Source organism: Sturnus vulgaris, chromosome 1, assembly GCF_052056855.1.
Source record: "Sturnus vulgaris isolate bStuVul1 chromosome 1, bStuVul1.hap1, whole genome shotgun sequence".
In the NCBI taxonomy this organism is placed as follows: Eukaryota; Metazoa; Chordata; class Aves; order Passeriformes; family Sturnidae; genus Sturnus; species Sturnus vulgaris.
In genome coordinates this window covers 67,800,202-67,872,290 of record NC_142243.1, presented here as the reverse complement: position 1 = coordinate 67,872,290, position 72,089 = coordinate 67,800,202, and the positions used below count along the sequence as shown (strand labels likewise).

General features: G+C 42.3%; 1 protein-coding gene and 1 long non-coding RNA gene across 2 annotated transcripts; one reads left to right on the top strand and one right to left on the bottom strand.

Annotated features, from left to right (window-relative positions):
- Nucleotides 1-24,495: 24,495 nt before the first annotated feature.
- Nucleotides 24,496-26,281, top strand: LOC148225282 (uncharacterized). Its single transcript, XR_015801190.1, has 3 exons — nt 24,496-24,598; nt 24,707-24,819; nt 25,753-26,281. It is a non-coding gene; the product is annotated as an uncharacterized LOC148225282 (long non-coding RNA).
- Nucleotides 26,282-42,674: 16,393 nt separating this feature from the next.
- Nucleotides 42,675-56,248, bottom strand: CD83 (CD83 molecule). Its single transcript, XM_014878205.2, has 5 exons — nt 56,041-56,248; nt 55,782-55,912; nt 46,366-46,582; nt 46,154-46,257; nt 42,675-44,382 (listed from the first exon to the last, which is right to left on the bottom strand). The coding sequence occupies exons 1-5, from the start codon at nt 56,081-56,083 to the stop codon at nt 44,224-44,226; spliced, it is 654 nt and encodes a 217-aa protein (XP_014733691.2). The 5' UTR covers nt 56,084-56,248; the 3' UTR covers nt 42,675-44,223.
- Nucleotides 56,249-72,089: the final 15,841 nt, after the last annotated feature.

Below are 72,089 nucleotides of genomic sequence, written 5' to 3'. Positions count from 1 at the left end.
ATCCAGGCCATGCTGAAATCCACAGATGAATTCCCAGGCTTGACCTTGGCAGAGCTGGGATTTCACCTAAAATGACTCGTGTTATGTATCATGCAGAAAGGCTGTGGCATATTATGTGATTAAAGACTGGTTTGGGGAAAATAACCTGTTTAAAACATTCATCTTTTTTAAAAAAATACACACTACACAGAGACAAAAAAGCTGTTTGGTCTCATCTTAATTTAGGTGGTGATTTGCCAACATATTTATTCAAGAATAACTAATAATCAAGTGGTCGCTTTCTTACATTTTGCAATGAGATTGTTATTTTTTGTTTGAATAGGAACACCTGAACTCACTCTTGCTTTCCTGAGTGAATGCAAGGACAATTGAGTTGAAAAGGTCAGAACAAACATGTGTTACCTCAGCTTTTCAACATGTAATACTCAACTTCAGCTGAGTATCCAAAATGAAATAATTCAGACTTTCTGCACCACAAGAGATTATCAGCATTTCTGTGCTCTTTATTTGGACGTTCCCAATCATACTTCTTTTACCTTCTTCTCCCAAGAAAACAGAATTTCTGTTTTTCAGGCAGCTCTGTCAGTGCATGGCCCTATGTGGTGTTTGAAAGCTTCATCCTTGCTTTGGCATGGGAAGGATGCCCTCCCTATTCTATGTGGTTACTGGCTCTGGATTCATCTCTCAGAAACTGCCTGGCTACTGCTCACCCTTTGCAATGACACACCCACCAAATAGAGCAACAGGGATGTGGGCTAGACTCCTTTGGGTAGCTGGCACAGCTAGGCTTGTCTGGAAGTAAGCAAGGAAATGCAGCAGGCATGCCATGTTTCTTGATGAAGAGGTCTGACCATTATTCCTTCAGAGATAAACCCAGGCTAACAACTTATTTCATATTAGTTAGTGCCAATCTGGCATCTGAGGGGCTGTGAGAGCTCTGCTGCTGTGAGCCTGCATTGGATTCAGGCAGCTGACCTCGAGGTGAAAATCTCTCTATCCCATTATATACCCCCTGAGACACCCAGGCCCCATCTTCTTTGTTTTCTCTGCTCCCTGTCGTTTATTTTCATCTCTATTTTAATCTGCTTAGCATGTCACATGTGCCCATCAAGGAGATGCTTTCTGTGCAGTCCAGCAAGCACATCAACGGGGTTCCTTCCTCTCCACGTCTGGGTATCAGCAGCACTTTTTGGCCACTTATCAAATATTTCCATAACGATTATCTTTCAGGGTTTCCCATAATCACATTAACAGAGAAGACATTAAATAGAAGCGGGGAAAAGGTGCTCAGAGGGAGTGGGGGAAGAGAGAGTAGTTCTAGGAAATCGTTCAGTTCTTTCATTGCAAGGAGAAGGTAACTGGGGCAGAAGATGACTGCTGGATTTTTTTCCACACCAAGGCTGAAAAATATATAAACCAAGCTAAGGATGAGAGACTTTAGCCCTGTTAAAGCTGGGATGCAAATATTCTGCAGAAATTACCCAGACATTTTATTCTGCACATAAATGGGGGAAAAAAAGCCCTCGGGGTTATGCTACAAGAATGCAGAGCAGCTGGGAAGAACAAACCTTGTCAGTATAAAAAACTTTACTCCTTAGGAAAAATGACCTTCATTTTTGTAGGGCAGACCTTTCTTAGGGCTTTCTGGACTACTGTGGTCCCGAAGTGAGGCTTCTTTCCACATCTGGCTTTGCACAACATGTCCCTGCAGAATGCAAGGTGCTCCTGAGGCTGTCAGTGGCAGAAGCCCTTGGGGCTGGTTGCAAAGTTCAGCTAAAAGACCCTTTTGTTTGTTTTTCTGTGCCTGAAGGGATCAACTTTATTCAAGGCAAGGAATATCAGCTCTGATTCCTCTTGTATCAATCTGTCCACAACTCATTAGCTTATATGTAAACTTTGGATTTTAAATAAACAGCAGTATACCCTGATTTTGTATCATATAATGTATCTGAATATATACATGTTTTTGTTATGAACTGAAATTCACAACATCTTAAGGGCAGCTCTGGTTTTTGACATTTACAAATGCCTTCTATTACTGGTAAGGCTCCAGATGTTTTCTTCTCAAAGTAAGACTTGCATCTGCAACCATTGCTTCTCCAGCTGCCTATCTACTTATATTCCTTATGCTAGGAATTAGCTTTGCAGGATCTTGCTGTTGTCTCTTGATGCTTTAAGAGGCAATTCTACACTTTGATGCTTTATTCCAAATGCTTTGTCCAGATAATGAATGCCAGTATAGTCAACATTCCTGGCTGTTCTACTTGCTTAGTTGAGGAGAAGTGAAAAAAAGACAAGCTGAGAAAAAGAAAGTGGATGATTTAATATGATTTTTTGCTTGTGCTGTGCAATTTGTGTTGCTGGATGTTGCTGATGGTACAAAATTTGTTGAATTCTTGGTTAAACATTAACATGTGGGGGGACCTGTAATTTCCATGTGACACTTGATACAATTCCTAAGTATTGTCTGAGGTCTTTTTGGCAACTTTTCTGCTCCACCAACTCTTGCATAAACATCTTACCAGAGAATTTACTTGCAGCATGTTTTATCCAGGTGTCTTCAGTGATGTAGGAAATTAGACAGCTCTTGTATTCTGATGACTCTGTACACCTGTGGATGCAAAGGGCTTTGACTTTTGGCCTGACTCTGTCCCACAGGTGCTCTGAATGCCAGTCCTTTGCCCTTTCCATGAGGTTTGAAGCAGCACTTCTTGTACCCCTGGCATTCTGCTGCTCAGGGGTTGTACCTAATGATGTCATTCTTAAGGTGACTTCCAAACTGCTCTTCTACCATCTTTCTTCCCTGTTTACAGTAGTTTCTGATTTGGGAAGAGTGCTAACTGAGGAGTGGGGTTGGTAGGACTGTTGGGGGGTGAGTTTGAGAGGGGCAGGCACAAGCAAGAAGGGGAGAGTGCTGTTAGCAGAGGCCTGGGAGGAGCTGAACTTTGTGCCCTGTGGCACCAGAAACAGGAAGGCAGAGAAAAACACCTGAAAAGAGAGGAAAAATATAAAATGCCAAAGGAAATTGATGCTGAAAAAGAGGGGGAGGGCTGCACTCGGGTGTCCTGCCAAATGACTGCAGTGCAAGTTGCATGCTGGTGTGGCTCTGAGACCAGCAAGGACCCACATGCACCATCGTGTCCATCCCATGCACCATCGTGTCCATCCCATGCAGCCTGGAGCTGGCAGCCACACAACATGGAAACTCTGCTACAGCTGCCAGAACTCAAATGTTGCACAGTTTGGCACTAATTTTTTGTTGTGTGGGTAGATTATTCTGCCTAGAAAATATGTTTTTCTTAACTAAGCAAATATTTTTTGGTTGTTGTCCGACCTTTGGCTCTTAATGCCAAAGATACCACAGGATGAATACACCTTTATGTAAATCACAAATCAGGATAGTAAAGAAGGCAAGGAAATACTGAAGAGTCCTAATCCCTGTTGCTCTTCTGCATCATTTCCAAGTGGGAGGTTGCCCCTGGTCTGAGTCTGTGAAGTCTAAATGAAAAATTTTATTATATAAATCCAAAAAATATTTTTCAAACATTCTTAGTAATGTGGTGTTTTTTGTTTGCTGGGCTTTTTTTTTTGTCCTCCTCCTTTTCTTTAATGTGGCCAGCACTGGAAACGTTATATGTCTGAGTACAAAATCACACAAATCAAAGGTAGGATAATGAAAGCCACACTTTCACCAAGCAAATGAGATAAAACAGTCCAAGGAGGAGCTTGTTAATACAGTCACAGGAGTTTTGACTTGGATATCCCCTCAATCATCTGCATGTACCAAGTCTGAGTTTCATAACTCTCTCTGTGAAGACTAAACATTATATTTTGTGGACAGCCACAAAAGCCTTTTAACACAGGTTTAATTATGAAGCCGAGAAAAATGGCTTAGCTCTGGAAAGAAAGTAATAAACAGCACTTCAGTTGAAAGAGGTTGTTTCATAGCTGAGAAGAAGCATACACAAAAACTTTTTTATTATGTCAGGAAGAACATTAGAACAATGGATGCTGTTGTTTTTATGTTGTGCATTGTTATTAGTACTGGAGAAGGTACTTAGATAAGTTTAGGTCACTTGCACTAAAGAAAGCACTTAGGCACATTGTATAACTTTATGCAGGTATTAAAAACATCTCTGGTTCCTAGAGGATTTACTGAATTCAATTTAGTATTTATCAGTAAATTGTACAAAAACCTACTTTCATATACACACAGCTTAAGTTCTAAAAACCAAACGTGAAATAGAAATATTTCCATGATTCTTGCATTTAATTGCATGAGAAAAAAAAGAACAGTTGTAAAGAGAATAAAAACAGTTCCCCATAGATTAATTTTAGCTTTTGAGTCTAGATAAAAGCTCATGGGTAATAAACAGAACAGGACAGTACTTACTACAACAAGAAACAGAAAACCAATATGAAAGGGTAAAAAGTGGGGGTTTTAAACCTTTGTAATGGGAAGCTTTAGCTGATTATCCATTTTACTATCTGAAAAGTGTCTTAAATCAGGCTTCTATCCAACCTTCAATGCACCTTTGTGCAGCTTGAAGGAATACTTGGAGTGTAGCAGTATCATTTACAGTAATAAAGGACCACTAAGCCTGTCACTTCAGAAATTCAGACCCCCCTCCCTCCCTCTTGAGCAGTTCTCCATCTTGAGTAACAACCCTCTAAGTGTTATTTGTAATGAGAGTCAAGGCATTCCTACATACACCTGGATTTCAATCTTTGCAGTTTCTACTTCAGTTTTCAAGGGAAAACAATAATGTATAAAGATGCCCTCTGACAGATTCAGGGCATGACTCTCCTACATCTCTTGAATCAAGCAGAGTACTGCCTGTTATGGTGTTATTCTCAAGAATATTAATGTCAGTATCAGCACCAACCAGCCTGGGGGAAAGCAGAGACCTGGGAATATAGGAAGATATCTAAGCAAAAGCAAGTATATGGATTAAATGTTGTTTAAAAAGCAAAGATCTCAGACACCCCATGCTGTAAAGCCACCATTTGGGGCAGTAGGTCCAAGCTTTCTTGGTTCCCCCTAAATTTTTCTTCCGTTTTGGAAATATATCTGCATACACATATCAACCTTTTAAATCTCCTTGAAAAGGGGAAATTTTGGATTCCATGATGAGTCACTATATGCCTTTTTGGTTAAAAAAACAAAACCAAACCAAACCTCCACCAAATTTTAAGGTAAATAAAGAAGCAGGTTACCCTGTGTGTTTGTGTGGCACTGAGCACAGAGGGCTCACAATTCAAAATGAGACAAGAGTAGCACAAAGTACAGCCAGAATAGAGTCAGTGATCAAACTTACACCTGCTTTGCCTGTATGTTTATGTATTTATTGCAAAACATACAGCCCAATTCTTCTCTTGTGCCTACATAAGCATGAGAAGTCTCCATAGTAAAGAGAACAATATCAGAGGAAGCAAGGAAACAAACTGAGTTATTTATAATTGCTCTGTTACCAATATGCTCCTTCAACATCTTGCCCAGATTAGAAATAATTGTGTATTTATACTCTCTGGGAGAGTGGTTCTGAATAATTTTGTATCTTTTCAGAAGATGCTTTTATAAAACCTGTATTTATAACTGGATTCTACACATCCTATTACATGAATACTTTAACATTGATTACTTTGACCTCTGCTTAACTACTGTGTAAAGGGAAAGGGGGCTTTTCCCAGGAACATAATCCTTTTAATTTTTCAGGAGAAGATCATTTTGGTTTAATTTTATATCTCTCCAGTTATTGTAACATTTGTCTTGTTCCCAGGGTCCTTTAATATGAGGAAATTATCTTTCTGTGTGAGCTTTTTTCCCTTAAAATCTTCTCTCAGACTTTCTACCAACAGACAGAGTAGAAACCCTGGGATGCTGAAAAACAAGAAAAAACTCAGGTTCCTGCAAGTATCCTGCCAGTGTGTGCTCAGGTGCAGAACAGCACAGCTGTCTGCCTTTTCCTCGGGGCAGGAAGGGGAAGGATGTTGTGTGGTGCTTCTTTCTGCAGAGGGAAGATTTAACTGCTACCAGTGTTTAATGTGGAGCAGCACCCACGTTAAGTGTGACTGCAGATTTGGCAGAGGAGAACCGTTCACATTGTGCCAGGAGACCCACTCTCTGCTTCTCCTGCAGCAGGTCAGAGGGGCAGCCACCTTGCTGAGACCCCAGGTCTTCCTGGCATTGCTATTCCCTTTTCCACCTTCCTTCTGCCTTGCCTAATTACAATGTGAGCTCTTCAGGGCAGTCTCTGCTGCCATGTGCCCAGTGCAGTGGGGCTCTGATGTGGGTTAGGGCCCTGGGGCACTGAATGCAGTAGAAGTCATTAATAGGTCAAGAGAGAAATTTTGAAGTATGTGGTAAGAATGGAGAATGTGCAAACCCTGAAAATTCCCAAATGGTTACTAACCTCAGCTCAGAGCAAAGTGTTCTTTGAAACCTTTGAGAGAACTTGGCTTAATACTTTGATGTTGTTTCTTTTTCCTGACTGAGGATCAGTGGGTTTGGCCAGTCACTGCTTCCCTCTCCTCCTCCCTTCTCTCCTTATTCACTGACAAAAATCCTCTGGATGGTACAGGGGTTTGGCTTGCAGGGGAGAGTGTCATCTCCAGGGACTGGGTTGTCCACTTCTCTGGAGTCCACCACCCCAGAGGATTACTGTGGAACAGACACTTTATTTTACAGTAAAGCAAACATATTCACAATGTCAGCGATTCCCATCTTGAATTCAATCATTAAAAAAACCAACAAAACCAACCAAACAAAAAAACCCAATTAAACAAAAAAAAAAAAAAAAAAAAAAAAAAAAAAAAAAAAAAAAAAAACACCAAAACACAGCAAACAAATCCCCTGTAGCTAAGACCTTTACACTGATGGCATCAGGGCAGAGGCTTCTCTCACCTCTCTGGAAGAGGGGAAAGGGAAGGTGCTGCATTGCAATGAGTGTGTTATGTGCTGCATAAGCAGGCACTCATCTGCTGGTACCCATGAGGGAACTAATGTTCCCTTATTTCTCCATCCCTCCATTGCCAGCTAATCTGTGCCTGCCCGTCTAATTTCCTGGCAACTGTTCTAATGCACAGGCTAATAATGTTTGCAGCAGTTCTGGGAGATGTCAGTGTGCAGGCTAACTATGAGGTTATAGGGTCCAAAGGAGGATTAATTAGGGGAACTGAGGCATCTGGATAGGGGGAGCTTTTGAGAAGCCCTTCATCCAGGTGGTGTGAGCAGTCCAGATAAGCACCCAAATATTTCTGTGAAGAACTGGGATGCCAGCCCTAATTGAAGTTCAACCGCTCCTAAGTCCCCTTGATAATTTCTCCTTCTTTCTTCCTCAGAGTATCTTTTTTGTTGTTGTTTCCAACTATAACTTAATGAAAACACATTTGAAAGTAAAATTACAGATTTCTCAGGGACTCTGACCCTTAGGGGCAGCCATGGAGATACTGCAGGAGGAGCTGAGTAGACAAGCTACTGTTAATTAGAGCAGAGTGAATGATTCATAGGAAATAATTTATTCAATTAATTTAGCCTCTCTTTCTTTTGCAAATTATCTGTGAAAAGTTTGCAGTTTTATTGCATTCAGCTGCTAGATAGCAAAAGATTTCTCTGCATGTAGTTGACCCCTATGTGGCTTGAAATGTGCCTTTTAGTTTTTCAGTGGACAGGGGTACTGGAATTAGTGTTCTTCCTTGGTTAAACAACTGACTTTTAGTATGTGCCTTGAAAAAATGATGTTGATTTTTACAAATGTAGAGGTGACCTTCCATGAATGTGTTATTAACCATGGCATAGAAATACCAGTGAACCCATTTAATAGAACAACGATCTGGAAAGTCTGTCCAGCACTTACCTTCCTGTGTCCGACATGGAGTGTCTTTGTGAGCCTTCCCCTCTGGCATGCTCAGAGAATTTTCACTCTTTCTCCTTCACCAGTTCTGTGCAGACTCCTCTGCTTAAGCTTCTCTCCACGTGGAGGCAACCTCTCCAGAATATCAATTGTCTGATCAAAGCAGCCATGAAGCACAGTTGTTAAAGTCAAAGCCATAATATTCACTGCCAATAATCTGATGCCTATTTGCTGAAGTCCTTGTCAGCAAGGTGGGTATTTGTTCACTGAAAAGCATTCATGATGCTTACCATTTTCCACAATAAAGATTACAGAATACTTCACAAGCAGGGGAAAACCCTAAATAGTACCTGTCATGACCCTCCACCACCAAGCAAACAGCCCTGCTCCATAACCTTGCAGCATTTCCCTTTGCCTCACTTCCACACACAGGATAAACTAAATTGACCTAGGGTGTGGGCAACTGAATTGGCGAGTCTGTCTGTCCTGGTTTAGGGCAGGGTCATTGTGCTCCAGCAGATTTGTGCTGCCCTGGGAAGAGGGACAGGCAGAGAGCCTGACCAATGGCAGGCAGGCTTTTCTGGAGATGCATCCAAGCTTGGAGCTGTAACTCTGAGCTCGAGGTAACATTAGTTTCAGTAACAGCTTTTCACACTCCATCAAAAAGCATTTTTAAAGAAGGACAGTACTGCATGAAAATTCATGCATGGGAGCATTCTTGTAACAGGTGCATAATATTTCAGTAATAGGCTTGTAGGATGTTTATTCACTAGCCAAATTCATTTATCAGGCATTGGACTCAAAGGATTTCCCAACAGGATATCTGTAGAGATTAGTGAGCTAGGCAAATGTGCTTTGAACAAATACATCCTTTCATCAGGCAGTCATTTGGATAATTCCAGCATCAACATGCTCGCTGCTGGAATGGGTCTGCTGGTAATTGCATTAACTATTTTTCCTGTGGTCGTACGTATCTGCATCTTTAGATCCTACAAGGACAGAGTTTGGTCTGCAACCTGTTAGTCAAGAGGTACCTGCCCATCTCTGCCTGCACACAAGCCAGTTTTGGCCAGATCAGTCTTGTCCAAAGTAACCTTTCTTGCCTGGAAAGACCTGCTGTACAAAAACCAACCAAACAACCAAACAACCAAACAACCAAACAAAAACAAAACCATACCACTTTGCCAGCACAGGTTGACAATACTTTTTTTTGAAAAAAATTTGAAGAAAAATTCCCTTCAAGATGTAAGAACATTGTATTTCAAAGTATTTTATAATAAATTATGCTTCATTTTAATTTTCTTGTTTTTTAGTGGGTCTTTGATTTTGTTTTTGAAGTTGAAAATAAAATTAAACTCGGTTTAACCAGGAGAAATTTCTCATCTGATTTTGCCCTTGAAACTTTAAATAGATTGTCATTTTGATGAAGGACAGGAATCAATACTGAAATAAGAGGAATTACCACGGATTGAAAACTTCAGAAGTTCATCTTTAAAATGTCAAGTCATTCAACAAATACGTTGGAACCCTTGTTTTATTATCAGATTAACGAAGAAATAGCAAAATTTTTGTTAGTCTTGCTCCAGCAGCTAAGTGGCGCATTTCTTTTCCTATCTGCTATATCCTATAAGATTTCTGATCTTAAACACTGCAGCAACTAATTATGGAAAAACGAATCAGCTTGGCTTATTAAATGGCCAATTACCTTTCAATAAATGATCTTTTTCTCTTTTTAGATGCTTGGTCTAGTGTAATGACTCTCTATTTGAGACACCTGATGTAAAGAACCGTGATTCTTCCATTTATTTTTGAAAATGTGGGTCACCATATATAATGTACCAAGCTTAAATCCTGTAATAACTTAAATGTGGTTATTCTGTGCCTTGAGCTGTAGAAGTAGAAACAAAACTGAGGATTTAAGGGTTAGCATATGACTTTTCAACTCAATGTGTGCTTTTTTGTCTTATTTTTTGAGCCTTTTAAATTGTGGAGGGCTAAAAGAACATTCAATAAATTTATTTTCGAGTTTTGAATACCAGTGCTTCCCTGCCTTATGAAACCAAATCTTATCAAGCCTTCAGCGTGAAGTGACCCAGGGCCATTGAGATGGCACAAAAGCAAGAAGGACTCTGAGAAACAGAAAAGGGGAGCAAGGAGGGTGAAAGTGTTTGGAGATTTGGGAAGGTGGTCTAACATACTTGTAGTTTTCTTTCTTTTTTAATTTTTTTTCCTCTTTTCTTTTTTGGGGGTTGATTTGTTGTTTTTTTTTTTATTTGTAAAGCATAAATAGTCTGCTGTGAAACCCATGGTACTCTCCCAGCAAGCCCCTTCCCTTGTTTGCATCCTTTGGAGGTCACTAGCTGCTCATGCCCACTACTGAGCAGAGCACAGACTCCTTCTTGTGCTCATTTTAACAACACAAGAGCAGATGTCCCAGGCTGGGAGCCTCAAGTTGAGCTCTGCAGGCCCCAGGAACGGTGAGATGTGATACACATCCGTGTTTTGGGCTTGGCCTGCTCCAAGGATGTGTGTCAGATGTGTGCTCCACATCTGCTTCAAGTCCACATTCCCCCCGAAAGCTCTGCTGGGAGCTCAGGGTTATTCCCGACTGCAGGCATTGCATGTGCCCACCTCAGAGCACTAGAAATGGCGTGGGAGGGGGCTGGCAGCCTTTCACACACAGTTCTGCCACGGTGATTGCACAAACAGGTAGGACATCACCAGCTCATCTTGCCCTGCCACACGGCCCACATATGGCCCTGGTGCCTTGGCTCATCCCACCATGATTTGCTCCAGTGTCCGCAGGCCGGGCTGTCCTGGGGCACCAGGACACTGTGCCCCACAAGCCCCATCATGGGCAACGGGTAGGGAAGGATGCAGGCAGTTGTCACGCTCTCCACGACAAGCAGGCTCCTCTGGATGTCTCTGGCATGGAAGTGCATGCAGGAGCCCCTCAGCAGTGAGGAAAGGAAAGCCAGAGCGCACTGCTGCCTTCTGTCATGGAGAGGTTAAAAGCAACTTGCCAACTGACAAGCAGCAGCTGCAAGGAAATTTCCCCATCACTACCATCACCATCCCCCACCCCTTTTTTTTTCTTTTTTTTTTCTTTTTTTTTTTTTTTAATTACAGCAACATTTTAATCAACTTGGGCTGAGCATGAAAGTCTGAGTGGGAAGTGGGAGGAATATCTGGGGAGGGGAGAGGAGGACGAGCAGAAGAATGACTGGCTGCTGGCATATGTCTGAGCTGAGGGATGCTCTCTGCCTAGGAGGACAGTTAACCTACACAAAATGTTCTGGCTTCTTGCCTGTATCAGCCACATCATGCTGCTCCAGCGTTTTGTGCCAGATCCCTGAGATGGTGACTGTCACTCTGACAGAGGGAGGAAGAAGGAGAAAAGATAGAAAATATGAGGTGGAGGGAAGCAAAACAAACCCACAAACCCACCAAACCTAACACCACAACCCAGTAATAAGCTTGCTGTCAAGGCCAGGTAGAGCAGCTGTATTTTTCAGAAATGAGCAGCAGTGGAAAAGGAGCAAGCCAGCTATGTGTTTCTGCAAAATAAATCGAGGTTGGTTGGAAAGCCTTGGAGAGTAAAGTCAGCAAAGCTCCATAGAAAGGGCTATGAACATATAGAATTTAATACGGAACCTGAACTCATAAAGTCTAGCTGCACGTGAACCATAACTCAGGCTGAGATCTTTTTTTCCTGTTAAATCCAGGTGGAAGAAACATACTGATTTCTAGAAGAAAAAAATTAATTGTCAGAGATGCTGTGATAACACCTTTGTGTATACCCACAGACTTTCTTATACAAGGAATACTATGATGGCCTATTGATCAAAATTGCCTCTGGTCTGGAGTCAAATTCCCTGATTTCCTTAAGCCAGGACTTCTGTCACCTCGTCCTTTACAAACTTCTTAAAATCTTCTATAGAAGGCTGTTAAGTACCAGATAACAGATAACCAGATCTACAGATAAGAAGCTGCCTTTCCAAATTATTCCGGAAATCCAAGTGGCTGCTCTCCACCCCAACACTTTGCACGTGGGAGTTGACAGACCCATGTCATTACCCAGTCCACAAAAAATCTTTTATTATTAGCAAAACAAATGCTGTTCCCAGGTTACACCACAGCTCTCACAGGCTGCTCCAGCACCAGTGAATTAATTGAATATTGTCAGAGCAGAGCAAAAACGTTCTCCTTTGTCCTCAGATGTCTTCTCAGCCTTGTGGCTTGAGTTAGGAGCTGGCAGCTCCCTTGTCAAAGCCCAGAGGAAGGTCTGCCCGTGCCCACTGAATGCTGGGGTGGGAGAAAGGAGGCAAAGCAGCTTTTCAAATCATGGGGGAGAGTTACAGCTGATCCAAAAGTGAGTGTCAGAAGTGAAGAGACTGCTGGAAAGTGCATCTTAATAGCTAAAAGCTGTGTGTGACTTCACTTCGAGAGCTGGCTGCTGATCTCATAGCTTGCACTCAAGTTGTGCTTTCAAGCTGTTCTCCAAAAGCACTTATCCACTTCAAAAATATTTTCAATGGAGCCTGAGATTCTCCAGTAGCTTGATTCCTAAGGGAAAACACCAAATACAACAAGATTCATGTCAGAATAACACATTATTCCAGGGTATTTGAAGATGAAGGAAGATAGCTATGGTCATTCAAATGAAAGGATGTGAGGTGGGGAGTCTTCAACATAGTTTCATTTATTTTACTTAGACTCACCACAGAAAATAAGAAAAGCATCTAGGGAGTCCCTTAATGTGATTTTTAAAATCTGCGTAAGCCACAAATCAAGAAATTTGCTGGAAATGAGTAGGCAAACAGTTGGTTTAAAGTACACATTAGGTGCATATGGACCCACAGCTGCTCTTATTTCAACTACCACCCAAAGTATAGGTCTCTCCATGATCCAGCCTGTCACACAAGGACTGTGCCAGATGCCTTGCAAAAACCCTTTCAGCATCTTCCTCTCCTGTGCTGGAAGCTTCTGAAGGGCAGAAAGAAAGACAGTGGGCAGGGGGTTACAGCAAACACCTTCCAGCTGGTAGGAAACTTTCATCTGCCCCAAATGGATGGTAGGGCTGCTTAAATAAGCCGTGTATTTATCTGTACCTCAGTGGAAAGGCAGCAGAAGTTAAAAAAGTAAACAGAAAAGCCTAGTGGATGGAATAATAGAAGGTTCAGACCTTACTGCCTTCTTACTATAGATCCACTGATATCTTGCTGCAGGTAAGCAATGCAGATACATCTGTGGTTGTTTTGGTGCCATCTTAATGCCATGAATTATATGAGATGTAAAAGTTAGAGGGGAAAAAAATAATTTCTGTGCTTTTTGACTTGCTTAGGGTTTACGTGTAAAGAATCATGGCAGATGTTGTCTTAAGGGCACTATTTTCTTCCCCCCTCTCTACTTTTAGCAATATTATCTGTGTCAATTTTGTTATTCAGCTACCTCTGGTGGAAAACTTCTTGCAGGCATCAACATCAAAGGTCCTTCAGGACTTACCTGGATGTTTTAGCTCTTGAACAAAGGCTCCTTCCTCTCATATCTGTTAATAAAAAATACAAGCCCCTGGAGCTTTTAATAACTGTATAGATATTAAGATAAGTGAAAGATGTTAACAGAAGCAGGGGGGATGCTTGTTGGTGCATCTTTCACTGTGAGAATGTTACAGGCATCTCACCCAGCAGTCCTCTGTGTCTACCTACATTGAAAAAGCCTTCAACAGGCTGGGGTTCCTTGGGTTGTAATAGACAGATGTGCCCTGACCGTGGTCCCTACCTCTGAAACCACAGATAGAGAGGAGAGTTCTGTAAGAATGAGCTAGCAGTTAGGAGTGGCATGTACTGCACCCACTCAAACTCTGTCAAACTCAATCTCCATGAGTCAGGCATTGAGAAGCTGCTTATCCTAATGTGGACACGAGTCCTTCTTGTGTTAAATACCCACCTTAGAGTGCTGTGCCCCACTCCCCACAGGTTGCCCCCCACATTGGGCATTTTGCCAGCCTAACCAGCTGACTCTGACTTAAAACTTCACTTTAGGGTGGATAAAGTTTTAGACAGTAGGATAAATGCCATCTCTGGTTTCTGAACAGCTAAAGCAACAATCAATTGTTAAATAATGAGTGCTTTGTCACATTGGCCTTCTACCAAGTCCTGTGGTCAAAACAGTCTCCAGAAATTTTTCGTTGTCTCCCTGACAGAAAAACAGAGTCTATCATGTCATTTAATGGAAAACGTTGGACATCCAGAAAGAGGTATTGATGCAAAATGAGCTTTGGTTGAATCGTGATAATTGGGTTCAGCACTTACTGAGTTAATGTTAGACATTGGAACAATCTGCATTTTGAGCAGGATGAATTTAAGTGTGGCATAAGTGTGAATATCCCATAAAAGGTGGTACATCTCATTCAGCTGATGATGGATATAAAACCAGAATTGCCCCCAGAAGTATATGTAGCCATCCACAGAGCAGCTTTTAGAGAAATATTACTTGAGAATGTGTTTCATTGAGGCACTAGATGTGTCTGAAGGAGAATACACAGTACTCGTAAAGCAGAGCAGAGCATAACACTGCCCTCTTTTGTGTGAGACAACACATGGTCACCTGGCATCCTCAACATAATTCCTGGGAAATGCTGCTTTTATGCAGCAAGTAGTATCAGTCATATATAGAGATCCTTTCTGCACTGGGGAAGAGGGAGTGATGTATGTACTTTTCAGCCTAAATAAAGGAAGAATTATAAGTTCCATTTTACCTGTGCAAATTATATGAGGTTACACAGGTAGACTCACTGGCATTTGGGAGGGCAAGATTATCTTTTTCTTGTAGCCCTAAAGAATTAAAGTGCTTTTCTCAAGAAGGACCCCAAAAAACATGAATGTGTTTCTGCTGAGCACAAGTGCTGGGGCTCAAGTTCATGTCAACCAGAGCTCTCTGTCTGAGGGTGGATTAGGATCACATTGGGGTTTGAAAGAAGGCAGAAGCTTCTATTATGAAATAGGGGTTTCTTGTTGGAGAAATGTCAGCTATGATGTTTCATGTGTGATTTCATGGTCATATTAAAGGCCTGTTTCTTGGCAGTCATTACAAAATGAGCTGAAGTCTGAGTCTGTTTCTGAGCCCTGAACACCACCAGTGACCAGATCAGTAACATCCTGTCAGCTCTCACTGGTCGTGAGGAGCAATATTTTCATCATCCCTAGTTCAGTCTTCAGCAAGAATGAACAAAATAACCATCAAGATCTTTGGCTCATCCATTCCAGGTCCACACTGTGGATGCACCAGCAATGTTCCTGAGAGGGTCACGAATTTCCTTTGGATTCTCAATGTGCAGCAATAGGCAGGAGAAATGTTTGCAAGGCAAATGCTTTCTGATGGGCCTGCCCCTGAACTCACCAGTCACAAGCCATTTGTATGGAAATGACACAAAAATTGCTATCCTAGAGCTGCATCCAACCTCAGCTTCTGCCAGCAGAAGATACAGGGTACCAGATGGCAGAAATTCTACCCTAGCACCAAGTGGTTTAAACTGCTCTTTTTGCTAGGAATTTAAATAGTCCATATGCTGAAAGTATAATGCTCCGCTGCACCCTGGCTGCCTCATGGATGCCTCTGCTGCCTGAGCTAACAGAGATGAGCAATTAGCTCGTAGCAGCTTGGAGCTTGCATCCCCTGTACATCCCAAAGTCAGGGTGTGCTATAGCCACACACACATCAAAATGTCTGATCACATATCTGGAGGAAGATGGTGGTGTCTGATTGTCACTCTGGGGCTGTTGTGTCAAAGACTCGAGAGAAAAGCAAAGACTGATGTGGTCTGGGTATCTGGTCTCCTCTTTTTCTCAGCTGCTGGGATCACCTGGTGAACCCCAAGCTGAGGTACTCAAGGGGCATAGTTCAGCATGGATTTCAGAGGAGCACAAACAGTGCTCTCCGGGGGATTTGCAGCCTCAGATTTCCAGGGCCTGGTGAGCCACCAAAGCTGCTCTGCAGCATGGTGCACAGTGCCTGGAGCAGAAGGTCCTCAGCTCTGGTCACAAGTTGTGTTTGCCATTCTGCAGCTAGGACAGCTCTGCTCTTGATCATTTGGGTGATTTCATTTAGTTGCTGGAAAGGGCTTGCTTCTCCCTGGACAGATCCCCTACTTCATCAGTCATCATCCAAAAATCTGCCATCACACTGGCTGAGATTCTACTTATTCCAGGGGAGTAATGTCCTTTTTTTGTGTGTGTTGAAAAGGTGACCAAGCACAGTGTTTCAAATGAAGAAGTGCCCTACCTCATGCAGAAATGTTATCCCTTCTCCTGATTTATATATCTCTTCTCTGATTCATCCAGTTTCCCCTTGCCTATTGTGCTGGAGTTGAACTCCAGATGGATTGCTCGGAGGGCTTTGCTAAAGTAATCCCTGGAGAAAATTCCTTTCCTGGCCAGATCACTTTGAATTACTCCTCTGCTTGACATGTACTCTCACTGCCTCTAGATTTATTATGTAACATTTTTCTAATTTAAATTGTTTTCTATTTACTGGCACAGTTGCCTGAAAGATTTGCTTCATCCTGAATCCAGTTACATTGGTCATTATTTGCCTTTTCCCTCTCCAGTTCTGTCACTATCCACAGACATTGTATCTCACATCTGATGTCCTTATCTAAATCATTTATGTACATTAATTTAAAGGGTAGGGAGGTCAAATGTTTCAAAATCTTGCAAGGTCACTGAAAATAAAGCTGTCGTTATTTTGCTTGTCCTTTTTATGTGGAAAGTTGTATTTTGGTAATAATAAGGAGACTTATATTAGCAAATGTAAGAGTGCCTTGAAATTGATGTTTTAATTATGTATGTAATTTTTTATGATTGTGACTATTAGTATTTAGCGTGCTTGTTATCCTTGATTTTTTTTTATTTCTTTTATTCTCCACATGAACAAAGCAGCATATATTTTAGTAAATTATTCTCTATCTGTGAGTTGCTGACCCTTTAAAAAAAATTTATATATTATATATATAGATATGTATAAATAAAATAATACTGTGTTCTTTCTGATAAGAATAGACATCAAGAATTTCCCAATGTAAATTACTCTCTAGCTGTGCCTTTTAGCCCTGTGCCAGAGCTAGAGAACTTCCAAGGGGCTCCAAATCTTGAACTTCAGGAGGCTCAACCCCTCCTATTATGTAGGAACTTGTCTGCAATGTTTTACTGGGCTCCAGGGCAAGTTTGTTCATTTCAACAAAAATTATGTCTCCTCCCAAATGCAGCAAATTGTAAGCAATCCTTAATAGTAGACATGAATCCATTTTCACAGGTATCAGGTCTTACATCTCAGCAAGTAGACTCCATTTTCACAGAACATGTAGATAAAGGGGTTGAGGTTTGGAAATCTCCAAAGAAAGAATCAAATGATAGGGTGATGAAAAACTTTCTCACATACAGCATGCACTGAGCTAGTGTCTCCACAGCTTGCTTTTCTGTACATCTCCTCACACTAATTATGTCTCTGAAGTGAGAAAGCACTGTTATTGTTACTGAATACATGGGATTTTTTTATGATGGACAGATGGGAAATCTGTAAGAAAGCTAGAAAAAAATAATCTAGATTTCACAAGCTCTGGACTATGAAAAGCAAGTTAGGGGGTTAAAGAGTGCTGTGGATTGGAGAATAAGTCCCCTGAATAGAAGAGTGGAATGTGTTTCATCAGGGATTTATTGCATTTACTCTTTTTCAGCTTACAGTGATGAAATAAAAATGTCAACAATTGACTAAGAAATTAAACTGATCCAATAACTATTAACGTTTTATACTCCTCAGGTGGCACTAGTCACAAAATAACCCTTGATTAATGTCTGTGCTAAATATCAACAATAAGTTTCAGTATTTGTGATCAAATGGGCTTTAATGCTGAAGCTACACATGCACAGAAAAGCAAAAGGAGAAAGTAATGCTGGCAGACAGCAAGAAGACTAGAGATTGCCATACTAACTACAAAAATAATCCTTCAGAAATCCAGTCTGGTTATTAGTAAAAGAGAACTATTAGAGACAAGAAAAGCATTAAAATGAGAAAACGAAACAAAAAAATACATTTTTGCATGCTAAATGTACTAAATTAAGTAGGAATAATAGATTTTCAGGAGATCTTTTACAAAAATGTAGAAAGTACCAGTGATAAAAATGGCAGCAGAATCAGCAATAACAAAAGCAACCACCTTTGATACAGAAAAAGAGTCAATGAAACCAGCTGATGAACAAGAAGCAGAAGGAGGATTTAAGAGAGACAAGGTCATTATGACAAGAGGAAATTCATTATTAGTTTAACTACTTACTACCTGTGAGACAGGGTCTCACACCAGAACTCTATTTGGTATTTAGTAGTCTAAGAAACTATCTAAAACAGGAGCATCAATGGAAGAGATTGCTGGACACGTCACAAGAACAAGGCAGAGGTCACTGAAGGGGTATAAAGGAAGTCAGATATGAAATTGTTCAACAACTAATTGTCATGTGCAACCTACCACTTTTTCCTGCAGAATAATGTACAGTGGCAAATGTGTCACCAGCCTTTAGTAGCTGCAGGCTTCACTGGGAACTACAGATCAATAAAACCACAGTCAAACTTGTAGAAACAATAATAAACAGAATTCTTAGACACAAAAATACATACACATGGTTCAGAAAGAACTGTACAGATTTTGTAGTCTTACTTGGAGACTTGGAGGAGCTGGAAACTACCCAAAAAATGTGATTAAGCTGGTAAGTATTGAATTTATGCTTGACAATGTTTTTGAAAGATCTCTCACCACAAGACTTTAAGGAGACTAGGTTCTCATGGAGCCCACAGGACCAGGGACATAGCAGGGAGGGGAGTTATCTGGCAGCAAAGTTCTTGCTCTTGCTCTGTGTATTTGTGTGATTTTCCAGCAAAGCTGGCGAATCTTGAAGTGACCAACTCTGCAGAAAAGATAAAATTACTCAGAACAATAAAATAGGAGACAGCTTCTGGAGGAGACTATCAAAGAAGTCTACAGACTGGGGAGTGATGTGCAGCAAGCAAATGGCAAATGGTGATTAATTATTTTGGTCAGCTCCAGACGCATGAGGTACCCAATGAAAACTATGAAGTAGCAAGACTGAAATAAACAAAAGTGGCTTTTGTCACAATATATAAAAACTCTTAAACTGTGGTACTCATTACCACTGAACATTGTAGGTGCCTACTAAAAGCAGGTTCAAAATCAGATCAAGCAACTCAGAGCCATCAGAGAATACATTTCAGGTCAGACCTAGTAAGGCAGTTTCAATACTCTGTGGAAAAAAAGTCGTGCTGCTGATGGTACAAAGTGGCACTTGCATTAAAGAATTCTTGCATTTAAAATGTGTCCTTAGATGGTGAAGTGAGCTGTCAGTGTTTGGTTCTTGGCACAGTTGGTCAGAAAAATTGCAGAAAGTCTGTATTGCCATCAGAAATGAAAACAGTTTGCAAAAGAAGCTTACTTTCAGTATATTCCTGGAAGAAAATCACTGAAAAAGTGCTGACAGTGTAAGGTTGAAACATCTCAACCTATTTTTTCACTTTGAAACAACTCTCTGCCTTGATTTTTCTTTTTTCTTACTTTGTATTAGCTTTTTTGCTATAATATAATATTAACTTTAAAAATTCAAAACAGAATGTTTCAGTTTCCATTACAACAAAACCTGTCAATCAACTTGAAACGCATTGAAGTTTGTTTTCTTTTAATTCCCCTTTGCGGAGAATTTCAGACTCTAGGGATTTCATTGCAATTCAAAATAAAGTCAACTTTTGAAACCTGAAAGATCTGTGAAAATCAGAATTCTTGTTCTTTAAAACTTGGCCAAAATCACTCTATTTTCTTTCTCTTTTAGCTTGCTTATCTGAAAGGTGGTAAGAATGTTGCAGATCCATTTTTGCAAAGCCCTTTTAGACTGAGCAACCAAGAATTCCACATTTCTGTGTCTGATACTAAAATTGTAAGATTCCCAAGCACCATCCCAATTCCACCACCTTCAGCTGAGTCTCTCTCTCCCTCAGTCATATATGTTCACAAATTTCGGTGGTACTTCTTTTTCCCCTCTCCTTTTCTTCCTGTCCCAGTCTAATGTTTTTGGTTTGCTTTCATATTTGTGCAAACTGGGAACTGTTCCGTTCAGGGGACGGGAGGAGGAGTTACTTTCCAGAAGGCTGTTGCATTTGCCCTTGTCCAAGATCTTTTCATGATTAGTGGCTTATTGAGAGGAGCATGCAAACTCCTGACAGCCTGAGCAGAGCTGAATCAACTTTGGCAGGACAGTACGAGGAAGTTCACAGTGCTGCCACTTGTGCTATAAATACAAAAATAAAAGGAAGAGCTCATCCTCTAAACTATGCACATTACATGCTCAGATTGGGGACTCACATGCTTTGTGCTGTACATTAGCCATCTGCACCAGAGGGAATGTCTTCCTTGTTCTGTTCCCAGGACAGATGCATCAGGATTGCTATGAGATAGCGTGAGGCAGGAAGAGTTTTCTGGATCCTGGAATGCCAATAAGCACTTCAAACATCTTTCTTGGCTTCTGGAGTCCCTCCATCCAGCACCCTGGAGCGTGATTTCTTTTTATAAAAAGAAAGCCTGTGCTATTTTTCATACCAATCACATGCTGTTCTAAATGGCTTAAAAGTTTCAAGGACTCCAAATGCTGAAAAACAGCTGTATGCTGATGTGAGCAGCATGTGTAAGGATGATTTAAATCTAGTTTTTATCCTATTTAACTTCCAGTGGCTTTTATGTTTTCCATAAATGGATGAGAAAAGTTCTTGGCTGGAAAGAGTCATAAAAACATGTAATAAATTCTTTGTAGTCCCAACATGAGCAATTCATCATATTTTTGTTTGTTTGTTTTTTGGGATTTTGTTTGCTTTCTGTGACTTTGACATGTCTTGGATCTCTGATGAGTCTCTTGTTCCTCACTACATGCTAATCCACAGTGATAAACTGTTCTTCATGTTTTGGTTACAAGGGGGTGACCTGCATCTAGAACAGAACATCCACTGCTTGGAATGGCCACAAGGGCAAGAACCACCTCTGTCCTGCTGAAATGTGAGTCTTCCTAAAAATCTCCCCTGTTGGCTAATTATCTCTCTGTTAACAGCAGAAGGATTTTAGCTCATGAACTAGCAGGACTCATTGAGAGGGCTTTAAACTAGGTTTGAAGGGGGAATGGGATGCAGCTGGGCTCTCTGGAAGCAGGCCCAAGGGTGGTAAGCCTGAGCTGGGTGAAGTCAGTAGCCCAGCTGAGGTGCATTTATACCAATGCATGCAGCATGGGTAATAAACAAGAAGAGCTGGAGGCCATGGTGCAACAGCAGAGCGGTGATGTAGTCACCATCATGGAAACATGGTGGGATGACTCACACAGCTGGAACGTTGCACTGGATGGCTACAAGCTCTTCAGAAGAGACAGGAAAGGGAGAAGAGGTGGAAGAGTGGCCCTTTATATTAGGGAGGCTTTTGATGCCGTGGGTATTGAAACTAATGACAATGAAGTTGGATGTCTATGGGTAAGAATTAAGGGCAAGGCTAACAAGGCTGACATCCTACTGGGAGTCTGTTATCATCCACTCAACCAGGGGGAAGAGGTAGACAACTTATTCTACAGCAGCTGGAGCCAGCTCCAGCCCTTCTCCTTTTAGGTGACTTCAACCTACCAGACGTGGGAACTTAAGAGAGCAGAAAAGAGGCAGTCCAGGAAGTTTTTAGAGTATGTGGAAGACAACTTTTTGTCACAGCTGGTGAGTGAACCCACCAGGGGAGAGACTATGTTAGACCTGTTGTTTGTCAACAGAAATGGGCTGGTGGGAGATGTGGTAGTTGGAGGCTGCTTGGGGCACAGTGATCACAAAATTATAGAGCTCTCAATACTTGGAAATCAGGAGGAACATCAATAAGACTTTTACATTGGACTTCTGGAGGGCAGACTTTGGCCTATTTATGAGAATTATTCAGAGAGTTCCTTGGGAAGCAGACCTTAAAAACACAGGAGTCCAGGAAAGGTGGGCATGCTTCAAAACACGGATCTTGAGGTCAGAGGAGCAGATTGTCCCTGCCTGGATGGGCAACGAGATTTTGAAGGAACTTAGGAATAAAAAGAGGATGTATCATCTTTGGAAGGAGGGTTAAGTCTCTCAGGAAGCATTTAAGGGGGTTGCTAGGGCATGTAGGAGAAAATTAGGGAGGTCAAAGCTCAGTTCGAACTTAATTTGGCAACTTCTGTAAAGGATAATATAAAATGTTTTTACAAATACGTTAATGGCGAAAGAAAGGGTAAGACCAACCTTTGTTCTCTATTGGATGAGGGAGGGAACTTGGTAACTGCAGATGAGGAGAAGGCAGAAGTGCTTAATGCCTTTTTTGCCTCAGGTTTTAGTGGGAAGATGGTTTGTTTTCAGGGCAACTGTCCTCCTGGGCTGGTGGATGGTGTCAGGGAGCAGAATGGTCCCCTTGTTAACCAGGAAGAGGCAGTCAGAGACCTGCTGGGCCACTTGGATGTTCATAAATCTATGGGACCAGATGAGATCCATCCAAGGGTGATTAGGGAAATGGCAGATGGGCTTGCAAAGCCTCTCTCCATCATTTACCAACAGTTCTGGCTCACTGGTGAGGTTCCTGATGACTGGAAACTGGCCAATGTGACACTCATTCACAAAAAGGGTGGGAAGGAGGATCCTGGTAAATATAGGCCAGTTAGCCTGACCTCAGTACCAGGTAAGGTTATGGAGCAGTTTATACTAAGTGCCATCATACAGAATTTACAGGATGGCCAGGGTATCAGACCCAGCCAGCAGGGGTTTAGGAGTGGTAGGTCGTGTTTTACCAACCTGATCTCCTTTTGTGACCAAGTCATCTGCCTGGTGGATACAGGAAAGGCTGTGGATGTTGTGTACCTGGACTTCAGCAAGGCCCTTGGCACTGTCTCCCACAGGATACTCTTGGAAAAGCTGGCAGCCCACGGCTTGGACTCTTTGCTGGGTTAAGAACTGGCTGGATGGCTGGGCCAGAGAGTGGTGGTGAATGGTGCTGCATCCAGCTGGGGACCAGCCACCCGTGGTGTCCCTCAAGGGTCTGTGCTGAGGCCAGTCCTGTTCAATATTTTCAATGATGGCATGGATGAGAGCCTTGAGTCTTTCATTAGTAAATTTGCAGATGACACTAAATTCAGAGCATATGTCAATCTGTTGGAAGGTAGGAGGGCAAAAGAGACCCAGAACGGTTGGATGGATGGGCAGAAGAAGATAAGATGAAGTTCAATAAGATGAGGTTTAATAAGTCCAAGTGTCAAGTCCTGCATTTTGGCCACAATAACCCCCTGCACTGTTATAGGCTGGGGACTGTGTAGCTGGACAGTGCCCATATGGAAAGGGACCTGGGGTTCTGGTCAACAGCTGACTGAACATGAGACAGCAGTGTGTTCTGGTGGCCAAGAAGGCCAACGGCATCCTGGCCTGTATCAGGAACAGTGTGGCCAGCAGGGAGGTCATTCTTCCCCTGTACTCAGCACTGGTGAGGCCACACTTCGAGTGCTGTGCCCAGTGCTGGGTCCCCCAGTATAGGAAGGATGTTGAGATGTTTGTGCGCATCCAGAGGAGGCAACAAGGCTGGTGGGGGCGTGGAACACAAGCCCTGTGAGGAACAGCTGAGGGAGCTGGGGTTGTTTAGCCTGGAGAAAAGGAGACTCAGGGGTGACCTTATCACTCTCTACAGCTCCCTGAAATGTCGCTGTAGTCAGATGGGGTTGGTCTCTTTCTCCAGCAACTGACAGAACCAGAGGACAAAGCCTTAAGCTGTGCCAAGGGAAATATAGGTTGGATATCAGAAAAAGGTTTTTTTTGTGGAAAGAGCGATAAAGTATAGGAATGGTCTGCCCAGGGAGGTGGTGGAGTCACCATCCCTGGGTTTGTTTAAAAAAAGACTGGATGTGGCACTCGGTGCCATGGTTTAGTTGAGGTATTTGGGAATGGGTTGGACTCGATGATGTTGAAGGTCTCTTCCAACCTAGTCATTCTGTGAATTCTGTGATGCTGTCAGCAGCTCAGAGACCACAAGAGGCAATAGGATTCCTTAGCAGATTACAAGTAGAAGTTTGGGGGTCTGACTGTCCCCTGTTGCTGATTTGAGAAAGCAGTTTGTGGCACCTAACCCAGCCCAGAAAAACTGCTGACAGAAAACTCCAGGCCCTCCTGAACAGATCCTAGTGTGTGTATTCTCATCACATCTCCAGGGTCAGATTTAGTGATAATTTGACTCAAACTAATATCTACATAAGGGGATTTTGCAAATTTATAATTTCCAAAGGGCACATCTGCTAATATTCTATTATAATTTCTGAACTCCATTTCTTTCATTAAGGAGCTAATTTTGTTCCCAAGAGGATCATTAGCTTTTACCCATTTTGATTAATTTAATTCATATTACCGATAGCTACCTAAGGCTTTATGAACTGGATGGGAACTTTTAGCTTTTGCTTTAACGCAGTCTCTCACCATGAGAAATCTTGTCACCTCTAATTGCATTTAGAGGAATTTAAATTAATTTCCTTTGACTTTTTTTTTTTTTCAGATCTATACTAAGTGCATGTTACGCTCTTCACAATGCTCTTATTCTGCCTTCATAAAAATGTTAAGCATGGAGGGCTCTTTGTCCAGGATTATCCCAAAATGGCTCTCAGGAGACTTGATCCCAAGAGGTATGGGATTTCCTCAACTCCTAGTAAGTTACAGAGCAGAAGTGCAGATTTTCTTTTCCTCATATCATGTTTTGGTAGTGTTTAGCCTTGGGCTTTTCTCCTCCACAGGTCTCCCTGGGGTTCTTACATCCAGCTTTACAGCTATCTTGGAAGTTTTGTGCCCAGGAGAGAGAAAGTGGCCAAGGGAATTACCTTTCACCCATCATGGACAGAAGGATGAGGTAGTAACAGCAAGGAGAGGACCAAAGGGTGCTTGGTATACTGCACTTGGGACAATACCACTGCTTTTACAGATGTAGGAACAGATGCTGTTAGTGAATGGGCCAAACAGGGCTTCTCAGACATCTCTGGAGGCTACTACTCTCTCTGCAGCTCCTGTCAAGCAAAAACCAGCATGCTTCCTCTTTCCCCACTGCCACATTCAAGCTCCAGGCCATGGCTATGATCATATATTCCACCATTACCAGCAATTTCTTCCCAAATCATGATGGGAACTTAGCAGAATGTAAGTGCATGTCCCTGTGATCTGCATTTCTTCCCATTTCTGCCTGGATTTGCAAAGACTAAAATGTTCAATTTTCCTTTCTATTGCCTGTCAATGGGAATTCACCCTAGCTGGATGAAAAAAGTCACCCTCCTCAGGCCTAAAATCCCACTCTGCATGTTCCTAATAGCTTGTTATTTTTGGATGTTTAGCTTCAGCCATGGGGATTGTAGTTGTTTCTTCAATTCTCTGATATTACCATTAAAACTAGTGAGTTGTCATCACAGGTAAAACCATGTGATAGAGGAAACAGGCCTTCAAAACCCATTACAGTGGCAGCTATAAATGGCAGAAATGCAGTAAATGTTTTGCATGGGCAAAGTACAAGCAGAGTCTGCATTCTCCAAATGGCACATCCTTGGAGACCACACAGTTGCTATTTAGAGACCTTGAACATCCACTAAATCCAGCAGGAGCTGTGGGCACTATAAATAGTCCATGCTGGGACTGATGTAGCAGAGCTGGAGCTGAAGAACAGTGTTGCAAAACCTCTGGGATAAAGGCAGGGAAGTAAAAAGATAGGTCTGGATGCAGAGCCTGGCCCATACCTTTGAAGCTAAGGTCGCTGTATCCTCTACTGACATGAATTCCCTTGCTGCGTATTTTGCAGTGCACTAGCAGGACGTGGCCTGCAAAACCTTATCTTGTTGAGTGCTGATTGTGAGCTGAAGACAATCCTGAGCAGGAATGCAGGCAGGACCTCCTGAAATGGCCAGCTGCCCTCTGCATGCAGCACAAAGGCAATAAATTCCTTATCTCACCAGCCTATAAATCTTTGTTGACCATCTCTGTGTATGTCTCTGTAAGAACATTTGATCTAATAGCCTTTTTAAAAATTTCCCTTCATTTTCCAGCATAACCCCCCAGTGAATCATTAATGTAACAAGATAAAGATCTCTAGCTAAGGAATTATTCTTATTATAAAGTTCCCAAGTTCTAGTAGCAAATCTCTCCAGGGTATATATTAAGCCAAAAAGGTCCCACACAATCATTTAAATCTACAAAATTCAATTCATTTCTGAGTCCCTCCAGGTACTTGTTTTATAGTGATCTAATAAAGTAGCGTTCTGGCTGTTAAATGATAAAGTCTCCAAAGGGGACGTGGGAACTCTGCACACGAGTCCCCAACATTTGCTGGGAAGCTTTATTCCTCCATCTCACCTACATCCCTTTTGACAAGGAAACCTTTCAAAGTCTTGCAAAATGAGTAGATGATTCTGTTTTTAAAGGAATGCAAAGTCAAAAAAATTTCCTTACATAAATGTACCACCCAAGGATATAGGTTACAAAAAGATTAAGCACTTAATTGCTCCAGAAAGTATATGTATGTCTTCACAAAATCACTGAAACTAAAGATGGAGCAGATGCACATCTGTTCTATTTCCTTGCTGGTGCATCCCTGAGATGCTTTTTCTGCTACTTCCTCCAGCCTAGTTCTAAATTACCTGTGAAATTATCATTGGTACAATTCTGTACAAATCTGCACACAGATTCCCTGCAAGAGAGTATCTGATGATTTGGGTTGTTTTTCACATAGCCTTAAGAACAGAGAGGCAGGGATAATTCAATACGACCTCTCCTGATTGTATCAAAAGCATAACTGCAGGTATATCATTATCAACCACTAAACTGCACTCAAGAGGCAGTAGATACTTTTTTTACAGTAGGAAAATATATTTACATTAAGTTTTGTGTTAGAAAAATGAGTCTCTTAGCTGATGTTAAACACAACTTCCTACCTAATGCAGATAGGGCTAGGTCAAGCTTGATACTACAGCAGCTAGTTACAGTCCACTTGAGAATCCTCAGGGTTAATCACCATCAGGTAATACAGGTGTTGCAGTATCCGTTTTTGTCCATGCAATAAGAGAGTATTTATGTTCATTTTTAACTATGTGATACCCACTGTACTTTGCAACCCATAGTATTTTCCTTGCAAAGATGAGGCATGAAAGAGAAAATTGAAGCTTCCTTCCAAATTGCAAAAAAATAATGATTATGAGGTAGATGCACAAAGACCGGAGGAGAGCCAGCTTTATTTCCAAGGAAGCCAATTCAATTTGTCCTCCAGTGCCCACACCTTAATGTATTAAGTGTTTTTGGGGCTTGCCACTGGGACTGAATGATTTTTTTCAGCCAAAGACAGGCTTTGTGAGAATGTTTAAAGAAATCAATATGTGAGGTTTGTCTAAGGTTACATGTTTGTTAATGTTTTATTGATTACACTATTGGTTGTGAATTATGTAACTTAATAAAGCTGTGGACTCTTTCTAATAAAGACAAAGAGCTTATTCCATTAGCTGGCAACTTAAGGCAAAGAAACTTAATAATATAGCACATTATAAGACCACAGCCCAGAGACTGACAAATCCAATTCACCATGGAAGTGGCTGTGATGTTGCAGACTGGGCTGTGTCCTCACACAATTAGGCTGCAGAGGTCAAGTTTAAAAGAGGGTGAGGTCTGCTCTCTGAAGCTGTGATGTGGCCATAAAAAGCAGATGAGAACAATAAAGTGGCCTGAAAGGACACACAGAGTAGTTGTGGAATCTCAGGCACCCCCTGGGCACCCCACACACATTTGAGATGGTACGTGTGCTATTTCCACCTTCTGTCACATGTTCATGTTTTTAGCTGAGACTTCTGTTCAGTGTTAGTTTTCCCCAAAACTGCTTCTCACATCTCCTTGGAGATGAACCTGCTTTGTTTTATTTTACTTTAAAGAAAGCTCTCAATACCCAGGGGGGAAAAAAACCCGAAAATGCTTTAAAAGGAAACTAAATGGTGAATTTCCGACTGACAAAAGATTGCCTCTCCACAATACAGTTGCATTTCCACAGCTGTTCAGAGCAGATACTGCAGCTCCACTTGGGGCACGTGGGATTGACAAGCAGTTGCTTGCAGAAGTGGGTCTAATATTTGACTTGACTGCAGTTGCCAACCATCAGAGTTGTCTTCAGAGCAGAAAAAAAGCACACCATGTCAGCAAGTATGGAGCACCTCCTCCAGCCGCCTTCACAACCTGACGCTTTTTATTTAGCTGGGAGCAAAGGCTCCAAATCCGGTCTCCAGAATGATGCCCAGCCCTGGTCCTCTCTTATCCTCACACATCCCTCCCAGCATTCTCTCAGATCCAGACTCAGTAATTAAGCACTGGCATCAGCAAGGCCACCTGGACCACTCTTGGGGTGCCTGAAGCACCATCAGTCCACAGGGGACATGGCAAGCACACAGATTTCATAAAAACATAGAATCATAGAATGATTTGGATGGGAAGGGACATCTGTTAAAGAACATCTGTTCCAGTCCCCTGCCTTAGGTAAGGACAACTTCCACTAGACCAGGTTACTCAAAGCCCCATCCAGCCTGGCCTTGAAGACTTCCAGGGATGGGACAGCCACAGCTTCTCTGAGCAACCTGTGCCAGTGCCTCACCACCCTCAGTAAATAATTTCATCCTAGTATGTAATCCAAACCCAGCCACATTCAGTTTAAAGAAAATTCTTCTTGTTCTTTCCCTACATGCCCTTATAAAAATCCTTCTCCAGCTCTTTTGGCAGCACTGCTTTAGGCACTCTAAGGCTGCTCTAAGCAGCCAGCCCTCCCTGGAGCTTTCTCTTCTCCAGGTTGAACAACCTCGGCTGTCTCAGCCTCCTTTTCATAGGAGAGGTGCTTCAGTCCCTGATTATCTTCGCAGCCTCCTCTGCACTCACTCCTGCAAGTCCACATCCTTGGTTGGGAGCCCCAGAGCTGGACACAGTTAATTTCTAATTAATGCAAGCTATGAACTGGAGGAGTGGGTGTGCTAGTAGCCAGAGTGTTCCTCTCCAGGACAGGCAGACCTCCTTCTGGCCTGCCAGCCTGTCAGCAACCATTATCTGCTAACATGGAACCTGTCTGTCTGACCACACAGGTATCCCCTGCCAGGAAGCACCAGATGTTGTCAGGTGAAAAGACCTGAAATCTGTCTCTTGGGTCAATGAATTCAGCCACCTGAAATGGACATACCCACCTGGTATATTTTGCAAATGAAAGGTCTTTCAGCTGCTGTCATTAGGAGCTTTTCAGTTTCTCATCTAGGTAATTAAAGCCCTCATTTTCACAAGAAATTCAGAGACTGAGGACAGGTTCTGCTTGTGGTTACATCTGTGTCAAATCAAGGCAGTTACCAGGTGCTGCATGCATGGAGCAGGCTCTGTGGATTTGGAGTTGTGAATTAATCCCAGAGGAAGACACATTTACTTCATGGGGAATTTAAGGGGAATGGCATAACAAGACTTACTCTGTGTATTTGGGCTTTTTAAGTGACAGAGATGTCCTGCCTTGCCGTATCTGTTGTTACAAACCCACTAAGCTTGTAACCAGCGTCCTAAACAGAAGTCCATCTCCACAACTAAGACCTTTCCCTTTCAGTAAAATCTCAACTTTCATCTCAACCCTGGAAGAGCCCAAATATTAACTCAGAAAAAAAAATCTAAAGTTTAAAGAAAATATCAAACTAAACAACAACAAAAAAAGTCCTTAAGGACAACAATTCACTTTCATATAGCCCTGTAGGAAGGAAGAGACCAGGCCACACTAGCACAAGACCACGCAGCATGTTTTGAATGAGGCAGATCTCCCAGAATGAGCTTGTGTGCCAGAAGTAATAGAGGTGGTGCTGCATCCTCCTCAAAAAAGTTTTGTTTTTAAAACTGAGCAGTGAATGAAATTATAGACTGGCAGTTGCTCTGCAGGGCACAAAATAAGCTCCAAAACATACAATCCACGTAACAGCAAATTATTCTGACTTGACCATTAGGCACAGGTAATGAAGCTAATGAGCTAAGGAGGTGCTGCCAGCCCAGCCTTAGTCTTGAGTGGGAGATGTTGGCCAGCATCAATGACAAGGTGCTGATCCGTTAGCAAAACAGCACCTTCAAATCCTTCATTTGTCTGGTCAGGAGTTTAGTTTTGTGGGGGGTAAAAACAGTGGTGAAAAGGAATAAATAAACAGCTTAAGTAAGATGATCAAGGTTGTCTTTGCAAGCTGAATTTCTGCTGTAAGAAAGTGACTCTCCCAGTGGTTGTTTTAGCCACACTGCCATTACTCCATGCTGCTGCCAGTTTAACACTGATATCAGACCCTTCCCCATTGTTTCTGGTTCTCTCTGGGCCTCTGGTTTCTGACTCCGAGCAAGCTGAAAAGGACAAAAAAGGGAAACCAGAAAAACTGCTACAGTACCCAGGTGAGCTGTACTCTATCATTACATTTTTTCACCTTTCTTTTGTCTTGCAATATGTCATGTTCAAATCTAATTATGATCTGACAGTGCCAATACTTGGTATTATTTTAATATTTATGCCTGTGAATAACCATTCTAAAATGAAAGGATTACTGCTTGTATGATCAAAGCCACTGCAAACTCTGTGTTCTCTGTGGTGGCAAGTGTGTTTTATATTTGCTTCCTAAGCTGCTTTGAACACTCTGGCCACTGCAAAAATAGTGCATAACAATGAGTTTTCAATAACAATACTTAACAATTCTTCAGCTGGTGAGAAGGGAAAATGTCTGATTCAATCATAACTTTGTTACGGTGCTGCTGGGTTTTTTCTTTATGAGATCGTTAAATAAGCATGAATGAGGTACAGTATCCTGAGTTTTATTGGAGGCATAAGCATCAGAGTCATTCACAAAATGTTCCCCATTATCACATGTAATTGAAAAACAAAAGAAAATAGTCTCTTTGGGAGTTTAACATATATGATTTCTTTTAAAGACCTAATGCTATGGGAGATAGGCAGCATTAATTCTGTACATGCTCTTTCATACTTGCATTATTTTTTTATTCCTTTCAATAACTCAAGGCCCAGCGTTCCTAGTTAAATGCGCTCTTGTTTTTTTCCCCCTTTTTAATTAATGCTTACAGTTCAATGTCAGTTCACTTTCTCTACGCTTGACTTGGATACTTAACTTTATTGCTCATTGATTTATGTTATGGGGGACCCAGCGCTGTCAATCATTGAGCTGCTCTACAGACTTCAGACAAAGATGATGATCAAATCTACATGATCAGAAACAACATTTGGGCAAAAGCAATAAGCAGCAGCTCCTGGGCAGGGAGAGAGTGGGGGCATGTGGGAGGGAAGACAAGGCAAGGCAAGAGAACAAGGTCAGATGCTATTGTGGAGTTATACAGAAACTGCTACCCCACTTTCCCAACATGCCTTCTCCTTGTCTGTTGCATGCAGTTTCTTAAAAATACAAGTCACTAAAAAGAAATAGAGAAATACATCTAATACCAAAGAAGGTGATGAAGTACAAAGCAAGGTCTTGATGGGAATTGTATTTTATATGGCCTGTGGTAGGAAAACATTTGGAAATTAGTCTTGAGACTTCTGTTCCACTTCAGTATTTTTGGGTCTGGAAAAGGTTGTCTCGCTGCCCTTCCTGATGATATTGACTCAAAGGAGAATTATGTGCTGAGGTAGCAACTGGGCACGGAGTGATGGCTGACGCGCAGGGAGGCTGCAGAGCAAGGGGTCGATGCAAATGTACAGACAAGGTCTTTCCCATGTCTGCAGGGGGTGCAGATGGTGACATTTCTTCCCCATCTCGAGTAGTTCTCATCCCCAGCCACGATGAAAGCAGGGAAGTTTATCATTGCCAGCCTCACAGCATCTGGGAATGGCACAGAGCAGCAAAAGGTGGGAGGAGAGGAAAGATGTTACTCAAGATCATAGATCAGGTACTTGGAAACTCTTTAAACTTACCCTAATTTTGTCTACTTAGCATTTCATCAAAATGCATCTGTGTTTTAAACAAATCTCCAAAGCCTATCTCTCCAGTGAAGCCCATTACATTTTGTGCTGCACAACTTTGATCTCTCAGAACAGTCTCTTTATATTAAGTAATAAGGCATCATTTGGTTTGCATTTCATCCATTCTTTATCACATCTACATTCAGGTAATTGCTTCCACATGCTCTTTAGTAAAAGAAAAACTCAACTGCAGTTCAAGCGTGTTTACGTTTATGGATGGATTGAGTATGTCAAGTGTCGACACTTTATTTTTTTTTTCTCCAAGGCGACCAATCCTCACAGACCATTTAAAGGGAGGAGGAGAAAAAAAATCAGTAATTCATGTTTCAAAAATTTCCAAAATTGCTCCCAAATGAGATGTTTTTCAAAGCTCTAATTTATCATACACAAAGCTTTAACGCTTGCCATGCCATTGTATTTATGTCGGGATAGGCATCCCATGTGTTTGGTTATGTGTTTCTATTTACTGTGGCAAAAGCTTTAACTCTTTCTCTACTACAAGATGTTAATAAGGTAACCTGTGACTATTTCTTCAAAGTGGAACAAAGCTGTATTTTGTCTTCCCTAGGAATTTGTAGTGAGGAGCTCCACTTGTCCCCTGTGCTGCTAGCAGAAAGAGAAATAGTTTGCCAACTCCAGCATGAATTGTGAAGCCTGAGAGAATGGCAGTGTGAACATAGCAATGCTAAAATACAGTGATTTTAATTTTAATTCTTTTTTGCATGAAGGCTGTTGTTGAGAAGGAGTAGAAACAAAGTACAGGCTGTTCTGGAAGATGTAGAACAGATCCATGTTCTGCATGCTATATAAAGATTAATCTTCATACACCAATAGTTGTTGTCAGCTGAGCTGGCTTTTTTTTCCCTTTTGCTAATGTTAATAGAAATGTACTAGTGCAATTTACCAGAGACACTTACAGCTGTTAAGATGGAGTGAAATGGAAAGAAGCTGTGTGAAGACAAACCCAGGAGATCTGACACCTGCTTAGGTGACAAAAAGCATGAACTGAGGGGAGAATCTCTTATTCTAGGGTCATTGCAAACTTTGCCAAATTTGGTTGTTTAGGAGCTATAGGAGTGTCATCTTGTTTTACTGGTGTTGGTGTGTTTTGGGGGGAGTAGCATGGGAGAGTAGTTTATTTTTCTTTCCCAAGGGAAGGAACACTTTAACTAGTGCTTTTAAGTAGAAAGCAGTGAACCAGTGACAATGGCCTGGATCTTAATCCACTTGACTGTGTTTATGTAGTAAGTAGGACAGAGGGCCTGGCAACCTGATTTGCCTGTAGATACTGCACCATGCATTTAACAAAAGAGCTCCTACTGTATACAAATCTCTCATTTCTTCTTGGGCACCAGGTGTCCTCCCAAAAGTCCCACACTGATCATCTGTTTATCCTGGGCACTCACTGTAATGTAAGGGCACTTCATAGTCCTTAATATAGGCTTGCTACTATCCCTAGGAAAGAAGACAACAATAAGGAGTTTCTGGGTAACTCAGGTCCTGTGAAATGCATGTTTAAAAGAGCTTACAGTAAAGATGTAGCCTCAGCACCAGCATTTTTCATCCTAGCACAAAGGTCCCAGCATCTGATCTGGGATCTCAGCTTTTGGCAAATTAAGGGCACAGTTGCAAGCCCGAGGATGGGATCTGAATGGGGAGAAGGGGAAGCTGCTTCCCCCAGCCAGGAAAGTGGTTTCACAGCTCCCACAGCAGTGAGCCTCCCTTGCTGAACTGCTCCACAAGGCAGCAGTTCCCAAGACCTGATGTCTGCAGTGATAAAGGCTGTGTAAATATGAGGCTGGCTCTTTTTCTTCAGTGTGACACAGGTTAGGAATTTATTTTGGCTGTTTTTATCCACATGTAAAATCCAGTATGGTTAAGTGCTGCATAGTACAAAGAAACTATGAGACCATGTGCTTGGTTCCTTGAGACCCTGTGTTTGCATGTGCTGTCACAGAGTTCTGAGACTCAGGGATGTGATGAAGACAAAAACTGTCTTTATTTAATGTCACATTTTATGAACACTTTGAAGTTCAAATGCAAGATGTACTGGAGACTCTGAATTTTTGCAAGGGCCACCATCAGATCTATTTCATATTGAGAAAAGCCAGAACACAGAGAAATGTCTCTGATAGCATCCCATGTATCCTTGTATGTTTGCCCTTGGGTGAAGAAGTAAAGTTTAAATAATCAAGTTTGTTGCCTTTTTACTTGCATTCTAATTTTTGAGCCATAATTGTCCATAGTTTGTTTTTTCTTTTAACCCACAGCTACTTTTCATACTGTGTATTAAAAATTTTGTCTGAGATACTTTTGGTTATTACTGGCAGAGAGCAGATGTTTTGAAGAGGTCCATTCATAGGGCAATAGACTTGAAGAGTAGTAATAAAGAAATGTTCTCTGACATGAAAATTGTAGACTTATAGGATAATTGAGATGTGAAGGGACCTCAGGAAATCTCTACTCCAACCTCCTGCTCAAAGCAAGGCAACCTTTGGGGTCAGACCAAGTTGCTTTGTTCAGTTAGGTCTTGAAAACCTTTAAGGATGCAGACTCAACAGCCTCTGAGAAAACCTGTTTTACGGCTTGGCTGTCCTCAGAGGCAAGACAATATTCTTCCCCGAACTACTGTTGTTCAATTTATGCTCATTCCCTTTCATCTTCCCACCATGCACTACTGTAAAAGGCCTGGCTCTTTCTTCTTGATTCCTGGCTCATATTTCCTGGGGCACTGCTTTTAAGGCCTCCCCAAACCCATCTCTTCTCCAGGCTGTGCAAGCCTCAGTTGCTCTCCTCAAAGGACTAGTCCTGTAGCCCTGACTGCCTTGGGGGCAGTTTTGGGGTTGTGGAACTGGGTGACAGAGCTAGGTGTGGTCTGAGAGGCTGAGCTGAGGAGATGGACCTGCTTGATCTGCTGGCTGTGCTCCTGTACACCGAGCCCCAGATGCTGCTGCACCTCCAGACCTCTGGCAATCAGTGTGTACCAGCCAGATTATTTTGGCAGTAATGTGCTCAGCACACTCTCCACTTGGAGAGCTGAAAGCCCCATCGACCCTGCTGCCCACCCAAACACCAGCAGCTGCATGTCAGGAGAGGTGTGCTAGCTGGTGCTAATGGAGGGAAGGGGTTAATTTGTCCTGGCTTCTACATAGCCCTACACTTCCAGCTCAGTAGATGGAAGGAATGTGATTAAGTTGGTGTTGATACCAAGTCTGAGAACAGATGTTAGAATGAATTGGCAGAGCTGGAATTCAGATGAGACAGAAATAGCAAAAGGGAGTGGGTGGGAACAGTCACACATTTGTGTTACAGGTGCTTGGTCTAGACCCCAGCATTTACAGAGACTCTTAAGTTTTTCTTCTTACTAATTCTTATTAATCCAGTTTCTCTTGTCAGCAGGGCTTTTCCCCCTTAACAGTAATGTCCAATGGCTCAAGCCTGCTATTCTCTACCCTGAAGGACAACTTGGGCAAAAAGTTCCTTTCAGCTCCAAGCAGAAAAGTTGCAAACATTGCCAGTTTCCCTGCCTCTCAGACAGGGCAACACTTGAACCAAACTAGGCCCATTTATAGATACAAAAACTAAGGCTCATAGTGCAAATATTTTTTAAAGTAAACACATAGTAAACCCTAGCCACTCTAAGGTTGTTCTTATTCCCTTCACAGAAGCAACTGAAAGACTATGCAGGGAGCAAAGCCTATGTTTGTGCTGCTGTTTTCCCCCCAGGATGTCTCTTCTTTCAGTTGCTGCTCCTTGCCTTCAGTCTGTCCATGGGATGGGTTTCTGGCTTTGTTAGGGTTTTTTTTGTCTTGTAACAGAACAAACACTTAGAGTCAGCCCAGGCTGTCCACTGGCAGTGTAACAGATGCACATGAAACTCAGCTACAAGGACAATAGCATGCTTTTCCATCAAAGGGTTTGAAGACTCATCAAAGGGTGGGACATAAGAGGAAGCCTTCAAAGGACACACCACTCCTTGCAGCAATCAGCTGGTCTTGCCACCGCCCATTCCCTTGGTGGATTTTTCAGGATTTACGTCACTGCTCCAGAGAGTTAACAGCACTCCTCGCAGCTTGGTGCAGAAGTAATATCAGCTGTAGCCAGGGAAAAGCAGAGTACTGCAAACACAGGTCTTGGCAGCAAAGTGGAGAGCAGACTATCAACCAAAAACTTTCACATTGCTTTTACTTGTGACTTTTTAATCCCCCCAGCAATTTGTTCGACAAAAGACTACAAAGAGAGTTTCATTAATATTTACTTAAAGAAGAGCTGTGGGGAAAGCACTTATAATTTACCTATCCGTGTAACTGTAACATAGTGTAGAAGCATTGTCTTCACATAAAGAAACGAAGAAAATCAATTGCAATTCCAAAAAGGTAGATGTATCTGTTGAGAAGGTCACAAAATACTTGCAGTTGTTTGGTAGACTTGGAACCAGATCCCCTCTGCACTGCATCACTGCTCAATTCCACACTGAAAGAGGGAAGAAAGGGGGACTCATGCTCTAGGGAAAAGCTCTTTATGCTCCTCAAATGGGTCTTATCAAGGGCAGAAGAAAGAAGGGAGGGAGGCATTTGTCGTGCCCAAAGAGCCATATTCTGTTTGTATCATTGACAGGCACATACTGAGGATTACTTTCTTTTATCTTTTACATTTCTGCACACAAACGTGCTTGTAGCTCCCACTCAGGACAAACAGGCTGAAAGCTGTCCAGCCTTTACAGAAAATATTACTGTTGCAGTGCTGTCAAGGTCACTGTCAGCCTGGGTTATCTGCTGTGTAAGTACTAGCCTCACAAATCAGGCTTAGCTAAGGGCTATAATTCATACACTCAGCATTTTGTGGATTATGTCCTTTAGCTTTCCCTCATTGCCATTTTGGATATTCTTTTAGCTCCAGTATGTGACTCCTGTGATTTCTCTTTGCAGTAATTTCCCCATGTGATGCAGTGTTTTCCCTGTATATTTCTTAATCACGAGTGTACAAACCCACTCTGTATGAGTAAGTTTATGTACAATGCTTATTGTTATCTTTGAACACAGACAGTTCACTGATGGATAAAACAGTAGAAAAATTCAGGCCCCAGGGGGAAAAAATCAATGGAAAAGGTGCAAAACCCACAAGAAATAATAACAAGAAAGTTCCTGTAATTAAGGCACCCACAGGAGAGTCATCTCCCTCATTCTGATCTAGACTTTTGCAGGAGATTTCCCTTTTCCAGATGTCCAGCTTTTATTCATAAAAGATTATGCGTTTTCCCACCTCATGGATTTATCAACATAAACTGAATTGCTCTGTCTAAAAAGAATTGTAAGAAAGCACTATCAAGTGCTGTTCAGGCACATACTTATGCTATGATATTATTTTACAAAACTAGGGACATAGATAATAAGAAGAGTGGTAGAAAATAAAACATATCTTTTTGTCCAACAGAGCAATTATCCTGTGTAATCAAAACAGGCTTTAGATTGTGCAATACAGAAGGATGTTCCCTTCAATAAGGGTGTGTTAAAGTCTAAAGAAAGTGTTCATCTTCTCTATGCTGGGCTAGCTGTGGCAGTATTTTTCAATCAGGTTACGTAGATCCACAGATCCATATGGCAAGGAAAGTGCTCTCTTTGGAGATACTATGCTAAAAACATGTGTATCTCATTCTGCAAGATTGTCAGGCAATACATGATTTTTTAAAAATTTTGTTCCAGTTAGTGCTGGAGTCATTGTAGTATAAAAACTTTTATTCTTCTTTCTGATTCAAAATAATTCCAGTTAATGTTAGTTTTTATGCTACAATGCCACAAAAGTTTCTTTACATCCTTTACACTCCAGATGTGCAGACACCTTCAGTGCTTTAGGAAGTTGCCTGTTTCTCTCCAGTTTTGTGATTTAGTGAAGCATCTTGGCATAAGACTCTCTCTGCTTTACTTCTTCTAAACAATTTAACACATTTAAGTGGCCTTGAACATGATCACTTCTACTGCACAGCTGGGCTACAGCAAATCCCCAGAATAAACCAGCCTGAAACTTCTAAGCCTGAAATTTGACTCACAGTGTTGATGCCTCAGGCCCAATCTTCTGTATTGCAGACAGTTTGGCTCAGGAAAAAAATAATGGGCATAGTTGTTTCCACAAAGTCACTTTTTTCTTTCATTCTGTTCTATCTGATCTGATCCTGTTTATCCTTCTGAAGAAATAATTTTAAAAGTGTTTCAGCCTTTGCTGCTGACTAATTATCAACTTCTTTCAAGTGAATTTTCCCATCCTTCCTCTTCTCTTTGCTCCTAAAATAACCATATTTAAAGATATTTTTAAAATATAAAAAGATAATGCAATGGCATCCCAGATCTCCAGCCAGCAAGCTGGCTTTATGCAGGGCCTAGCTCAAATACCTCTACACAAATACTTGGTGTGTGGGGAACAAACAAGAATAACTAGACAAGTGCACACACCTGCTTGGGGATGACAACATCAGCATCACAGAGATATGGTGGGATGGCTCCTGTGACTAGAGCTGTGGAATGGAAGGTTTCAGGCTTTTCAGGAAGGACAGGCTAGGGACATGAGAAGGGAATATAGTCCTTATGTCAATGATCAGCTGGAGTAGTTGCCTGGGAAAGGATGAAGACCCTGCTGAGAGCTGATGGGTGAAGATTAAGGGGGGGAGCAGGGACAAGGGATGTTATAGTGGGAGTCTACAGGCCATCCAATCAGGAGAATGGTGTGGATGAAACCCTCTGTAGGCAGATGGGTGCCTGCACACTCTTAATCCCTGGTGCTTGTGGGGGATTTCAACCTTCTTGATGTCTGTTGGAAGGACAACATGGCAGGCAAAACAAAATCCCAGAGGTTCCTCAAATGTGTAAAAGACAACTTCCTTACACAAGTGATTGAGGAGCCAACAAGGTGAGGTGCCATGCTGGACCTTGTGCTCACCAACAAGAAGGAGCTGATGGAGAATGCAGTGCTCCAAGGCACTGTAAGTGATGACAGAATGGTGGAGATAAAGATCCTCAGGGCACTAAGAAAGGCACGCAGCAAAATCTGCTCCAGACATCAGGAGAGCAGACCTTTGGCCTCTTCAGGGACCAACTCCATAGAGTCCTGGAAAGCAGAGGGGCCCAAGAATGCTGGCTGAATTTCAAGGATCACTTCTTCCAAGCTCAAGATCAATGGATTCCAACAAGAAGGAAATCAGGAAAAAATTCCAGGAGGCCTTCATGGATGTATAAGGAGCTGCTGAGCAAGCTCAGAGAGAAAAACAAAGCTTTCGGGAAGGGGAAACAAGGACAAGTGGTCTGGGAGGAACACAGGGAAATTGTACAGCAAGCTAAAGACAAGGCTAGGGAAGCCAAGGCCCAGTTAGATTTTAATTTGGCCAGGGATATCAAAGATAACAGAAAGGGCTTCCATAGGTATGTTGCAAGCAAATGAAAACCAGGGATGTGAGCCCTCCCCAGAAGGAAAGAGGAGACCTGTCTACCCCAGCCAAAGAGAAGGCTGAGGTTCTCAATGGCTTTGTGCCTCATCCTTCTACAGCAAATGTTCCAGCCACACCACCCAAGTCAAGAAAGACAGACACAGGGACTGGGAAAATGAAGACCCTGAGCCCTCTCAGGTTTGAGGCCATCTAAGGAACTTGAATATGCACAAGTCCATGGGACTCAACAAGAATCACCTGCAGGTCCTGAGAGCTGGCAAAGTTCCTAAGCCACCATTTTTGAGAAATTTTGGCAGTCAGGTAAAGCCCTCAATGAGTGGAAAAAGAGAAATATAAGCTCCATTTTTAAAAAGGGTGTCGGAGTTTGACACCAGCCTACACCAGGCACCCACAAGACTCACTCGCTCACCCTCTCCTGCTACAGCAGGGCAGCGGAGAGGGAAAAAAAATTAATGAATGCTTCGTGGTGAGATAAGGACCAGGAGAAACACTTCAAGGGCAAAACAGTCTCAACTTAAACTGCAAAGTGAACTTTATTACTAGCAGAATCAGAGGAGGATAATGAGAAATAAAATAAGCCCGTAAAACAGTTTCCCCCCCCAGCCCCTCCCTCCTTCCCACCGACAGTGCAGGGAAGACCGGGCGTGGGGGTTTTGGTCAGTTCATCACCGAGATTTTCTTCCATTGCTCTGGAAGAGCAGTCCTTCCCCTGTGAGGCCATGGGGTGCCCCCCATGGGAGACAATTCTCCATGAAATTCTCCAGCGTGGTTCCACTCTCATGAGCAGCAGCCAAACCCCGCCTGCTGAAGTGTGAGTTCCCCCATGGGCACGCAGTCCTCCCAAAACTGCTGTGGTGTGGGTCTCTCTCTTTCCATGGGGTGCTGTCCTTCAAGGACAAGCTGCTCCAGCCTGGAAGCAGGGACCCCCTCTGTCCACCAGGTCTCCAGTGGGGTCACAGCCTCCCCCAGGCATCCACCCTCTCCAGCGTGGGCACCTCCCCCACGCGCTGTGGCTGGATTTTGCATTCCCTGTGGATCCCCGTGGGCTGCAGAGGCACAGCTGCTTCACCATGGTCTCACCACAGCCTGCAGAGGAATCTCGGCTCTGGCACCTGGAGGACCTCCTGCCCTTCCTTCTCCACCTTGACTGATCTCCACCTTCTCCTTCTCTGACCTTAGTGTCACCATGTTGTCTCCCCCACATATTCTCACCTGCTTCTCTTCTCTGACTAGAATCAAACCCATGACTTTGTTTTGATTTCCTTCTTAAATATGTTATCACAGAGGCATTACCAGCCACCCTCAGTGGTCTAGTTTTGGCCAGCAGCATGTCTGTCTTCAGAGCCATCAAGGATTGGCTTTGCTGGACATGGTGGAATCTTCCAGCAGCTTCTAACAGACCCATCTTTGTAACCCTCCTGCTACCAAAAACCAGGCTGTGCAAAACCGATACAAAAGGGAAAGCAGAAGACCCAGGGAACTACAGACCAGTCAGTCTTACCCCTGTGCCAGGCAAGATCACGGAGCAGATTCTCCTGGAAAATATGCTAAAGCACATGGAAAACAAAGAGGTGATGGGTAACAGCCAATGTGGCTTTACAAAGGGGAAATTGTGCCTGAGAAATTTGGTGACCTTCTGTGATGGGGCTACAGTGTTGGCAGAGAGAGGCAGAGAACTGATGTTGTCTGCCTGGACTTAGGCAAAGCGTTTGACACTGTCCCACACAACATCCACATCTCCAAATCAGAGAGACGTGGATTTGATAGATGGACTGCTCAGTGGATAAAAAACTGGATGGCCACACACACAAGGAGCTGTGATCAACTGTTCCTTATCCAGTGACGAGTGGTGTCCCTCAGGGGTCAGTACTGGGGCTGATGCTGTTCAACATCTTTGTTGGTGATGTGGACAGTGGAATAGAGCACGAACCCTCAGAAAGTTTGCTGACAATTTGGTTTGTTTGGTGTGTTAGACGTGCTGGAGGGAAGGGATGTCATCCAGAGGGACGTGGATAGGCTTGAGAGGTGGCCCCATGCAAACCTCATGAAGTTCAGCAAAGCAAAGTGCAAGGCCCTGCCCGTGGGTCATGACAATCTCAGACACACCCACAGGGTGGGCAGAGAAGTGACTGAAAACAGGCCTGCAGAGAAAGATTCGGGGGCAATACTGAACGAAAAACTCACATGAGCACAGTGTGTGCTCAGAGCCCAGAAACCCAATGGAATCCTGGGCTGCATCCAAAGCAGCATGGCCAGCAGGGTGAGGGAGAGGATTCTGCCCCTCTGCTCCGCTCTGCTCTGCTCTGCTCTGCTCTGCACTGGAGACCCCACCTGGATCCACCTGGAGTGCTGCATCACACTATGGGGTCCCAAAAAGGACATGGAACTGCTGGAGCAAGTCCAGAGGAGGGCCACAAAGTTGACAAGAGGACTGGAGTTCCTCCGCTACGAAGACAGGTTAAGAAAATTAGGGTTGTTCAGCCTGGAGAAGAGAAGGTTTTGTGGACACCTCATAGAAACTCTCCAGTACCTGAAAGGGGCCTTCAGGGAAGCCAAAGAGGGACTCTTTATCAGGAACTGTAGTGATAGGACAGGACTAATGGGTACAAATTGAAAGAGTAGAAATTTAGGCTAGAAATTAGGAAGAAATATTTTACTGTGAGGGTGGTGAGACCCTGCAACAGGTTGCCTAAGGAGGTTATGGATGCCCCATTCCTAGCAATATTCAAAGCCAGGCTGCATAAAGCCTTGGGCAACCTGGTGTAGTGGGAGGTGCCCCTGCCCATGGCAGGGGGGCTGGGACTAGATAATATTTAAGATCCATTCCAACCTCTTAGCATTCTATGATCATAAGCCCCAGTAAACTATGACTGTTGGGTATTAAGCCTTTCTGACCAAATGGAAAAGCACATACGCCTTCAGTTCATAGTTTTTGCCTCCTAAAAATACAGGTCACCCAGGACAGTGGGCTATGTTTAAAAGTGACTGTGGGCAGACTGAAACACCCTTGTGTTCTCCCTAATGACTTGCCTTTTGGTAGGGAACAGGTGTTTTATAATGTACTTTGGACAGAAATTGAAATTTTGATGAAAATTTAAATGGTGTTAGGTCCTTAGAATTGCATAAAATTATCCATTGCTTAATCAGTTATACACACATACAGGCTTTTTCCTGCAGAAGAGGCTGAATCTTATTTGATGTACCTTATTTGATGTAATTATGTAGTTGTAAAATAAAATGCAATTTATACGGAGTATTTCTGGGTTTATTTGCCATATGTGGCTCACAAAAACAAATGTTAGGTTATCTCTGAATTTTTATTTCAAGTATCCTACACATATTTAAATGTAAAAATTACAGAAAAAAAGGCAATGTGGCATTACTTTATTATGTTCTAAGTAATTTGCATATCCCTTGTAACTGTAAGTCATTCTAGTCAGGAGCCTCTTGGACTCCAGCAATGCAGACATCTACCCTGCTGACAGAGCCAGTGCTGAGTGATGTACAGCTTTCTTCCCATCAACACTTCAAAATTAGTCAAAGGATTACAGAAAGATCTTTTTATCAACAGCCTGGAATTCCAAACTGCATTAAAAATTCTAATATTGCCGGTCAGTTCTTGAAGTAATGTTTTAAGACTGTGTTCTGCAGGGTATGCAAGTTATGATGTTTGGGCTCAAATTCTGACACTATGGCATAAGCAACCACAGTCACTTTAGACTCCTCTTCCTTCACCTTCTGCACTAGTAATCCAATAGAAGGTGGTTCCTTGGATTCAGAGCCTAGGATCACTTGCACTTTGGTCCAAAAGGACAAATCTTCTCTCCCCTTTACTGTGTGCCTGAGTTCAGTTTTTCTCATGTCTTTTTTTTGCATACACACGTTGCCAACACCAAAAGCTCGTATGTCCCATCTTCCATTCCTGTATCTCATAGCTAACTTAATACATCCCTAAGATGTAGTTGGTTGGTTTCTTCCAAGCCATGGCTTTGGTCCTCACTGGTGTAACTGGACTGACATAAGTATTGCACACATTTGCCTCCATGTTTTGTAAACCACACAATAAGTCATCTTTCCATGTCCTTAATATCACAGTCTTCTTCATTCTTATTTAAGATTAGAGTCTCATTGAAGCTTCCTATCGATTAATCTGGAAATTACGTCCCTATTTCTCCTGCTGAGATGAAAAGTTCATTCAGTCCAGAAAGATTTTGAGAAAATCTTCTTCCTTCTCAGCTTGTCTGTCACTCTAAGACTTAAGAGTGGATGTTGCTTTGATCCATCCAGTGCAAGAGCATGAAGTTACCTCTTCAGCCTACTTGAACATCAAATGATGAGTTACATCTCATTTGCAGTAAAGGAACTCCATCCAGGATCAGGCTCAGAGCAGAGACAGCCCTGCACACTCATCTTTTCATACCACAGCACCTGCTGGTTTTTCTTTGGAAAGGTGGGAGATATCAATCCAGTGAAGAGCTTCATCTGCTGGCTTTGCACAGAGGCCACGGCCATGGCCTCCCTACAACTCAGTCCTCGTGTTAGAAGCATATTCTTTCTCAGAAAAAGAGGGCTTCACAGTGGAGTGAAATTTGATACCAACCTCAGAACAGCATTGTAACATGTTGTGTAGCTGTAAAAGTATTTCTTAGCTGACTAACTCTCAAAAGTTACCGTAGTGCATAACAGGGCTTGCCGAAGGCTTGTCCAGCACAAGCAGGTCACTGACAATGTACCTGTACTTTCAGGCTGTTCTGAAGAGACCCTATATTAGCATTTATTTCCTCTCCATAGCACTCAGCCATCTAGCTTGTGTTTACTGATGAGTCCACAGTGTCATCAACATCAACTTAGACAGAACTTGAAGGAAGGTCATTTTTGCAAGTGCTGTTGCTGTTTGAATGCTGGAAAGTTGTTATTTCATGTACGTTGATGAGGGTGAGCATGTGCTTCATATCTGGTCTGGGTTTTTGATAACTGGGAGTTATAGTCTCTTTTCTTAGACATGTCTAAAAGAGAAAACACAAAGGAAAGCTTAAAACTGAGAATTCCTATGAAAGGCAATTTTTAAAAAGAGCAACTTTTGAAGGTTTTCCTTCTTCTCTTTGCTAACCATAGCTCATTACACCTTTCCCATTTGTTTGCCACTGGAAGCACCCAGTACCAATCAAAACAGCTGTTTCTTGCTAAACCAATGAACCTTATAGGACAAAAGCCTCAGTCAAAAAAGGAAATTTATATTTGATTCACATTTTCATCTCAACAGGCCTTGCACCAAGCTTTTGCAAGTGTGCTTGCACCTGCCTTCAATGCAAGCCAGTGCCTGAAATATTTTCATCAAGTTGTCAAAGTAAAGCCCCAGCTCTGCCAACCAGTTGTAAAGAGAATGTCACTGTTGAGCTTAGTGGAGATAAGGCACAATCTTCACTACAGAAGAGGACAAGGCAACCTGTAAGAACTTAACAGGCATTTTAAATAATGAACCTCAATTGTGAGATCAGGTCGATATTAGATTTTGATGAAAGCTAGGTTGATACCTGAGACAGGGCCTCACCCAAAAGTAAGATACACGTAATTCCACCAGAGCGATTATCCTCACTGTACAGCTCTGCTTTTTATAACTGCACCACTAAAACTAGGACTTTTTTTATGTAAGGGGAGGAGAGATTTCTGTAGGGATCTGAAATTCTTTCAGGACACTGAGAAGAGCATGATGCATCTATCTCTTCTGAGTGATAGCCTTGCTTTCATACTTCCATCCTAATAAATTCCTACAAGACTTATCTCGTCAAACTTTAGTCTGAATGGCACAAATTACTGGCAGAATTGTCAATCTAAAAAAGAGACAGGCATAAATTTAATTGCTCCCTGAAGATACATGGAAAGCTACATTTAGCGCAGCTAATTAGATACACTCTGATCAACAGTTATGATTCATCTGCTGAGGAGCAAAACAAGAAGGCAAATATGAAATAGGCAGCAAAAGTTAACTCTGACCTCCCAAAATGCTGGGGCTGATTTTGGTTTAGTTTTTATAACAAATGCTGCCAGTGCTGCACTGTACTGGCACCCACGATTCCTGCTGCCTCTGAGCCAGGAGGTGCAGACCTCTGCATGAAGGGGTGACTTAACTGCAGCTGCACCCAAAGCATAGTTATTCTTCTATGGAGTGAGCTTTCCCAAGTACCTCCTCTCCCTTCCTTTCTCAGAACTACTCGCCAGCAGTAAAGGTATGGATAAACTCCCCAATGAGGTTTTTCTCCATGTATTTTATAATGTCTGTTTAACAAGAAAGATGTGACTTCACAAAAATGCTTGTCTGAAATGGGGTTGTCACCTATTTACAAGTATGGAAGCTGAGGCAAAAAGCAGGTAGACATGTCCATCATGCCACTACACAAAACAATTCCATAGGTGGGGAAAGGCTCCCAGGGGTCTGTGCCTCCATCTTGGACAAATGCTGTACTTGGGTACTAAACCAGAAGACCTGTTGCTGTGCCCTTAAAACTGATAAGTAGTTTACACAGAGTAATTGGGAGCAGAAACGAGCAGTGAGAGTGCAGGAAAATGACTGACAGCTTGCTTGAGTTAGATCAGAGTCAGATCAGGGCGCAGTTCTCTCTCTTTGGAACACCATCCTTATGTACCTGAGTTTAATCATAAATTAAGTATGGACACTAACTTCAGACCAGCTGTGTTAAAGCAGTGCTAACAGGGAAAATGAGTGGGGGTATTTTGGTTGGTATTGTTGCTTTGCTTATGAGAAAGGGAATTACTTACACAAGTAAAGAAGATGAGCAACAAGTAAAAAATCCCAAGACAAGTCAGCATGAAGAGCTCGCCTTTGTATTTTTTTATTTTGTCCTCTTCTATTCCAGGGCAACCTAAAATGTAAAGCAAGGTGTTACATTGCTCTGCTGTTTGTAAAATATTTTAAAACTGTTACCTTCCTGACCCACGGAGCATGGGACAGTCAAAGCTCTCCACTGTACCTGTTACTTTTAATGTGACTGTGCTGCTCAGATTGCGTTCCCTGTTCTGCCCCTCCAAAGTGCACTTGTATGTCCCGCTGTTTCGGCCGGTTGCATTTTTGATCCTTAGTGAAAAGGAGGTGTCATTGGAGAGCTCCAAGGAATCCCCAGCTTCTTGTGGATAGTGAGATTCCACATCAAGGACTTCCCATACTATTCCTTCGCTGTCTCCAGCCATCTGGAAAATACAAATATATTTCTCCTCTTGGGCAACAGTGTCATCCTCAGTTTTAGGGTAAAGAAAATTTTAAAGCCGGCTTATGGCTGAAAATGCAGAGGCTGAAGAGAGGCAGGGGGAAGCACAACCTCAAATCTATTTAATATGTTCATGCTTGCAATCCAAAAGTATATGGGGCTTTGCTGAAATGGACTCTATCTATAAATAGGAATTATAGAACTATTCTGTAATAATTTCTTAAGCTGCCTCACCTGGACAGCAACATGACAGAAGGCAGGGGTAGCAGAGGGCCCGGAAGAGTTCAGACCGAGAGAGACAGTCCATGGGGATGGAGCAGAGGCAGCAAGGGGCAGCCCTACCCAGGCGATTAGTAGTGGCTCTGGGGACCAGAGGTGCCCAGGAGAGCATGGCAGCAGACAGGGAGGCTCCACTGCTGCCTGTGCTTGCCCTGCCAGCACACCTTCTGCCATGCAGGGGTGACAATTAAACCTGCTCACCCAGCAAGTGTGCCACTGCACGAGGGTTCTGCCAAGCACAGGCTGGCATCCTCCCAGCCTCTCCGCAGCTCAGAGTTCCCTGTGGGAATGCAGCCCTGGAAAATGCACTTTCCTGTGCCAGTTTCTATGTAGCTGACCCCTGAAACCATGCTGCCTCTCTGGAGGAATAGAAGCTTCCCCCCACCCCACTTCCCTCCCTTCCACTCATGACTGGAACCAAAGAACAAAAAATTGGTTCAGCTCCTTCAGATGCGGTTGCATGAAGGTCACAAGCAGGTTCTGGTGCACTTGGGGAGCATTTGTACGTTGAATTTCTTAATTGTAACCAGAAGAGCTACATTCCTTGGCATTGCTGAGAGGCTGCGGGAGGAATGAAGTGTATTCCCAGAACAGCTCGAACTGCGGGGCGATAGGACACACTGAAAATGACAATTGGCTGGGAACCACAAAGAAGAGAGAAATCACTAAGTTGATTTGAAAGATGGAAGAAGGGTTTGAATTAGCCCGTGTCCATTCTTATTCATCGAAGCTGCACCCTGGGATTCGAGGCAGCATGACTTTCATAAAGGTTTCCCAAGTAAGGAATTCAATCTTTCTGAGGACCAGCAGAGCCAGAGCCAGCTCATAAGTCCAAGGCTCAGCATTTCAGCCAAACACATAACTAATGTAAGCCAAGGCTTTTTTATTATTATTATTTTATTTTAATAGACACATTTTTGGGTCATATGTTGGTGCTTACTTTCTATCAGCATAGCTACTGCATCGGGGTATACCAGTTACACTGCAAGTTATTAAAATTAACACAACTTTCCCATACTGAGGCTAGGAGTATCTGGTTTCCCTTTCATGTGTTTGCAGGGGGAAAGCACACTCGACAGTCTGGAGAGAAGTATGGGTCTGCTCCCTTAAACACTGCTATTTTTGCAGCTTAAAGTGGTGTAAAACAAGCTGCAGTTTGGGGAACTTTGCAGGAACTGAGGAATGAGATTGAAAGCACAAGATTTCCTTAATTGTAAAGATTATTTCTCAGAAAGGTTTTGGGTTTTTTAGTGCATCAACTGAAACACAGCAGTAATTTCCTGGGGCTTTCCACACTTTACCCAGAAAGAGGGAAGAATCTTTCCCTTAATCCCCCAGTAAATTTACCCCAGCTTCTCTTTCTTATTACACTCAGCCCCAAGCAGCTACAAGACAAGCAGTATGTATGGTGGTTTCAGGCTGTAGAGACTTCACTGTGCTACAGGGATTTAGGTATTTTCAGGCCTTGCACATTGTCAGAGATGTGGCCAGAGGAATTCCAATACCCAGGCTGGGCTCAGCTCTGGTTACAACTAGGTCAGTAACAGTTAAGTGGATATAGTTGACCTCCCTCAGATCTAATTTTTGCCACTCTCCCTTCCCTTACCACCCCCTTCCTCAGTGAAATTTAAAACTGCCCACAAGGCAATAAAAGGAACCAGCCTGGCTGCCCTTTGCATTGCCCTAAATTGCAGATAGGAGGTCTGAGCTACACACAAAAAATTAGATTTGTTTAGGAATTTTTGGTTCTGTTTTTTCCTTTCATTTACTGGAAGCATAAATAATTGCTGTCTTGGGTAGTAAATGGTGGTGTGATTCTTGTGGCTGAGATCTGGGAATGAAAAAACACTTTGATCTTTCTGTATGCAATTGCAATCAGCACTGCTCATATAAGGGAGAACTCAATTAAGTCTATGCATCCCATGCCTGACCATGCACTTATTCCAAGTGAGATTTTGGGTAAATGATTTAACTTCCCTATTTCATGGGAGCAGTGAGGGATAGGATTGATTATTGCCTCCAAAGCTTTTTAAGGTGCTTGGTTGCTGTTGCAAGCACAATGATGGTGACCCTGCAGACAAGACTGTCAGAATTTTCCCTTAGAAATGCTCTGTGTACGGCAAAGCAGCATCATGAAACTGCACTAACAATATGCTTTACCCCAAAATAAGAAGAAAAAGTTACTTTGTGGCCTAATCTGGCTCCCTCACTTGCAGAGAAACCACTGGTGACCTGGATGGGGGTTGTGAACCTTGCATTTGGGGAGGAGGAGGAGGAGGAGGAGGGGGTCATTTGTGTGGGTTTAATTCGGGGTTTGCACGCCTTTCTTCCTCCATTAAATCTCCTCATTGCTGAAGGGCAAGGGCAGGCAAGGCAGTCTGCAGGGGTGCTGTGTGCCCTGCAGTATTCCAACATTTTTTAGGCTGCAGAGACATCTGGTGGCATCTTTCCAGCCTCTGCAGGCAGTGCATCCACCCCTACTCAGAGGTCACAGCAACCTTTTCGCTGATGCCTGAATCAAGCCTTTTTCAACAGCAATCTTATCTCCTGTTATCTTATTTTAAAATACAAAAACAAAACAAACTACCCCCCTCCCTTTTTAAATTCTCTACAAGCGAGAAAACATCTCAGCAAATTTGCAGAGTGCATCCTTGTATCTCAGCTGTATAAAAGGAAGCCATGAGATGTTCAGGAAGGTCATCGTTCTGCCTCTTGCTCTATTCAAGATAACCTCTTTCCCACCCCAAATCTAATTAAAATTACAAAAATGCCACTTTGCTTGCCACCTCCTGTGAATTACTTGGCAGTCTCTCTCACTGGACAGATCATTCTGCAGCTCAAGCTTCTATGATAAACCAGCCCTAATTCATGCCAAATGTCCTCCAGGTGATACCACAGCCCAAGGTAAATGCTGGGGGTTTTACCTAATTAATTCCACACAAGCTTAGAGGGATCAAAGCAAGCGCTGCCAGAGACAGCAATCCACTTGTGTAGGGATCATCCTCTTCTTTAATTAGTGAAAAAAATCTTTTCTTCCCACGTTTCATTTGTGTTTGGTTTCCCTTACACCTCATTGCTGAGCAAACTGCAGCATGCCAGCTTCTCCTGCTCCCCACATCCAAATGGAGGAGAAAATGAAGGAGGTCTGTTCCTGCTCCCATGTTTGCTGCTAATGGCTTGACCAAAATTCAAAAGGCAAATCATGACTTGTGTGGGGACAGGTAGAAAATTCTACTAAATCTATTTTCATAAAAAGGGCCTTGTTACCATGCAGTCTGCTGGGGGTTAATTCCTCCAGAATTTTTCAGGGGAACAGGGACTAGCTGGCAACATAATTCTGCCTATCTGCATAAAACTACCCTTTAAGAAAATTTAAAAACAGAAGAAATGTGAGCTTATGTTTAATGTCACATATACATTGTCCTTCAGCAATGTCTGTGGCAGACTTTCAGAAATGACCTGGCAGAATATCTTCAGCAGATGCTGAAGTGAGGTGATCCTTCCCCTCTGTTCAGTCCCTGCTGAGACACACCCTGGAGCACTGGGTTCAGCTGGGCTCCCAGGGCAAGAGAGACATGGTCATATCCCTCCTTCACTGGAGGATCATCACAAAGATGAATGGAGCACCTGACATGAGAGCTCAGCCTGGAGGAGACCAGGGCGAGGATCATCTTACCAGTATTGATTCAACAGGAGGATAGAGAAACTGGACTCTTCTCAGTGGCCTTCAGAGGAAAGAAAAGAGGCAATGGCCAGGGACTGAAATTCAGTCCAAAAAAAGCCAAATAAAAACCCTTTTTACTGTAGGAGTGGTTGAACGCTGGAATGGCCTGCCCAGAGAGGATGGAGAGGAAATCTCCATCCTTTGAGATATTCAGGACTAAACTGGCCACAGCCTTGAGGAGCCAGCTCTAGTTGTCAGTTTTTAGTGTGTTTAATTGAAAGTTATTCTAGTTCCCAAAATCTTGGAAACGCGTGGTCTAAAAAGGTTGTGATTTTCCCAGATATACTCTCTGGTCAATTGACTGATTCCTATTCAAGTTTCTCCTAGCCCAGAGCTTTTTGACAAGAACACTGGTGGTGATACAGAGGATATTAAAATGAGATATGTTTGATTGAAAATACCACTGAATTAATATATTTCTGTTCTCTGACTGGATGAATTATGAGAAATAGGTAGAATAATTAGGCCCCCAAAATTTAAGTGCTCTTCAGCAAATATTTCTTTTTCAGAGAACTAAAAACAAGGTGGAAGAAGGAGGAGGAGCACTGTGCTCAGTTCTAGCTGGCTAAATTTTAGCTGTGGTTTTGAAAACTACTACAGCATTACATGGTAGTAAATTAAAAGGCAATTCACCCAGGATGTAGTGCTCACACCCAACTAATCAATTAATATTTAATTTTATTAACATGTGAGAGTGAGCAGTTCTCCCACTAACTCATGTTCTCTGCTCTCATTAAATACCTTTTCTCATCAAAATTTTCCAACACTAAGGTGGTACACTGTCTTCAAGGTAAATCAAAATGCCAATATAAACTACTTTTCCCATATAAGAAATTTTTATTTCAGCAAAAATGGTTGAGGTCCAAAACTGATGTCAGTTTAAAGGTGGAACATATTAACATCAGATTATTTTCTAGTGAGGGTGAGATAATTGTAAAAATGGATTTGTTTAAAATTATACCAGGCATAATGGCCAAGTTGAAATTTCTGACTGTTATAGAGAGATAAAAACCTACATAAAGCCAGAAGGAATTTATTTTCTGAAGCAAAATATATAGAATTCTGGCAATGCCCAATAGCCACATATAATGAAACACAACTGAGCCGAAACTGCTTAATAGGTGTATTTTTCAGCACAAAAATGCTTCCATATTCTATTAGTGCTAAAGGTGCATCCATATGGTTCCTATACAGTGTCATGTAGAGATACCAAACTTAAATTTGAAAATAGCATACATAAATTGTGGGCACATGTGAGTGAACTCAGAATGTGCTTTAAAAAGGGAGAGGGGGTGGGGGGAGAGATGAGGAAAGAAAATCCAAAACCCAACCCCAAAACAACAGCGAAGGAACTATGAGCCAGCTGGAAAAGCCCTTTGACTCACACAGAGTCTTTATTGTTTAGTTGGTTTGGCTTGATTTGATTTTTTTTAGCTGAGGGCATCCAGCCTTAGCTCATGTCAAACAAAAGAATTGTTTTGGTCATGAAATCATTTCCACTGCTCCCTTCCTGTCTAAATTATCAAGTGATGAAGCTACTTGGGGGTGAATGGATGGCTGAGGAGCACTGGACTGCATTTCTTTGCATAGGTTAGAAATTCGGCTGAAGTAATTTAGCAAATATTTACCTATGCTCATACATTACAGCTATGCACTTTTAGCAAAAGTAGTTTCCTTTGGAGGAAGGTGCAGTCAATATTATATGTTTAAAATGTTTATTCTTATTTTGTAATATGACTCCCCGCTCTTATTCTGCCACAATTTTATATTTTTCAAGGAAGTGCTATAAAGTTAATTGATTTCTCTCCACTGAAGCACAGCCTTCTTTCCTCTTCTTCAAGATTTGTTTTAGATTAAGACTCTTCTGGCCATCACATGAAGAAAATAGTGTAATATCCACTGGGACTTCATTTGTGTGTGTTTAAACTTGATTTTCAAACTGGATATAAAGTGATAATTATGAGGGTTTATGAAGTGGTTCTCATTTTCAATGTACTGCAGAAAGAGAAACTGTTCAGTTTTCAACAGCCCTATGAGGCAGAACGAAAAGTAAAGTTTCATTGCCCAGATTCCTGTCTTGTAGGTGGGCTGTAGAGATTCAAACCAGCATTTCCATAGATAATTCCCTGTGTCTGGGTGCTTAGGCAAAAGAGGCCAAGTTTTCAGTTCTCAGCTGGCAAACATTCACACTGCTCATATATGGGTTTATGGCATCCAGGCTGTCCAGCACTCCTAAAAACACACTTTAAGACCATCATCACTATGAATTCTTTTCCTTGGCCTTTTTCTAGTGAATGGAATGAGAGCTGCACCAGGCTACCTTCTCCCCAGTGTGTTCAGCCAGCCTACTTCATATGTTTTTAAGTAAAAATCATTTTGTCCGAGCTGACTGACTGTGGTCCTGATTCTGCACAGAACTACTTATACAGGTGATAACCTACATGAGAATAATTAGCTCAAATGATCCTGGATGCAGGTCAAACACATCCATGCTTTTTTTTGCAGTATGAGACATTAGCAAAAGCAAAGGAATTGAATGCAAACCTTCTTTATTACACCTAGTTGGATTTTGACACCAGAGTATTAACTGCATTAGACAATTACTTCTCTATACAGCAAATACTTTTAAATTACAACCTTTTTTTTTTTTTTTTTAGCAGATTGTAACAAACTGGCCCTTAATTAGTCTTAGCACACCGAGGTGCCAGAGGGAAGGAGGGGTTTGCTCACGGAACATTCACCCTGTGCAAACAGCTGCACAAGCAGCACCGTAACATTGCCACCATCATTTTTTTTAAAGCAACAGAAGCAAAGGTTAATTGCTTGCATTTACTTCACAGTTCAAAGTGACCTCATACAAAAGATTTTGCCTAACAGCTGCTTGAACTTTACAGCCTGAAATTTCATACAATTTGTTGCAATTACCTTTTAATTAGTCCTTTGGGTTTATATGTGGTGTTTATTGATTAATCCTTCGGTAGTTGTTTTTAAATAACAGAGTAATTACCTGTGTTGGGTGAGGGAATGGTAGCACACTCCACCATTCCCTCACCCTCCTTTGCAGTGTTGAGTGGGGACAGTAGCACAGAGTCAAAGTGTAGAGAGGGGAGGACAAAGATCTTCAAGCTGTTGCTTGTTTAGCTAGCCCCACAAGTAGAAGTATTGGCTGTTCAGCACAAAACACTGAGCCTAGATTGATTTTCCCCACGGAGAGTCAGGCTTTTTAGATTTGGCACTCTGCTTTTCCTAATTTGGCTGCAACTGTGTCTTGGGCTGGCGTCACTGTCTGCCTGTCCCCACTTCCCACCTCTCTCATGGGACAAGCAAACAGAAGACTGCAGAACCATGGTTGGTGCCATCAGCCCCTGAGGACTGGCAAGAGCTGACAGCAGCAAGGCTTTTGTTACTTTTTGTGCCAGCAGAGAAAATAAGAGTGAGGCTCTGTTATGCTGGACACTGGAAAACCAGTCTTTTCCTGAGCAAAGCAGTTGAAGCAGGAAGAGCAAGGAGACCATGGAGGGAGCGAGGATTGTAGGGACAGGGCAGGGGACATGCAGTGGCAGTCTAGACTGTGACAGCATGTCTGCTGCAAGGGGAAGCAGCACCACAGAGGGCCCCCACAAAAGGCATCATCAAATATCGCCTTCCTGTGCATGTGCAGTCATTTTGTGCCCAGGTGGAACTGCAAAGAGGCAACACAGAATTGTGTTTATAGGCTTTCCTTACACTTCTTCATCAGGGAATGGCTTTTGGCTGCTGTTTGCTGCTTTGCCTTCCCTGTTCCCACTGAACTTGGGGAACCACGTGGATCCCTACACTTCAGCCTGTTATTGTTTTTGTTGACTTCCAAACAGTCAATATGCTATGGGGGAGACTTTTCTGGGATCCAGTCAGCCTCTCTGTTTATTCCTCCCCCACCCCCTACCACTTCTTCTCAACTCCTCTAGGTCCACCAGACAGCATGGTTTGCCTTCCATGAGCTCCTTGCCCTTCCTGGGCACTGTGAGAGAAAGGGAGCCTGCAATATTAGCACATATCTGAATGGGAAATATAGATCCTTATCCAGTTTTTGAGGCAGAAAAAATTAGTTGACTCATATTCCATATCCCATAGTAAAGTTCAACCAAAAGCATTATTCTCTCCTCTCTGTCTACCACCTGTACTTAGTTCAACAGTTTGGAAAAAGATGCTGCACTTAATGGGTTGGCACTCAGATGTTCAAAACAGCTCTTTTGAGGTGTAGCTGTCATCTAGTCTGTAGGCAAATGCTCATTGTTGTACCAGCAGTGAAACTCAGATGCATTGCAAGTTTCAACCTCAGAAGCCGTATCTAATACCAAACACTGTTTGTTGGTTTACTGTAGGAAATGAGTTTAAAACTGTATCTGACTGAACTGCTGAGGAAGAAGGCTGTGGTTTTAGGTTCTGGCAGAGATAAATTAACGGTTTTCAACATATATAAGTAAGGTTTTCTCCTCTTCCCTTCCACTTTTCTACCTTCACATGGGAAATTAATTCAACTCTGTAACCCACAAAATCTTTATTCACAGATTGATTTTCCACTATTATAACAAGCAACGGAGAGTTGACTTAACAGGTAACAAAGGACAACCACGAGTGGCCTATGATAAGCAGCAGAAGTGTATGGCTGGGAGTGGGGAATGGAGAAGCTCTCCATCTGCCTTCTGCTCATATCCTGCCCTTACCCACCCCACTAGTCAAATCTTCCTAAAGAATAGCAAGTACTTTTTTAGTTCTTCTATTTCAAACAAAAAATCATCTCCTATTTTAAGGGGATTAAGCAAGAGCAGTATCATTGATGTTGCAAGGCTTAAATACCTTTTATTTTTTTTTTTTGTCTGAAGAAAACCTTGGAAGAGTTCTCTTTGGAGTAGTATTTGGCAGGTTGTACATAGGGCATAACCTAAATTTTGATCCAGAGAAGCCAGCAATAATCAAATAGAAAAGCAGGCCAAGAGCAATTCAGGGAATCATGCTCAAATAGCCTGTTTCCAATGACATGGAAAAGGCCTGTTCAGCTCAAAGGTTTGCAGTGCTGCCTTCCCTCTGCTATACTAATGGGAGGATTCCTCTGCAGAAAACCCATTTCGTACAAGACAAGCCAGTATCAGGTAGGGAAGCAAAGCAGACTACTCAAGTAACTTAGGCTTTTTCTTACCTTATACCAAGATGCTGTCTGGTAGGAGATGGAGGAGTCCTGAAGAGCTTTACAGGGCAGCACTGCTTCCTCAGCACACCTCACAGCAACATCTGGGATCATCACAGAAGTCCCACGGATCGAGCACCAAACTGCAAAGCACAGGTACACATCACCTTTAAACGAGATTGCTTACACAATCCTTCCCGTCTTTCCAAAACATATCCCCACAAAACAAACATGAAAGACCAGAAGGAAAATTGCGGGGCTGCCCACTTACCATTGCACAGGATGATGAGCAGAGCACAGACTCCCAAAGACATGGCTTTTACTGCTTCAGATCACAGAGCAGCAACAGCGTGCCTCTCTGCAGGGTGGACTGTGAGAGCAGAGTGAAGCTGTGACTGCTTTCAGAGTGATATTTCTGAAGGCAGTCTGGGGAATCCCCCAGACTTATCTTGAGGTTTTTCGTCATAGGGAAAATCCCTGCATGTATGAATCAAGGCTCCTCCCCTTAAATCTGTGAGGTCACACCCATTTTTCTGCAAACACTTGCGCTGGTAGCAACTCACCTCCCTTTTTTCTTTTTTTCTCCTCCTCTGTACTGATCTGCACAGAGTTAAGGTTGACCAAGGGGCACTGTAGGTTGGTGTGAAGGCCACCGAAATCAGCGCTGAGCAAATGTCTCTTGAGTGACAAAATGTCAGGAGAAAGGGCTTGTCAGCTCAAAATCCCCTCTCAACATTCTCTCTGCAGCTCTAAGAGTACAGTGCATGTGCAGAGCTTGGCCTTACAATGTGACATTTCTGAAACCACATTTAAGACCTCAGGTCACAGTGCCAAGGAAACACCTTGACTTGGGGCTAAGGGCTAAACAGGAATTATCAGCACAGCTGAGCAAAACAAACTGTATTTCAGTGGAGTTACACGTTTAACTCTGCAGTTAGGCACACGTCAGGTAGAACATTATCTCTTCTTAGCATATTTTGTCATTTTCAAGACAAACAAAGGAATCTGGAGTGGCATAACTTTACAAATTATATGCTGGAAAATTTCATCGTGGAAAATCATCCCAGAAGAGGAACCACTTGGACATCCCCTCTAGATGGGGAGAGGGGAAATCCTTTCCCTATGATCTGTGAGAGCTGTTTACCCCTGGAGAATTTTTAAGTCCAAGGTCGATCAAAGAAGCATTTACAAATCCTGAAACTGAAAGTTGCTGATGTTATTTTTGGCAAACCCTTAGGGCTGCTGTCTTGAGGCTACTGAGATCATGATGAAGAGAAGCTATTTGCAGGGGGAGGGGGTTTAAGATTTGATGGGTGGAAAATGTATAGTCAGCCCCATTTAAAAACTAGGGTTAGGGTTCTGGAAGCCACTCCAGTCTGGACACCCTAAATCCAAATAACCTCTAGAAAACTTTGTGAGAAGTCAGTTTGACAAGTCCTCACCATGCAAAAGTCCTACTCAGATGGGTAAATGCTGTGGGTGGGTAGCACTTTTGGAAACTCCAGTTTGTTCTGTGGAGAAAGTCGGACAGCAATTTCACTGGGGGCCTCACTGTTTAAATAGCCCACTTATTTTTAAAGCTTTTTGCTTCTACCTTCATTGATCATAATGGTAAATGTAACAGGCTCTCAGCTTTATTTTTCTCTTTATGTTTTCTGGTTTCAAGGACCAGGACCTCAATCTATTACTTAGAAAGTACAAGTGGAATATAAAACCCAGTGGATCTCCTGAGAGTGAGAGAAAATCACTTCTTTCTCCTGTGTGAAATAATAGTCCTTGAGAAGATAGAAGGGGGGGTGGGCTGCTGCTGAAGGAAATCTTAGAGAGAAGAGGGCTCCAGTTAATATATTTCACATCTGTTCTTCACTAAAATGATGATTTTCTGCCCTCATGTGTTGGTCACACATCAAGCCCATCTCCAAGAAGGGCACTCAGCTTTCACCCAAGGGCCTCTTTCTGTGAGTCCTGCAGAGCTACATGTTTACCCTTCATAAACCCATCAAGAGACACAGCCTTTCTCTTTCTCCCTTTTCATCATGAGGAAATCCCCATGGGCGAACCATAGCAAGCTCAGCCCACAGCAGTCCTTCCCCTGGTGGCCTGGCCAGCAGCAGCCGGGGGGGCTGTGGCAAACCTGAACCTGGGGTCACAAGTTTGCCCACACAGAAGTGCACCGAAGGTAAGCATAAAGGGCCAGGCTTCAGCACTGGGAAATGTCCATGCCACACACACTTGCCGAGGTGATGTTAAACAACATTCTACCTCAGTTCGTTAAAATATAGGAGTCTTAAAAACACACGGGTTTTCCCTCCAGGACAGACATAACTTCAAGCAAAACAGCCCTTTTCCTGCAGAAGTATTTGCAAGCTCAGCTGCTGTTCCACAGTACACTGCGTGAAGCAGGAGAGCAGGATACAAAAAACAAAAGCTGAAACTCCCTTTGCTAGGGAAGAAGAAATAATTTGGTTTCTAAATTTTCCCTGGTAGGGATTTTTTTTCTTTAGGGAAACTTTGAACTGGGGTGTACTTTCCATCCTAACTTTTAATATCCTTTCTGTGGTTTCAAAGGTCAAGTCTATTGTCTCCAGAGCCCTGGAACCTGCTTCGAGTTTCACTGAACAGTGGAAGCAATGGGAGCTCTGTGGCACGGGTCTGGGTGTGGGAGTGATTGCCTGTCAGCCTTCTCCATGAGAAACAGATCCACATCTTTGAGGACCCTCAGCAACCTCAGGAGCCACACAGTTAGGTGAATAAGTGGAAGTTTATCATTAAATGCGTTGTTCTGTGGACCTAGTGAGACCTGCTTTTGTACAGTGTGTCCTGTTGCCTTTTGCTCTCCTTCCCCTGCCTGCACCACTCACTACAGGAACCGTGAGCCCTTGATCTCACTGAGGAAGAAGCAGCATCTGCTCCGGTGAGTCCAGAGCTGCACACGTGATGACTGACATTAGCAAGCAGTCTGTAAAACTGCTGCGTTCTGCCCACCTTCCCCTTAGCAAGGGTGCTCATTTGGATCTTCATCTTTGACCCAGCTGCTGATTTTCATGTATTTCATAGGCATTTAATTCTCTTTGAGCCTCGATCCCTCTGTCAGTTTGATAGAAAGCAGGTTCAGAACATACTGGCTGATAGACAGCCAGATGGCATGATCACAGAAATTTCATTCTCTGTGGGAAATGAGGCTATAAGCACAAGGATGTGGGATGGATTCATAGGATAAGGTTAAAAAGTCAAGACTGTATATTTTTTTCAGTGATGATAGAGCCTTGGAAATCCTGTTCATGGAATCGTATCTTGTTTCCTTGAACCAGGTAGGTACTACATCCCTCAGATACTTGTGTAGCAGAGTTTTCCTGATTTCTCACTCCAGTGTATGGCTGCAAAGTATATCAGAATGCTTATTTCACATGTTTTCCCCCGGACATTCATCAGGAAGTGTGACATTTAAGAAAAAACAAAACCTTGGGTCTCTACAGGGAATACAGAGCTCTCCACAATGAAGGTTGAAAGGTTAAGACAAAGGTGTCAAAACAGCATTTAGCATTTTTGTGAAGGCACAGATTTTTCTATATTTGGGATATGATTATTAAATATCATTTGATTCACTGCATTTAAGCTCCTGCTGTGAATAAGGTGCATGAACGTGCTTCATGTCTGTTGTGAAGCCTCTGGTGAAGAGGGTTGTTTGTTTATTATTATTAATCTCCTGTGCAGCAATAAAAATTGTCTGCTTCAGTTCAGCCAGCAAAACTGGAAGCCTTTTGTTATATGTTTTAACAGGCAACTGTTTTTTAAATAATATACTGTGTATTACATTGCAATGTCAGCTGAAGGAACAGTGACAGAAGAATCCACAGCCACAAAAGCAGAGCAGTCATGTAGTCTCAGGGACCCAGAAGAGCTGCAGCCAGAGTTTATTTTCCTGTCATGCCTTGATCTTGATGCTGCCCACACCAGCAAGTAAAAGCAACTGAGACTTTCCAGGCTGCAGCTAATGAGGGGTATGTAAATTACTCACAAACTGGAGTGAGGAAAGTTTAAGGACAAGTTCCCTTCTCTGCCTCTTTATGGCAGATACCGGGTCAGGGACTGCCTTTGCTATTTAAACAGTGACAACCCAGCAACACTGAGAAACCAAAACACTGGAATTGTGACCTGGCTGGGAGCACAGAGCTTTGTATTACAGGCTGTCTGCTGTTGCCAGCTCAATAAATAACACCCAATTAATTATATACAAACAGCCGGTCCTCTGAAATGCCTGGACTTTGGAGTGAGCCATTTGAGATGTGCCAGCCCTGTTTCTCAAAGTAGGAATTAAGCATACTCATGTAGAAATTGAAGTGTGACCCAAAGAACAGATCCAAATGGGGGCATCCAAAATAAGAAACCTCTTCAGATGCTGTTGGCATGGGAGTTTAGGAATTGCATTCAAGCAAGAAGGGAGCAAGAGATGATCTCAAGTCTATACACATGACTGTAAGAATTAGGATAAGGCTGTATTGAAGCTGCACCTAGTCCAGCACCTTGTCTGCAGTGAGCTGTCAGGTAGCCAAGCAGCCCAAGGTGCTGTATTCAAGCTGCAGTATCCACTGGAGATACACATTGAAATCTCATTTTTAACAGGACCTTGGATCCTCTTTTTTCATCTGTTTGGTAGATGGTGCTTGTCTCACCAGGCCTGGGGACTTCTTGGACAGAAATCTTTGCAGATTTCAGTGTACTCTACATTGCTTGCCCTACATGTGGGGTCATCCATACTGCCTTCCCCAGAAGGTAAAGAGCAGATTATTGCTCCTGACATTTCTACTCAGTTCTGCAACAGTAGTCCCCATATAGTCCCTGCGTCCTTCTTGGATCTTGCATCTCCGTACTACACCCAGCATTGTTTTACTAGAGGTCTAAAGTTCAGCATGTCTTCTCCCAAAGCATGCTGCAGAAATTTTTACTCCTCCTGGTGCTCCTCTCTCTTTTCTCTTGCCTGTGCAACTTCCCTAGACACATTCTATGGGACATCTTACACTGGAAGAAGTTAGGGATCCCAGTAGGTCACCTTGTACTCCTAGCTGATTCCATGGCCCATGGGGAATGTAAGTCAGGAGCTCCTCCTGGGAGCAGCCTGTGCGGACAGCAAGCCTTACAGGATGCCCTGACCATTGCATGGCATCCAGGGACCCAGCCATGTACACATACACATACACAGCTGTGCCGAGCTGTGGCTCCTCTTCTGGCACCTTCCAGACGTTCTGTTTGTTGGGGGGTTTTTTTAATATCTTCCCCATCTGTGGTCCCACTGAGTCATGGGATTTCCTGATCAACTTCCCCCACCATCCCCAGCAGGAGAAAGAGGAAGCCTAGTGAAAAGTCCTGGTGACCACGATGTCTATATCCATTCCCTTTTCCTCTGAAGTCTTTAGCACAGCATCAGTGACAACTGCCCGCTGGCTCCTCAGATGCCTTCAGTGTGGGGTGCATCCTCCTCTGGTTCCCTATCTATACATTCCTGAGCTCTTGACATTGATCTTCCTTTCTTCTCTCCTCTGCTGTCTCTCATGATCATTTGGCTTTCTCCAGGTCTTTCAAAGAGCATGAGATTAGTGCAGACATGCACTGACACCTCAACAGAATATTTGTCTAGCCTGAAAAGGGTTAAGGCAACTCGCCCCTAGTATGTGTAATAACTTTGTGTCTTCACCAGATTGTCTTCTAACCATATGCCCTCTTTTCCAGTTCATTTATAAATAGGTTAAACAGCAGGAGTCCAAGAACAAAACCCCCTCAAGCATCACTAGAGACCTCCCTCAAATGTGGATGAGGGCCATTTACCCTCATTTTTCAATAGGTTATTCACATGAAGGCTTTTTCTGTTGTCCCATGGTGCCTTAATTTCTTTCAAACTCCTTCCTAATGGACCTTTATATCTCCAGAAATTTTTGATGGGTTTCTATATGGATGACCTTGTGGTTTTCATTTAACTTGCCAAAGTTTATTTTCCATTCTTGGACACAACTTCTACTTCGTGAAGAAAGTCTTCTGCTTCTAATAAATTCCTTTATCTGGCTGTTAACTGTGTCAGCTTTTCTTTTCCAAAGTCTTTGTCCATACACAGAGTAGAGAGAAAATGTACTCCTACATACATTGCATGCTATGTTTAAATAGCCACCAGGCAAATTTTTTAGCCCTCAAGCATCCATTTTAGCTTACTTTTAGCAAAGTTCCTTGTCCTTACATAATTCTATTGCAGTTTGGGAATTTGTTTATTTGTTTGGTTTTGTTTGGTTGATTTTTTGTTTTGTTTTGTTGGGATTTTGGGGGTTTTTGTTTGTTTGTTGGTTTGGTTTGGTTTTTTTTTTGTTCCCTAAGTATGTTGAGCAGGGGCATTTTGAACCAGGTTCTGCATGTTGCTCCAGGCTAATATAAAATCTCCTTCTTCTTTTGTATGCTCTTTCATGCAGAAACAATATTTTCATTTTATGCAGCATCAATCCCCTATGTGACATTTATCCAATATACAAGTAGGAAATTGATACCTGCTGCTATTGTTGCATTTCTTGCTCTGTCAGCAACTCCGATCTCCCTCAGCATGTAATAGATACAGACGTTTGATTTAATACTGATATGATATGGCATATTTCTGACTTAGGCAGGAATGTCAGGCTATATAGGTTTTGAGCTGCTTGTAAACAAAATCAGCATGTTGCTTTAATTTGGCACAAAGGTTTCTCTAATACATGTTACCACTTCTCTACTGCTTCTGCCTCCTCAGTCTCGTTTTTTATGTTTTGTACCCCCATTCTAAAGCATCTGATCAATTGCCTTCTTCTCAGCAAGTTTCTGTTTAAAGTCATCTTGTTTGTTAGACCTCTAGCTTTCATAAAAAATGCATTTTTTCTCTTGCTATACTATGAGATCCTTCTTGTTTGATTATTCTTCATTCTCCCTTTTAAAGTTTCACCAAATTATTGTTATTCAGCACAGGATAAAGTTTTTCTGACTTTCTGCTCTGAGTATGTGCCATCCTGAATCATGTTTTAGCACTTGTCAGCTTCTTCCTTCCTTCAATCTAAAAAAAATGTCCTAATATCTTTTTAGGTGCCACCACGGGTTTTATTTTAGTTTACCTAAATCTGACTCACACATAATGAAAGTTTTCTTTTTTTCTAACAAGTTAAAATCCTTTGTCTTCAGCTAGTTCCTAGCCAGTCATTGACAGCTTGTCTCTCTCTGCTTCTCCCAGTTCAGCTCTGCTCATGGTATTGGAGTCATTTCAGATGAAGCTACTATGGAACTCCTGGCCTCCAAATTACCATCTGACTGCACCCATTTTGCCCCCAAAGCTGTCTCCTTCCTTCTTGAGGTTTTTGCTCCATACACTGTCTGGAGACTCTCTCAAGCCTCCTCCTAAAGCCTGCCCTGATTTTCCACATCATTCAGCCAGCATATATTGCATCCAGTAGTTTAATCATCATGCAGTTCTTTTTGGTATCACAAAACCACATGGATGTATGCCTGAGAGAGCATCAGGGGTCCTCTGCTACTGGAACTTCCTGAAAACTCACTGCAAAAGTGAATGTGGCCTCAAGGAATGAGATAATTTCTGTCCCTCCCCAGATAAGACTGCCACTCACAGAGCCTTCCCCCATCTCAGCAGCTTGGGATCAGCCTGGAGATAGGTCTGTTGACTGATGATCCTAAAGAGATTTTCAGTGCATCTGTGTGTTACCCTGAAATCTTTTAGTTCAGGTGTCATGGCCTAGAGCACCGGGATGTTTGGCTGACTGCACTGGATGCACATTGCCATTACCTGTGCACAGAAATGATTCACAGCGGTCAGTGGAGCAAACTGAGAACTCCTTGCCCACTCACTCTGTAAACAGCCACTGCTGATTGACATTAGAAGGAGTCTGATGGGTTCTGTACCCAGCTCCAGGCACAGATCCCTGAGGGAGGAGCCATTCAAATGCCTAAACAAGGAGACAGGCAAAACTCCTCCTCTGGAAGATCTCCTTTTATGACACCCAGCACCACTGCTGTGGATTTGCTGTGAGTCTTTGGTTTCTCTGACTCATCCCACCGCAAGTCTTTGGTTTCTCTCTTATTCCTTGTCTCTGACATCCAGAGAGGGAAAAGTGCAAGGGATGCTTGAATATACTGCTGCATTGCTTTGCCCTCTGGTACATTTTGGATCTTCATTTTTTTAGCCTTAGAAGGACATTCTTCCAAACACTTTCATTCAACTGCCCTGAGCAGAAGCATTCCATAGGAGTCAGAAATGGTGACTTGGAAACAAGGGACCTTATACTTTATAAACACTGCTGGGGTTGAAGTACGTTCATTCCTTTTGGATGTATTTCTTCTACATACTGACAGTTGCTCCTTTGTTCTGTTTTAGCTTTCAAAGAAAAGATTACTGCCTGAGAGCTCCAGACTCATGGAAGAAAACAAGACCCAGCAAAATGGAGAACAGAAACACCCAACAAAGACTGGGAAGCACCATGTGTGTAGTTGCCACTGGAACAGCAGCTTTATGGGAGGTAGCCTAGAATGAAGCCTAGCTTGCCTGGAGGTGAAGGACAAGGACATCTAGACAAGGGAGCACCCTCATGAGAGTTCCCATTAAGTCTCTGGGAACCACTTTCTTCAAAATAGTAGGACACTCTCCCAGACACTCAGCTCCTACAGGCTCCCTCATTCTTTCAGCCTAGGGCTCTGCTCACAAGCTGTCATCAGCAAAACTATTGCAAGCCTGCTGATGCACACGAGGGATGGAAAGGGGAACCACTGTTTCTTGAGGGGGAGGCTGAGGAAACGGGTGACGACGTGCTGTGGGAGGATGAGCAGTGAGAAATGGAGAAATGAAAAATGGAAAGTTTTCACTAGAGCTGTGACAAATATAACTCCTCTAATAGAACTAGACGGCAGAGTGGGCAGAGACAACTTGGCGGCCTTTTAGAAGATGAAAGAGTGACAAATATGTGAAGATACTAAAGTGGCCTCTGTCCTGGGAGCCCTGACTCTCCAGCTCTGGGGGTTCATGCTGAGGTGATTGAAGAAGCTCCTGGTCCAGCTTGCTAACCCATTACCACAGGTGGTTGCCCCGTCACTGACTTGTCAGAAGTAGTGCTGTGCCCATACCATAGGCACCAGACTGATATATTGACATAACTGAGGTGTCTGTGGCTAATTCAGTTTATTAGGAGGTGGACTATGGTGGCCAAGGCATCTTCTTGATCTCTATGACGTTTAGTTGCATAGGTGACCAGCTGAGATCAAAAACGTCCTGAGACACAACAGCCTAACCAGACAAGCACCAAAAGTGGCCAAGAAATCACCAGGAGAGCCTTGATACCAATCTATCCAATTTTCTTGTCTTTAGACCTCCTTCTCTCTGCTTTTCACTAACTCCGTTATTGCCCCCTAGCCTGCAGAAGGCATTGGAGAAGGGTTTCAGGAGCCCTGTAAGCTTGTTCTTCTGGTGTCTCCTTTCCTCTGGGGAGCTGAATGCCAGACTGAGTGGTACAGGTGGGAAGTGTTCCCATGACATGGTTGAGAGAAGAGCACTGCTAGTTTTATAGAGTGGCTGTCAGGGTGCAACAAGGGGTGGATGAGGAGAAATCCCAGGGTGGCAGCAGCAGGGTAGCCTGAGGAGAGGGAGCCCCAGAGTCCCAGGCAGCCCCAGCCCTGGCCTCAGGTATCCAGCATCACCGTAGGGATGGAAATGGGCCTGTGGCCAGGCAGGGCAGAGCTGTGAGGAGCTCTGTGTCCTGCTGTGACATTTCTGGGGCAGAGATTCACAGTTCAGGGTCCTGGTCCCTGGCCATGATGGGGTAGAGCCCTGGAGGAGTTGAAATGGGCTCCTGGTCCCTGATCAGAGCTGGGGGAGCCTCAGGGCAGCTGGAGCACAAACAGGGCTAGTGGTGCCCTTGATGTCCTGACAATATCATTGGCTAAGTCTGACACTTTTGATCATCTCTGCTCATATTAAGGAACTGGAGAAAAACCTACTCCAGCAAATGAGTTGCAAAACTAAGTTTAATTTCCTGTAATCAAATTCCTCGTTGTTACCATGGTCATGCTCTTTGAATATCCACAGAGCAAATGACCACTGCAGAACATAAAAAGATGCCAGCCTTAGACCTGTTGCCAGCTTTGGACTGCTGTTGGAAATATACATTTCTTCTGACTACAGCAATCCCTGCATGTGCTAGGAGGAGCAGCTAATAAATGGCAAGTAGTCCCATGAGAATCACATCTAATGGCTGCTGCTCAGTGAGATAATCACCCATTTAATAAAGGGTGAGCTTCTACCTCTGCACTTCCATGGGGAGCATTAATGCATTCTTTTCCCCTCCTTAGCCACTTATTTCTACAAAACTGGTAGGAACTCGATGTTTTTGAAGCCACTCTTCCTCTGTTATCTTAGTTGAAATTGCCCAATGGATTCAAGAAGTTATTAGGAATAGCTACTTGGTTGTAGGAATGTTGACAGGCACAAAGCATTATCCTATTAAGAAAGCACTTTTGTTTATAAAAACACAGATTTTTAAATCACGTTAAAATCAGGGAAATGGGTACTGTTATAAGGATTATGATTCATTTCTGCACAAGTCTGCCTCGCTAACAGTCTGAGAAGGTAAAAGAGCTCAGGAGGAAGTGGCCATTGCTTAGACTTCATGCCTTGATACTCTCCTCTGGGAAGGAATGATGGAAGGGTCAGGATTTGGCAGGAAAACTTATATGTTCTTTAGAGACTAAGGGTTTTGCTTTGCACATCCAATTCTAGATCTTTCAAAGCTGCAATTATCATCTTTCTCTTCTCCAATATTTTATAAATTACATCCTCTCTCAATCTGTCCCTTTTTCCCTTCTTTTACTTTGAGACTTGAATGTGCAGAGGTTGTTGCTACTCTTATTCATGTTGAACTTCTCAATAGCAAAAAAGCCTTCTTGTTTGATGAAAGTATTTGTTTCTCAGGCAAGTACAAGATTTAGATATAAACATTTGTGAGTAATTTCTCCTTAGGACTATTTAAAATGTAATGAGATCTACATTTTATATTGATTTGAGTTTTGGTTTTCTTGTTCATACATTTTTGAGAAAGAACAGATGCTGCTTGAATGTTTCCTTTGAGGCATATTAAACACACTCTAGAGAGCACACCTGAGCCAAAGGTCAATATTCCTCAGCAAACCAGCCAAACAAACTGCTCCATGAGTTCTCAATTCTGGTAATGAAGGCTTACAAAATGAACAGTAATTATATTTATTTTTATTTAAATTTTACAAACTACTGAAATATAAGTTTTGAAAAATTTTGCTTTGGTGGCCTCTGGAGGATAGCAGCTGGTTTTCTACATACAGTACACACTGTATAATTTGGAAAATTCCAAGTCTTCCAAAAAATTGGTCTGGCAGCTTTCAATGCAGAATTGCAAGTTGAGTGGTTTTCACTACCAGCCATGCCTACAGTTCTGCCCTTCTAAGAAGTACATTTCTCACAAGACTAAAGATTCTTTCCAATTAAAGTCTGAAGTGGCTTTGTCACATCTGCGGGTCACTGTACTCTTATTGTAAAACACCTCATTTAACTAATCTCATCGCCATTGGCTTTAAAATTATGGTGTTCATGACAAGGACAAGAACTCTCTTTCTTCCTTGAGAGGCTTGGTTACCTCAGGGAGTTGTGCCAATTATGTCAGTAAAAAATCCTCCCCTCATAATGCTCGGTGCAGGGCCTGAGCAGAGTAGTAAAAACAGATTGGTGAAATAAAAGCTGTGATCTGTCGCTGTGTATGGCCAGGAGGAATTACTGAAAAGCTCCTTGTGTTCCCTCCTCACCCTCTGAATTGGTCTGGACCTTACACACAGTTTACTCTGTGTATTTCAAATGCAGAAGAGAAACCAATGTCTCACAAGCGATCAAAATGACAAAGCCACCCTAACAAGCTGTGGGTGTTTTATTTGTTTGTGGTGATGTCTCCTTACAGATTATTCTGTAAACTGTATCCTAAACTAAAAATTCTACTTTGTTTCTTTTCAGAAAGGGAATGGGAAGTTTGTGGGGGGGGATGAAGGGAGAAAGAAAACAAAATACTTTTTTTCAGAAAGAGTTTAATTGCTATTCATCTAAATATTGAGCAACAGTTAGCTAGTCAGTGTGAGTGGTTTTCTTAAATGAACATGGGGAATTACAAGTCATAGGAAGCCTGGTCATATTTCCGGAAGAGAGCAGAGTATTTGTCTACAGTGGTTGGTGAAAATGTCAACTTCCCTTAGCAAAAAAAGAAGAATTGCATGAATTTTAAAAGATCACAAATGTTTCAGTACATAGCTACATATGCCATGACTGAGACATTTCTTGCTGGTGGTGGAAGCAGAATATTTATATTATAAATTATTCTTGATGGTTCTGAGTGATAAATGTCAATAAAAAGCAATTCCAGATGGCAGAATTCTAAATCTGCTCTGAAAAGCATATTCAGCCTGAAGAAATTGATGGAACTAATATTTTTCATAAGCCCTTGGTTTCCTACTTTTATCTACAGTTTCTCAATACAGATCTGTAATATTTTTCCCATGCATTTGGAAAATGTGAATTTTTCCTGAGATGACTTCCTAACTTTTTCCACCACCACTGCACCCTCATTTCTTATCTGTCCTGATATTTTACCTTTCTAAAGTTTTGAGTCAAGGAATTATCGTTGTGAAATGTCTGGTCAAGCATTTATGGATTACAAAAGCTCATGTTTGGAGGTCTTTTTCTAGTCAAGATTATTAAAAATGGACACAAGAGAAAGCAGTGAGAATAATACTGGGATCTTTGTCAAAATTCTGTTCAGTTTCTGTTTTCCAATTAGTCTGGGAATAAATGGAATAAAATAAAGAAATTAATAAACTGATTTTGTTTCAGAAGTAACAGTTTTATTGTCCGGTGTAGAAGTGGATACTCTACATACATAAAAGAAGTGTTGTGAATGTGCACCTGTTGTTGAACCTTCACTGGGACTTTATTTTCCACCAGTTTTCATCTCCACATTTCATTTCCATCCTGACCCTGTGTCTCTCTGTGAGACCAAAAACAATGATATATGAGCTGTTTGGTTTGAAATAAAAAAAGGGGAGAGAGATTGGGATGGGATGGGATGGGATGGGATGGGATGGGATGGGATGGGATGGGATGGGATGGGATGGGATGGGATGGGATGGGATGGGATGGGATGGGATGGGATGGGATGGGATGGGATGGGATGGGGGTCCTAGCTCCTGACTATCCACCAGCAAAGCAGCCCAGTAGCTCCACATTTAGCCTTGGCACAGCATCCCGTGCACTTGTCACTCCTGAGTTAGTAGGTTTAGTTTTAGTCCTGGTTAGTTGAAGAGGCCAGAGCTGTGCTTCCATCTTCAAAGGTCAAGATCACTGACAGCTGCAAGTGGTCTCTCTGCAGACCCTGATGACAGTAAGGCTACAGGCTGCCTTGCATTTTCCACAAATCCACATACAGGCAGGAAACTTGTTGGAAACACACCTCTATGGTTTCTAGGTTTTGAGTTTGGGGTTTTTCTGTTTGGGGTTTTTTCTGTACTGGAAGAAAAACGGGGCTAAGTGGCAGCGTGATGGGAGGTATCTGGGTGTGTTGGAGGATTCCTTCTTCTTTAAGCGAAGAGGAAAAGAAGACATGCAGAACTTCTGTTTTGATGAGCTGACTCTAGGTGGCAACAACACCCTGTGTAGCCTTACTAGAGGTTAGTCAGGCAAAGACTAATGCTGCTTACAGAGGAAAAAAAATTACAGCATTTTCAGTACTGCTTCTAGAAAATTTTACAGCTGATCACACCAGCTGCTCATTGCTAGAAACATTTCCAGATTCTGCCAGTTTTTATTGTAATAGAGGACTTGGTTTTCAACACGTATTTTGAATAAGATGCTGCATGTTTCATTTTGTAGCCATAATACTGCAGGTGTGCAGAGGAAAATTAGCAAATTATTCTCTTTTGGTTATCTTGCTTGGATGGGCAATCTCAGAAAGCGTGTGTATCATCCTGGTTTGTAATGATGCCTGTAAAAAGTGCACAGATGGATATGTACAACTGCAGTTCTGTAGCATTCACTAAGGATGTTCCTGAAATGCCACTTCATCACCTCATCAAGAAAACAGCCACACAGATACCTATGAAATGCTTGACACATATTCTGCGTAAAACACTGTATTATCTGCCAAGAGATTTGTAATGCCCTATGTCATTCCATCTTCACTACATATCCAGCCTCCTGGGCTTAGGAGTAGCTAAGCAAACACTTGAACAATATAGAAATTCTTACAAGTGTGATGGCCTGCAGCATTACTACATTTTTCTCCAGAGTCAGCTTAACTCCACTGACCTTGAAATATTTAAATCTGTTATTGATGTGTTCACAGGCAAAGGGAGAAAGCAGAGGAAAGTATATTAGCTTTGATTATACCTTGCAGAAAAAAACCTGTCATTGTAACCACTCTATATACTAATAATGACCATAGAAAATCTTTCAAGTGTGATTACAACATCCTTGTAGCAGGCCAAAGTGTCTGATAGCACCTACAGGATATGATAAACTTCTTTATTACTCTGTCAAAGTGACAAAGCTGTAAACCCCTGTGATTAAATCAGATTGTTTGTGTAATTGACCCATTCACCTGCATGTTGTCAATTAATCTCCTCTGGAGCTACCTCCAGTATTTCAATCCTCTAAGCTGCTTTCAAAGATAGGAGCTGTCCTTTAAAATGTTAAAATGCATCTCTTGAAAGCAATTTCTTCCTTTCTTACCGAACTGTGGAATTTATCTTTAAATTATACTGAATCAGATATCTGGATGTACAGTATTCTAAATCAATATCTTATAATACTGTATAAGCCTGTAGGCCGATTTTTAAAATATATTTTAAATCAGGATTTATTCTTACTAGGAATATATAAATATAAATATATATATATATATATATATATATATCCTACCCTATCTAGGATAAGAATGCCCTAGAAAGGAAAAATAGAATTCATTAACACTTTTAGGTACTTTATGTCAAGGTACTTTTTGTAATGCCTGTTTTTATTCGTTTTTCTTCTTTTCAATTAAGTAGTAATTTTATTACACATTTTTCAAAAAGTGGGGATATGACGGCAAAAGTGGTGGAAATGAAATCAGAAAAATTGGTTGTCACATATTGTCCCTCCTTCTGTTTCTTACTTCTCTTTCTTTCAAGATGTCAGCATATTGAACACACCTGGAATATAAGGCCAAAATAAAAAGAATGGTGTATTGGGACTAACACGTTTTTCTGCTTTGGAAGCTTAGGAAGTGTATTGTCAATGCCAACTATCCCTAGAGCAAAAATGGGGGAATGTATTTCTTGCTGAGAGTCCAGTGGGTTTCCAGCTGGAGCCAGGTAGACATAACATACCCCACAGTCTTACTCAGTATTGATATAGACAAAATCAAAGTGACTACAGGCAGTGAGAATTCAAGTGTAGGAGCTGATAGCTATTAAATCATGTGTTCTCTGACTCTTCAGTATAAAATTGTGCAGGGGTCTGTTTCACCATTCCTTTACCCTATGGGGATCCCTGCACCTTGGATGTGATCCACATCAGTGAAACTTTTCCACTGTTGGTTGAAATGTTCCTTGAAACTTGCAAGCCAGTGCAGTACTCAAAGTTTATCATCATTACAGGTATCATATAAGCTAAAAGTGCCATGCATGAAGTCATAAAAAATAGCCTTGTCTCTCCAACCAGCCAGTGAAACATCAAACCCATAAGTGACATGTCAGATGCCAAATTATGTTTTAAGATGAGGCATCCTATAATAAATAGTTCTCAGAACTTTCTGTTATTTGTGTAGTTTTGTTGGATTTTTTTTTCTCAAATAGGGTCAGATATTATTTTGTATAGATTAAAGCATTCTATTTTCTAAATGAAACTGTTTCACGTTTACAGTGCAACGGTTTGGGTGCAATATGGAATGTTACTCTCCACCAGCAGTTCCAGAGATTCCACAGGAGGAAAAATACAAGATTCAAAAAAACCCAAATGTCCATGTGTCCCATAAGTGTAGAATCCTTATTTTTGACCCACCTAAAGGAAGCCACTCCATTCTCCGTGGAGAAAGGAAAGGGTGGTCTAAAAATCTTATTCTAAATTTGGGGGTTTTTCCCTTCTTTGTGTAGTTAATAAATTTCTTTTTTTACCCTTTTTAAGTTTTAGGCCTGCCTTGCTTCTGCTCCTAGTTCTGTCTCACAACAGAAAATAAATATATTTAAATTGACAAATCAAAACTATGACATTAT

Bases quoted from the DNA above. Each gene is read 5' to 3' on its own strand.
- CD83 (XM_014878205.2), bottom strand. From the start codon at position 56,083: ATGTCTTTGGGAGTCTGTGCTCTGCTCATCATCCTGTGCAATG. The intron at 55,913-56,040 runs GTAAGTGGGCAG...TGTGCTTTGCAG, and splicing joins GCTCATCATCCTGTGCAATG to TTTGGTGCTCGATCCGTGGG. The intron at 46,583-55,781 runs GTAAGAAAAAGC...TGTATTTTCCAG, and splicing joins AGACAGCATCTTGGTATAAG to ATGGCTGGAGACAGCGAAGG.